At 35.6% G+C, this 69,655-nt stretch overlaps 4 protein-coding genes and 3 pseudogenes across 5 annotated transcripts; 4 read left to right on the top strand and 3 right to left on the bottom strand.

Moving 5' to 3' along the window:
• Nucleotides 1-2,411: 2,411 nt before the first annotated feature.
• On the bottom strand, nt 2,412-4,145 carry LOC120203375. Its single transcript, XM_039203681.1, has 3 exons — nt 4,000-4,145; nt 3,759-3,824; nt 2,412-2,694 (listed from the first exon to the last, which is right to left on the bottom strand). The coding sequence occupies exons 1-3, from the start codon at nt 4,045-4,047 to the stop codon at nt 2,647-2,649; spliced, it is 162 nt and encodes a 53-aa protein (XP_039059612.1). The 5' UTR covers nt 4,048-4,145; the 3' UTR covers nt 2,412-2,646.
• A 4,969-nt stretch (nt 4,146-9,114) lies between these two features.
• On the top strand, nt 9,115-11,124 carry LOC120203417 (annotated as a pseudogene).
• Nucleotides 11,125-12,198: 1,074 nt separating this feature from the next.
• Nucleotides 12,199-14,019, bottom strand: LOC120203420 (annotated as a pseudogene).
• A 2,174-nt stretch (nt 14,020-16,193) lies between these two features.
• On the bottom strand, nt 16,194-18,193 carry LOC120203418 (annotated as a pseudogene).
• Nucleotides 18,194-43,149: 24,956 nt separating this feature from the next.
• LOC120203416 (V-type proton ATPase 16 kDa proteolipid subunit) lies at nt 43,150-44,852 on the top strand. Its single transcript, XM_039203716.1, has 3 exons — nt 43,150-43,278; nt 44,044-44,329; nt 44,672-44,852. Exons 1-3 carry the CDS (start codon nt 43,200-43,202, stop codon nt 44,802-44,804), a joined length of 498 nt encoding a protein of 165 aa, XP_039059647.1. The 5' UTR covers nt 43,150-43,199; the 3' UTR covers nt 44,805-44,852.
• Nucleotides 44,853-52,596: 7,744 nt separating this feature from the next.
• Nucleotides 52,597-56,488, top strand: LOC120203414 (zinc finger protein GIS2-like). 2 transcript variants are annotated; one of them, XM_039203714.1, is made up of 4 exons: nt 52,597-52,718; nt 54,284-54,506; nt 55,248-55,340; nt 55,795-56,488. In XM_039203714.1, exons 2-4 carry the CDS (start codon nt 54,382-54,384, stop codon nt 56,339-56,341), a joined length of 765 nt encoding a protein of 254 aa, XP_039059645.1. In that variant the 5' UTR covers nt 52,597-52,718; nt 54,284-54,381; the 3' UTR covers nt 56,342-56,488. The 2 variants fall into 2 exon arrangements, with proteins under 2 accessions (XP_039059645.1, XP_039059646.1); XM_039203715.1 differs by having other exon boundaries at nt 52,607-52,711; nt 54,287-54,506.
• Nucleotides 56,489-59,251: 2,763 nt separating this feature from the next.
• On the top strand, nt 59,252-65,897 carry LOC120203413 (coatomer subunit alpha-1-like). The gene is made up of 5 exons (XM_039203713.1): nt 59,252-59,362; nt 59,467-59,716; nt 61,911-62,405; nt 62,677-65,685; nt 65,784-65,897. The coding sequence occupies exons 2-4, from the start codon at nt 59,509-59,511 to the stop codon at nt 65,634-65,636; spliced, it is 3,663 nt and encodes a 1,220-aa protein (XP_039059644.1). The 5' UTR covers nt 59,252-59,362; nt 59,467-59,508; the 3' UTR covers nt 65,637-65,685; nt 65,784-65,897.
• Nucleotides 65,898-69,655: the final 3,758 nt, after the last annotated feature.

Here is a 69,655-nt window from a genome sequence, read left to right as displayed (position 1 = left end):
TTATAATGATATACTATGATTAGATTAAATTATATTCCGTTTTATCTTTGAAAAAGGCAAAACCCTAATTTCAAAAATCCTAAAATCCTCATTCACTAACCTCCACTTCTGCATGCGTTACCTCCACTACGTCCTAACATATATATATTCCAAACAAGGCACAACATGCAAACCAACTTTTATCATTGTTCATCACCAGTGCTCAATATATGTAGATTAGAAACTCATTTACATGATATAAAACGTTTTAAGTTTTACATATAATTAAAACCATTTGACGAGTAAAAATAGATGTTTTTTAAGTTTTACATGTATTTAAAATCATTTGATGAGTGAAAATAGACGGTTGATATTATCTCATTGTTTTTCTTTTTGCATTAAAAAGAAGACAGATGTGCTACACCCTATGGCTATGACCCACACTACTCGACTACTCTGGTCTTAAGTCTATAATCACTAATTTAACGATCCTAAATACGTGCAAAACTAAAAAAACCCTTTTAGTTTTACATAATTTTAAGATCATTGGACTTAGGTAAATCAAAAACTAAGATTAACTCGTTGTTTTTTTCCAATGAATATCTTATCATATTTTACTGTTTATCTTAGCCTTTTAACCCCTGTATATTACAGTGATGAGGCCGTTTCGTGTTTCGTTTTCTACTCTGCCATGATATCTTGTCCCCCTCGGTATCTTTTGGTTTAAGGCGGTAAACCCTTGATTAAAATAACAGATAATGCAAGATTTAGGGAATATATGCTGGGACCTGTCTTATTTCTAACTGATTGGCTGCGTTAATTTTGGATCTATATTTGTACCTGTATAGTTTAGAGACATTATTTTCATTATATTAAAATCATTTGGCATGGATGAGTGGGGGTGGCGTTTGTTGTAGGGTGTAGCCAAGGCAACCTCCAATTTTATATAGATCTCAAACAAGTTGAATCTGTTCAGGTTGTCCTTGGAACACATTTAAACACCCCCAACAAAAACCTGAAACCAAAGATCTTACAAGGTTAACATCAAAGCCAGTTTTGCAGATTTTGTCATGTTTCATCTAATAGGATCAACTTACACTGATTTTGTCATGTTTTATCAATTAGGATCTTGGGATCCTAACCCATCATCTCTGGTCTCTTTCGCTATTTTTTTTTGTTCTACTCATCTAACAATTTTAAATCTGCGTAATAAAAACTTTAGTTTTACATTGTACAATTAGATCTCATCCTATATGTGTAAAGATTTTTGGAATAGTTTTATACATGAATAAATTAACAAAACCCACTTGCCGTTGAAAATAAGCAAATTTGGTAGCGATTAAGTAAAGCTAAAGCTCCATTACATTGAGTAAAGAGAGCATATAAAGACTTGGTCAGAACCATTTTTTTTCAATCTCAATCATTTTATATTATAACACTCATATATATATATATATATATGTATGTATATTATATCATACCAACGATATAGATGAAATAGAATAATATAAAAATGTATATTTTGAAATCTTAATTGCTAAATGCTTCAATAAGGATTTTGCCTTTTAGGGTTTACTCAAAGTAGGGCTTAAACTTTTAAAATGATTTAATAAGAATTTGATTTTTTTTGTATCTATTCTAATAAGGGATTAACCTTTCAGAGGCATCAAACAAGAGCTTAACATTTTTACAATTGCCCAAATAAAAGCCTAGCATTTTAAAATGTTTTTAATTCGGGACCCTCATTTGAGCGGATTAGAAAATGTTAGATACTTGTCTAAGCGAACTCAAAAACGTTAAGCTCAATAATTTGACTTTTCAAAAAGTTATACCGTTATTTGAACATAATTGAAAATGTTAGACCCTTATTCGGCCACATTGAAAGGTTAAACCCTTACATATAAGTAGCATCTAAAAGGTTATGTCCTCATTTGAGTATATAGTCAATTTTATTCAAGGAATGGTTATAGGTAAGATAGTAAATGATATTTTTCATCTATAAAACTAAGAAACAATATCATAATAATAGTTATTTTAATTTAATAGAACATCTTATTATAAAAAAAAAAGAATTGTTTCAATAATTTTCTAATCATCGAACTCACTGGTTAAGTGTTCAAAGTTACTGCCCAAGTGTTCAAGCTCTCCCCTTTCATGTTTGAGTTCAAGCCCTCTCAAAGGTACGTTTAAATTTCTTCAATTTCAGTAAATAATTATTTTTATTGATGTGTCTTTATATCATGTCAGCACTTTAGCTCTGATTTTTGTAATATTTTAATCAATTAGTTACTAATAATAAATATCTTTAAATTAAATTTGATTAAATAAGTTAATATTTGATTAAATTAAATTTGATTAAATAGGTTAATTTTGATCTGTTAAAATTCAAGTTTAAGTGAGAGCAGGAAAACTACGCTTATAACACATTTTGGGGAACCAAAAAGTGACAGCATTATTACAATGAGCTAATCAGCAAATAATCATCAAACATGTTGCCCATTAACAAAATCACCAGACATGCAAGGTGTCGACGCCGACCAGAAATTAATACTTCCAAGGGAGATAAGAATGTCACGGTCCATGAAAACATTACCATTGATATGCTTTATTCCTACACCAAGCTCGGTTCACTCGAGCAAACCAGCTACCAACAAAATCACCCCTGCATCAGTGGTGAGCCTTTGCTTCATCTTTCCTTTGAGACTTTGCCTTAGCCTGCAGGTAAAGGTAAAAGCGATAAGCACATCTCTAAAACAAAGGCAGCATGTTATTGTCAAAATATCTCAGAAAACAGGAAGCCACTGTTAGTGAAACATGTTATCATGTCTTTACACATTCAGTTGATCTCATACCCTTTACCCATCGATGGGTTTGGATATGTAAAAGCACAATTCCATTAACTATCAATATATTTCCTAAAGTGAAATGTTCAAAATGAGATATGGCATCTTATATATCTAAGGAAATGTGTAATACCCTTCGTGAAACATGTCATCAAGTCTTACACATTGAGTTGATCTCATACCGTTTACTGATCGAAGGGCTTGGATATATAAAAGCACAAATCAATACCTATCAACATACTTCCTAAAGTGAAATGTTGAAACTGAGATATGGCATCTTATGTATCCAAGGAAATGTGTAATACTGTTCGTGAAACATGTTATCAAGTCTTACACTCAGTATTAAGCATTGAGTAGATCTCATACCCTTTACGAATCAATGGGCTTGGATATGTAAGACACAAATCAATACCTATCAATATATTTCCTAAAGTAAAATGTCCAACTGAGATACAGCATCTTATGTATCCAAGGAAATGCATTGAAATGAAATCAAGTTACCAAAACCATATCTTTCAGATGCATTAGATGATAGATTATGTACATTCCTAAGATCATAATTTCAAACAGTTAGTGCAGGAAACCCCAAATTGTTCCCAAAACAACAAGAGCCAGAAGGGTTTATCATCTAAACAACTATTTCGGATTATCTTGATCAAATTGAAATGCAAAATTGTCGTTCTAATAATCTAGAAACATCAAACAAATGAAAACAAAGACCACCACAACAATGACTCTTAGCAGCAGCTACCAACACCCTTTCTACCATATGGAAAAAAAACTGATTAAAATTAAAAATTCCCATCAAAATACAAATCCAATCGGTAAGAGCGTTATAGTCATTCCCATATATAAAAAAATTACAAGCATACAAACAGAAAAACGAAATTGAAGAAAATAAAATAAATCGAAAATAAAAGCAGTAAATCAAAATACCTTGAGGTACTTGAGCTTAATGCTGCCATAAACGAGTCCAAAAGAGAAAGCAGATGCACGAGCCACCTATTACAGAAATAATCGCAATATTATTCAATTTTAAAAAATAGGCAATTAACGATTTTTTTCCTGGGAAAGAAGGCAACCGGGATCTATTATATGCGTACGAGTGTATATATTTATTTATTTTTCATTTTTCTGCATTTGATCTAACCGAAAAAAAAAAGATAAAATAAATTACAAGAGCGAGAGTGCTGGTGCCGGAGTAAGGTCCAGGTGGAGGCGCCATCGATTTGCTTCGTTTGAGAAATTGGGCGACCGAGTTTCAGATCAGAAGAAATCTTGCCCTAGAAATTTCGTCAGTTTCTCGCTAGTTGGGAGGGGATTTAAGCAAGCGTGAGAACTTATCCAAAACGACAACGTTCCGGGATGTTCTTCTGGCCCAATAAATTTAAAAAAATTTCCTTTTACGTTCCTGTAAGGTCGGAATAAACTGAGAGTACGTTTGGTTCACTGAAAATATTTTACGAAAAATGAAATCTAAAAAATGTTTTATAGAAATGTAAAATATTTTTCAGAAAATATTTTTCAGTGTTTGGATGTTACATTGTAAAATGTTTTATACTATTTAGGTAATTTTTTTGAAAATGTTTTCAGAATTTTAATGAATAAGTTGTATATATTGAATATGTTTTATTATTTTTTATTTTTTAAAGGTTCATTTTTATATATAATTATATTTTATAAAAATATGTATTTTAGATAATATTAATAATTGATTAAAAATATATTATAAAAGTTTATAAATCCTTAGAATGTTTAATTAATAGTACACCAAATTAAAACAGCAATAATACATAACATTGTACTAATAATAATATTGTCAAAATATATAATTAAAGGGTTTATCACATTAAAACAACAATAATATCTAACATTAATAATACATAGTCTAATTCATAATTAGTGCTACAACACATCAATCCAACAATACAAATACTGAAGTTTATACTACATCCCATTAGAGCTAAAATATTGTCTAAGTCATAAATAATAATACACCACATTTAAAACTCACATAAATAATGTGAAGAGTTGCTTGTCCTACGCCAAGTTTCCTCCTTACACCAGAGTTTCTCAGAGGTTCAAACTGCATTCCATCATCAGAAAAGGCATACCATCTTGAGCATTTGTTCACCAGTGTAAGCCTCAGCCGATATACTGATTAAATCTTTCACCCGTGAAGGGTTACAATTAAATGAGCAATTGGTTTTGCAAGTTTAGAAAATTGAAAAAGAATTATACAAGATATTTTACAGATATAACACAGAAACATGTCAAAATCTGGGACCAAAGCAAAACTATAACATGAGAAAAGGATAAAAATACCTAAAAAGGGACATCAAAGCAATGGAATTTCCCTAATCTGTATGGATGGACTTAGACCTAAAGGCAAACTGAACAGGAAGCTTTATCCCTAGAAGCATCAACAATGTTATTTTGAGTGATTATGATCTTTGGGATTTTTTCAACCAAATCTCCTGTCAATCCCTTAACATCGTCGGTGTCGAAGATGTTCTGGACCTCCTCAAAAGATGTTTCAGCAGCTCCCATCTGATAACAGAAAATGAATATCATAAGCAAAATGCCATTTGATATAGAAACCAGCAACCAAATTAAACCAGTGAAATCAGGATAACAAACAAAACTGCTCACCAAATAGAGCAAACATCCGATCCTGGATTCATCATACTGCCAAAGAACAAGAGAAGATTCAAAAACTTCGATAGAAAAAACCGCTCCAGAAATAGCCCCAACCGCATCCCCTCAGAGGAATCCGCAACCCCTAACAGGGTGCCCACTGCACACATAAAATGTCAATCTCTTCACCAATATTTGACTACATCAAGCTTAATCTCAGTCTCAAGCATTAATTGTAGAAAACTAAACAACATTGTCATTAACTCTACGTGTATTTTGGAGCTAAATGTAATAACAAATTCATCCAAAAATTGCTTTGTCTGCTAGCAAAATTCTTTCACAGTATTGTAATCCAACAAAATTAGAACAACAACAAAATTTGGTTTATCTCGAATCCACATAATATCATACTTGGAACAAAACACCAATATGAGAAATCTAATTTAACAAGAAATCAAATTCAATTTATTGCAGTATGGATGCTTTGAAAGAAAACAAAATTATATAAAAATAGATCTGCAACGAGAAATCTAAAAAGCTTTAATAGAAATAATGAAGCAAAACAGAGAAGAAGAGAGAAAGAAGGCGAAACTGCAAAAATCTTTAAGTTTTTCAATGGAATCTCCAAGCAAAGAAGGCGAGGACCGAGTTAAATGAGATGGGTATTCATGAAACTTCATCCTTTTTCACTTTCTTTCAATGAAATCCCCAAATAGAGGTTATGATGATGTACACCTCGGGAGATTTGTGAAGTAGAAGAAGATGAAAGTTTATAGAGAAGATGAAAAGAGTGATACCTGAGAAGATGACCGCCTGCCTCACCGGTGAGAAGGAGGCCTGATTTTTCGGTGTGGAGCAAGGGACGGGAGAACGAAGTTCAGAATTGGTGTGGAGCAAGGGATGGGAGAACGATGGAAAATGACTTACGGATTTCCAAACGGTAAGTCATTTTACCGTGTTTTCCTTTAAGTTTTCCGTTGACTGGAAAACAAAATGCATTGACCTCATTGTTTTACGGGAACCAAACAGACCCTGAGATTAGTTGTGGGTAGTTATGTTGTACGGTAATCTTATTATATTGTTAAAATAACGTTATCGAAAATATTAATTTTTTCGGTAAAGCGTTACTTAAAATATTGTTTTTTACCAAAAATATTAATTTCTCTATCTAATTTTCGATAGAAAAAATAACATCTTAGGTTGCGCCCAATATTAACATTTCTGGTAGAAAAATAATGTTTTAGGTAGCGCTTTACCAGAAATGTTAAACATTTTAGATAGCGCCAAATATTAACATTTCCGGAAAAAAAAATAATGTTTTATGTAACGTTTTACTGGAAATGTTAAAATATTAACATTTCCGATAACGTCTTTTCTTAACCGTATATTAAGGATGTCGTATCTTAGACATCCCCTATTTGTTGATGAAATTTTCAAAATCAATAGCATCGGTGTACATGCTAGGGAAAAAAGGGCTAAAAATAGCAACCAATAAATGAAAAATGGTTAAAATTTTCATTGCTGAAGGCTTGTTTCTTGTGTTGATATTACGACTCTTGATGACATGTTGAGGAAAGTATGATTGTTGCAAATGCTGCTTTCCCTCATATCATATGTTACTATAGGGATAAAGCACTAACCAACTTAGGTTAAAGTAATCGTAGTTGTTTCTATATGTTATGGGTTCGAGCATCAGCGATTTTAGTAGGATGATTAAGCGTTCATTGTCAAATGGTTGAGAATATTTAGAACATATACTACTTTAGAATCACCTTAGCTTAATAATAAAAAAACTATAGGGATAAAACACTAACCAACTTAAGTTAAAGGAAATCGTTGTTGTTCCTAAAGGCCACGGATTCGAATACCAGCGACTGTAGTAGGGTGATTGAGTGTTCATTATCTGGAAAATATTTATAATATACACTACTTTGAAATCACCTTAACTTAATAAAAAAAACTATAGGGATAAATTGAACATTCTTTAATTGTGCATCATTCCAAATACATTTTAAAGTGGATAATTTGATGGATAGCTTAATGAATCTTTACTTTGGGTATACATTCTTTAATTTGATGGCTAGCTCAATGGAATTTAAGAGATTATTTTTTTAATATAAGGTTTACATTTGCTTGTACTTGGAATGTAATTTGATTCATGAATTTCAAAAATATATCTTAAAACCTAGGTTAACGACTAAATTGACAGAATAATCTTTATTAATATAATATTAATACTTTAAAGAGTCAATTATAATGTATTAAAATCCAAGCACGAAAAATAAACCAATTTTTGACTTAATAAACTTTTAGATGCCTAAACTATACCTTAAATTGATTTTTAGTACCTAAAGACTTTTTCGTTTAAAATAGATGCCTAATGTTTCTTCCGTACACTTTTAGGTGTCTACCATTAAAAGAATCGTTAAGTGACACGTGTCACGTTTATATTTTTTTTGATTTTTTAAAAATAAAATATCATTTGAATATATATTTTTAAAAATATTTGGACGTGACACATGTCACTTAAAGAGATTTTTTAACGGTAGACACCTAAAAGTGTTACGGAAAAAACATTAAGCACTTATTTTTAACAAAAAATTCTGTTAGCACCAAAAACTAATTTAAGGTGTAGTTTAAGTACATAAAAGTGTATTAATCCTTTTTTTATAAGAGAGTTGTAGTGGGTTACGATGAAAATGAGTTGTAGTATCTGTTCAAAATCATTCTTAATGTATATATTTTGTAAATATAGTTATTCGAATTTAAAATCTCTAAAAATAATAAGTCTTTTTAACTACTGATAACGCTTGATATGTTTCATGACTTTAGATATTGGTAGCAAGAGGTAGTGTAATGGGTTAAATCTAATTAAATGAGGAAAAACTTAATTTTTTTTACAAAACTAATTAAAAAATGGAGAAAGTAAAGGCGAAGGCGACGACGGTGAAAGAAACTAAATCGTCATTGATAGATAAAATATTGGAATCAGTGATAAAAAATGAGAAGAAAATTGAGAAGACGCATATTTAGAGTTTTAAATTGTAAGAATCTCATTTAAAATATAATACTTTGTTTTTTTTTAATTAAACTAAGGTAATAATAAAGTAGTATATTTTCTAAACACTCTCAACCATTTGATAATGAACGCACAATTACCATGTTGCAGCCGCTGGTGCTTGAATCTATAACCTCTAAGAACAACGACGATTCTTTTAACCATGAGGTATGTTGGTTCATGCCAAATATAATTCCCAATTTTAACATTTATATAATACTTTATAGATGTTTAAATTGGGTACTTAGAAGTCATAATTTTATTTTTAAAAAATTGGGGTCAAATGATTATTAGAAAACTAAAAATTAAAAAGTTTTTTCGGATAAATTAAATAAAAAAAAATCATTATTTAAAGGCTTAGTTGGTGTTTTAATAATAATTAGAGTAAAATTAAATATTAATCTTTTTCTTAATATTTTTACTCATCAATTTAAAGGGGTGACGGTAAAGTGACAATGTTGTTATAAATCAATAAAATTAATACGCATAATGTAATGTTTCAATCTATAGTAGTGAAAAAAAGAAATTTACCCAAATATTAATGACGCTTGTCAAAAACAAAAGTTCTGGAACTCGAGGAAGTTGCGGGGACAAAGCCACCTTAGTCAAAACCCCAAGTTCATAAGCCTAATTGAGAGCGACTACTTTTCAAAAGCCTTATTTGCTTTAAACTCGCTCACTCTCTCCCCCAAGGAAACTCCCAAAACTGAAGAGAAACCATCCATGGCAGCCACATCTAACGTCTCTCCTTTGTCCTCTTCATCATCTCTCTCAAAACCCATATCAAAAAACCATTCTTTTTCCCTGAACACACCTCTAAAGAACTCCTTTTCTCTCCTCCCAAAAACCCTTCAGAAACCGTCTTCTTTCCCTTGCAACTATGTCGATCATACCCAGAAACCTAACCTCACCATCTCATCTAAAAACCCAATCTCTGACTTCTTTTCAACGAACAAAAATGAAGGCGCTTTTATTGATGATGACGAAAAGCCCCGTGAGGAGTGTGGTGTTGTAGGTATCTTTGGTGATCCTGAAGCCTCACGCCTCTGCTACTTGGCCCTCCACGCGCTTCAGCACCGTGGGCAAGAAGGTGCAGGTATTGTAGCAGTGAATGACAATGTTCTTCAATCGATTACTGGTGTTGGTTTAGTGTCTGAGGTGTTTAATGAATCTAAACTTGATCAATTGCCTGGGGAAATGGCTATCGGACATGTTAGATATTCGACTGCTGGTTCTTCTATGTTGAAAAATGTCCAGCCATTTGTTGCTGGGTACAGGTTTGGGTCTATTGGTGTTGCTCACAATGGGAACTTGGTGAACTATGGAGCTTTGAGAACTATGCTTGAAGATAATGGTTCCATTTTCAATACTAGTTCTGATACTGAGGTCGTGCTTCATTTGATTGCTATTTCAAAGGCCAGGCCTTTCTTTTTGAAGATTGTTGAAGCTTGTGAGAAGCTTGAAGGGGCTTATTCAATGGTGTTTATGACTGAGGATAAGCTTGTTGCAGTTCGTGATCCGCATGGATTTAGGCCTTTGGTAATGGGAAGGACGAGCAATGGTGCTGTTGTTTTCGCCTCTGAGACATGTGCTCTTGATTTGATCGAAGCAACATATGAAAGAGAGGTGTATCCTGGTGAAGTGTTGGTTGTGGATAAAAAAGATGGGGTTCAGTCAGTTTTCTTGATGCCTCGCCCTGAACCAAAACAATGCATTTTCGAGCATATCTATTTTGTTTTGCCTAGTTCTGTGGTTTTCAGAAGGTCTGTTTAAGAGTCGAGGCATGTTTTCGGGGAAATACTTGCTACCGAGGCTCCTGTTGACTGTGATGTCGTGATTGCAGTGCCGGATTCAGGGGTTGTGGCTGCTCTTGGTTATGCAGCCAAAGCTGGGGTGCCATTTCAGCAAGGCCTGATCAGGTCTCACTATGTTGGAAGAACTTTTATCGAGCCTTCACAGAAGATCAGGGACTTTGGGGTGAAGCTAAAGCTTTCACCGGTCCGTGGCGTATTGGAAGGTAAGAGGGTTGTGGTGGTGGATGACTCTATCGTCAGAGGAACCACATCTTCAAAAATTGTTAGGTTGATTAAGGAGGCAGGAGCTAAGGATGTTCACATGAGAATAGCAAGCCCGCCGATCATCGCTTCTTGTTATTACGGAGTGGACACGCCAAGCTCCCAGGAGTTGATATCGAATAGAATGAGCGTGGAGGAGATCAGACAGTTCATAGGGTGTGATTCACTGGCTTTTCTTCCGTTTGATAGCCTGAAGAAGATGTTGAGTAGTGATTCTCCGAAGTTTTGTTATGCTTGCTTCTCTGGGAACTACCCAGTGATGCCAAGGGAGGTTAAAGTGAAACGAGTTGGTGATTTCTTGGATGATGGGTTGAATGGACCTTTTGATTCCATTGATGGAGGCTGGATTCAAGGCCCTCGAAATTTTAACACCGAGAAAGAAATCGATCCCCTGCTTCAGGCATGAGTGACAGATATATCAGTCTTTTTTATTTTCTTACTTGAACAAAAGCTAGCCGGGCTTCTAAATTCTAAAGGTTATACAATTTTGCCCCAATGTTTTGCCCTGCAAACTAATCTCTAATGAATGTGTTTGGTGCTTAATGTATGTCCCTTGGTTTCTTTTCTATCACAGTCATTTCACCCACCTGCAAACAGTGTTTTGGTTATCCGTTCTCATTGATGATACATATCTCAGAATACTTTCCCGTGATAAAACAAGTCATTCTGAAACTAAAGTTTTCAATCAATAATTGCATGAAAGAAAAAAGCATCCCGTTACCACCATTCAAATTAAATACGTACAAGTGGAAAAGAAACTAATAAGAACATGATTATCACTATTACCGTGAGATGCATAGTAAGAAGCAAATACGTACCCAGTCAGCTGCAGAATCAGACGCCATTAGGGTCTCAAGGTCATCACGCCCATAGTAGGAGGGAGGACGCCAATTCAGCCGTTGGGGAATGACATCTAAAAGACAACAGGTATATACCTACATGTGTAGGTGTAGGTGTAGCTGAGCCATTCCAACAAGAAATGCCTAGTTGTTTCCACGCCTGCAAATTCAGTCAAACGCCAGAGTCTTCAAAACATGATAGTTGTTCAATGCAAAGGTATATACGTTCACAGCAGCAGGAACAAATAAATATTAATAAATAATAATTCTAGGAAACTTCTTACAAGATATTTTGGAATCTCCAAGCTTAATACAAAGAAAATCGCATAATTATGCACCAATTTCTTCTGAAAGGGTCAATCTAATACAACAAAAGATGCTAAAATTTTGGGTAACAAAATCAATGTTTATCCAAGAGCAAAAGACTAACATAAATTTTATCAGAAAGGTTTCACAACTTGAATCAAGAAGCAAAGGTTTCACAACTTGAATCAGGAAGCTAAAACTTGAATGGGGCAATTTGATACTAATTAAAGATATGGCTACAGTCAACAGCTTAAGCAGTTAAGCTAGGGAAGAAAAAAAGTATTTCTGTTTTATATAAACTAAATCACACCATATTGATCAATGTTTCTCATACCATAATGCCAGCACAGAGTTATTATTAACTATTCACTAAGCTAACATGAGAATTCAAACTAAATTATATGAATTTCACTCTGAATATAGTATTACTGCATAGCCTTTTTGTTAAATCCCCAATGCTCTAGGCCAAAACGCACATAGTCCTTCAAAATATTCAACCGCTCCTGAGAATTGATATCCCAATGCCTATGTTCCTTGATTTCAGTAAATAACCAAGGCTGCAAAGCACCTTAGATGTTATAATAGGCTAAAATTCTATACAGCACAGTTCGGCAGTCTGATAAATAATGGAAAATTTTCAGATAATTTGCCAGATAATGAACAAGTGAAATCTAAATACATACCTAAATCCATGCCCCTCGAGCAATCATGCATGACGAGAGCTCAGGGCAATCAGATATATGCTTGTTCCAATTTAAAACTGAGAAAACATCCCCGTTCCCCAAAACCTGCAATGCATTAGGGGCCTTCCGATCACATGGTATACATAATCCCAATCAGCAAGTTTACTGTAGCGTTACTGACGTGATCGACCATGTATTGTAACTGCAGTAGCACCCCAACTGCCAATATCTGCAATCAACGATTCAATAAAGTTTTTACCTTCAAAGTAACCTGTTCTCACCTGCAATAACAAAAGGTACAACTACATATCTTAAAACTGCTTGATGATTAGTGCATGTAAAGCAAAAGGGAAAAAGGAGAAACATTGACAATATTTTTTTTTTGGGGGGGGGGGGTGGTGGGTTGTGGAAGATAAAACAGAAAAACAAGAGCAACTGAGTACGCATGTAAAACATAGGCATGCTTATAATACCTTAACGGTTATAGGTCTATCAACAGCGCTGGAAGTAATTCCTTTCATACGTGCTGGTCTTGTGAGAAGAGAAGATTCAGCCCCCTTATCAACCACAATATCAATTGGGCACCCCATATTAATGTCAATGAAGTCCACTGTACACTCCTTTTCTATGAGTTCAACAGTGCGAGCTACAGTGTCAGGATCTGCCCCACATATCTGAACTCCAAATAAATCCTCAGATGAATGTCGCCTAAGCAGAGCCCATTCTGAAGCTTGACCCTGTTCAAACAGGATAAGAACCACAGAAAAACTCATATATAAGAATAGAATGCGTTTTACAACAAAAAGAAAAGAAAAGGTCACTAAAAGAACCACCCAAAAAAGAAATTTAACTATGAAATGTCAAAAGCCAGTTAATGCAAAGACATCACTGCTTTCTTATTTGTGATGCCTTGCTGAGAAAGGAAATTACACCTATTTTTCCATTGGGTGTAATTAAACTGCACAATTATTCTAATTTCTAACACTTACGGAATGATAAAACAAGCAGTTTGCCCCTATGCAACTAGGAATATGTGATACACATACCTGCAAAAGATTGGTGCACATTGCCATTTCACCGCATGTCACACCAGCTCCTAATGTTTTGCAAACCCTACGAAAAGGAAGATTCCCAACAGTTGTTAGAGGAGCAAGATACAGCTTTTCTCTAAAATCAATAAGCATCTTTTCACGAGGGTGTATCTTGAGGCTCCTATCAGGTTCTGCAACTACATCATCGGCCATTTCAGTTTCTGCAGAATCCTTCTCCAAAACAGTTGCATCTGTCAGATTATATAACCTAGTTATAACCTACATTAATCAGTTCTAAAATTAGCAAAGAATAAAAATCAACAAGAAGACTACCACTCTGCACTTCATCAGAGCATTTTTCATCAACCATACACTTTGCCTTCTTTGAGGGTCTTAACTCATCAGTTGCACATGCATCCTCAGCATTAACTGCTGCTGAGAATGTTGAAGGACACTCAGAACAGTCCATTGAATCATCAGCCACTTTTTTGCATTCAGTTCCATCAGCAGCATGAGAACCGCTTAAACCAGCGTCATCTTCCTCCTTATCTAGTAGCTGTTTTTTTTTTCAGTTGGGCCCCTGAAATATTGTATCAATACTAAAGTTAACAACAACGAATCATAATAACGTTACTACAAGATGGAATGAACAAAAACCGAAGAAATAAGAAGCAATAAAAGAATTCAGTTGGTTCATTAGTCCAAGAGATTTGAGTACAGCATCTGCTTTAGTAAAGCGCATTTTGTTCTTCCACAAAAGCTTCTAAACATCTTTGCTTAGTCCATTGACTTCAGAGATTTTCTTCAACAAATTAGAAGTAGCTGCAGAAGCACCATCCTTATGGATGCCGAAAAATCTACAGGCTAAACCATAAGGGCATGGTGCATCAGCTTTCATAAACGGGCGGTCACCCTCCAAATCAGCAGGTTTCTACATTCAACCAAAAGCAAGATACTTATTAGAAGCCTAATTAGATAAATTTGATCAAATTGTAAATTGCATGAAATGGGTATTAAAATACCTGAGCCAAAAATGCTTCTATGTCATGGCTGAAACGGCATTTATCTTTATAAGAACAAGTATTAAAACACCTGAGCCAAAAATGCTTCTATGAAATGGCTGAAGCGGATTTTTCCTCCTGAAGGAGAAAAATGATACAGCAATTACTTTACGTTCCACTACAAACAAAATAGAAAAACAAACTGGTCTCGGATAAGAAAATAAATTTGGTTGAACATTTTGGTACCTGGCGACGCTCTCATTTGATTTGCCGTTTCGATTTATTTTCCTTGACTAAATTAGCCAGGGGTTGCTTGGCGTTGGCGTCGGAGGCGGCATCGTTTTCGGTGGTTCTGGAGGGTGGTGGAGGTCGAAGAAACTCGGGCTTTATAGGTGCAATGGCTCGGACCACCAACTCTTCTGGTGTTCGTTGAGTAGTTCCACTCGAGTTCGAAGGCGGCTGTGAAGCTGGGACCGTTTCTGTCTTGGAATCTGTCACTGCAGACAGATCTTTCGAAGAGTCTTCCACGTAAGGCGAGTTCACTCGGTGAGCGCAGTCAGTTCGCTGTTTGTCTCTAGCAGTTAGTGAAGTGTTCCAAGTAACACGGAGTGGGCACTGGTTTAGGGTTTATGACTTCATGTTTAGTGGGATTCTTGTTTGAGTCCGAAGTCGTGTTCCAACGCTAGGAACTGTTTTTTTTTTTTAACGAGGAGAGTAAGTATAAAACGATGCCGTTTCCTTCACATCGAGATTGAAAACATAAAACGGTGTCGTTTCTTGAAAGGAATGTGAAAGAACTAGAGGCTGGCGCATTAGACCACTCGACCATCCTGACTACCTGCTCTGGATTATTGTTATTTAAATTATTTCTTATTAAAATAAGTACGTGAGAGTAAATATATGAAACAGTGTCGTTTCTCGCAAAATGATTAAAAAAAATCTTTTCAGAAAATGGGATTTGAACCCACGCCTTAGACCACTCGTGCATCCTGACATCCGATCATACTTTCTAAAGTTTGAATTAAGAATCCAAGTATAAATGCCTGATTAGACCAAAATGGTTTATGAACCAAATTGAACATTGAGATCAAATTTATGTGGTTAGTTGGACAAAAGAAAATGCATTGGTACCAAACTAGATAATATCACCAAATTCAAATACCAAAATGTACGTTTCCCCTTCAACAAACTTACGAAACCTTTATAGCTCTGAACTAGGGATGAAAAGGAAACTGAAGCCGATGGATTTTGATCCAAATTTATTTTATAAGATCGAGTTTTTTTCTTTTTCGAATTTAAGTCTGGGATGATAGTTATAAATAGAAATAATAAGAACAGAAATGGAATTTAAGATAAAATTATACAAATCCGTCCATGGTAATTACACGTTTGCTCCTTATATATTAGAAAAATATATAATATTTTTAATTTCAACCTAAATTATTATTCTATTTACTCTAAAAACTTACGCACTTGGTAAAATTTTCAATTATAACAAATTACAACTTCTTTTAACCTTATAGTAAGCGGTTATATTCTAGACTCAACCTTGATTTTACTGATGTATTGTAACTATAGACTATAGTATCTATATTTTACCTATGATGTTGATGATCTGCCATATAAATAAATAAGCAAATTACATATATATGATTGTAAACGATATAATCACTATTCAAGCCGATGTATGTTCACTTCATTTCATCATCTGAGGTACATATCCGATGCGGGTTTGAATCAGAATTACCATAACCGTGAAACTCGGAGGTTGAAAACGATACAAAAGCTACTGATTCGACTCGGTTTTTGAGATCGTGTTCACGTTCTGTTGTTGCGGCTGCTGAGAAATGTTAAGCTGAAACATTCGCTGATTAACGGAAAGCTGCTCGGCAACCATGCCTTTTTGGGGGTTGGAATCGCCACCTAGCTGTTGAGTAGCAAACTTTAATCGCTGGACCTCCGCGGTCAATGCTTCGTTTAGAGCTTTCCGAATGCAACGCAAAATTAATAAAGGAGAAGTTACCGGTGCATAAAATTAATCATTGGAGATAACGAAAGGATCATACCATCACGGAGCTGAGCCTGTTGCTCCATGGCTTGAAGACGAAACTTCAACTCGTTGTTCTGATTAGTGAGTCCAACAGAATCCCTCTACATCAATTTAAACTTTGATAATGAGAAAAGAGAAAAAACTAGGAATTAACGATAATAACATGCTATGCTCTAAAATCTTCAACCTGTAAAAGTGTTAGTTGAGCAGACAAGGTGGTAGCTTCGGTCTGCAGAGTCTGCACCTTGTGCTCCAACTCCGAAATATATCGCATCTTCCGTTCTTTGGAACGCGCTGCCGATTGACGATTTGCCAAAATCCTTCAAAGAAGAAACAACATCAATTAAGCAAATTGCTTGTGTATGATCCAAAAAATTATAAAGCAACACACTTGAACAGTAGGGTACCTCTTTGCACGCTTTGGATCAGTCATTGCAATCTCAGCAAGCTTCTCATTTGCCATAATCTTCTTCAATTCAGCCTCGGTGAACTCACCATTTCCGAACTCCAAACTAAAGGCAACCGAATTCCCATCAATTGAATTTCTAGGCGAGAGTTGTCCGGGCCGAGTCCCAGGTGAAGGCGGTAATTTTGGAGATTCATCACCAATGTTTAACTTCCCGATAAAACTATCCATCGAAAGACTTCTATAATGTTTACCTGTCGGCCCAACGTCCCCAGAGGCACTCCTTTTGTTCCCTTCCCTCTTCTCAGTCAAACTCATTCCACCTCGTCCACCATTCCCACATTCATTCACACTGCTCTCAGCTTCGTTATCACTGCTATCGACCCCATTGGTCTTCGTCTCGCTCGCTCTGCTGTCCAAATCTTCATGATTCTCGTTTTCATCGTTGTTCTATCGTCACAAGGATTCGTCGCATCCATGTTATCCAAATTCATACAAGCAGAAAGCAAATCATCAACAACTTCCCCTTCTGATTTCCTTTCACCCATTCCTTCGCCATTGCCATCAGCACCTTTCTCCCAACTGGTTTCCTTCTTCACTAGCTGCACCGGCTTAGGCACTCCCGAATTCTCTTTACTCGAAACTGATCCCCTTAACGGAATAAGAGGCGGCGAAGATTGCATTATCGTATTAAACCCGAACGGAACATCACTACTGGACCGCCTATGCGATTTTCGTGGTGGCAAGCTCTCACCGACCCGGGGCGAATTCCCCCTGGAAAAAGGGGAGGGTGGTAACAATGAATGTGAAGCTCCATCCCTTTCGTCCATCCACACATCAGTGAAAACTTGGTCCGAAACCGCCATCGATGAAGAATCACGATACGGAGAAGGGCTCAAAGGGGGCAATGAATCGAGTGAAAAGAACGAAGAAGGCTGAGACAAAGACCGGGAATGTGAAGTATTTCAAGGTGATTCATTGATAAAAGTTGTTTGGGGATTGAAGATGATGATGTCCCAAATGAAGATTGAATCCTCTGCATTACATCAGTGTTACCTTCTTCACCATCACCCATATTCTCTTTGCTCGCACAAACAATAATCAGTACAAAAATGAAGAAAAAAAGCTCAAAATGATGAAAACTTTGGACAATTCAAGCTAATCCCAGTTCAGTCCAGAACAAAAACAGCAAATCAAAACCACCAGAATCTGCAAAATGAGAGATAGAGAGAATTTGACAGTAGAAACAAAGCAAATACAAATAAAGTAGAATCAGCAGAGCTTAAAGCAAGGATATATATCAAGAAGAGTTTTAAATTACCTTGTAAACATTGGTCAAATCAATGGGTGGGAAAAAGGAGCAAATAACAAAGTGGGGGAGGCGAAGGTGGCAGCACCACCAAAATCTCCGCCGAATTTAGCGGCAGGCGCTTTCTCTCTCTTCGTTAAAGAATCATCAGTGATCGGTATTATTATTGATGTAACATCGGTCAGATTATAATTTTTTATCTAACACTCTTAGTAGAAAAGTGTGCCCCTTGTATCACGTTATATATTGATTTGGCGCCACGTGGGTATAGCGCGCTCCCTGATCCGCGCTATACATGGATATCTGACACGTGAGGTATAGTGCGATGCAGGAGACGCGATATACCCCTAATTACCAACCCTTCACGTCCCCATCCTCCCTATAAATACCTCCATCCTTAATCACTTTTATCACTCCAAATTCTCTCAAATTCTCTAAATTTCTCTCAAATACTCTCTTTTTAATTTATATTTTATAATATTTTTACTATTATGTTTTTACTTTATTTAATATTTTACTAATATAATTCTTTTGAAGATATATAATGGAAGGCAGTCTACTTCGCTTGGATAGAAATCATATATCTCTACACTTTGCTGATGCGGTAACATTTTAACGTTTTAATTTAATTTAAATTATTAGTAATATTTAGTTGATTTATTATATGCATGATTATTAGATTAAGAATTAAATATCTCGATAATTTGCTGATACGGTAACATTTTAACGTTTTAATTTAATTTAAATTATTAATAATAATTAGTTGATTCATTTAATGCATGATTATTAGATTAAGAATTAATTTTTGTAATTATTTATTTTTAGGAGAATGACCGTGTATTATATCATTTTATTAGGAATCTTAAGTTAGTGATACCCAGCCGTGTCTTGTCGTATTTAGTAGAGGCTGGATTCAGTTACATAGGTAGATATCAGGGTCACTGTAAAATAGAGCCAGACCTGATTTCTGCCTTAGTAGAGCAGTGGAGGTCGGAGACCCGCACATTCCATCTTCCGTGCGGAGAGTGCACGATCACGCCTGAGGATGTTTCTATGCACCTGGGGGCTTCCGGTGGATGGAGATGTGATATCGGAGATAGCTTCCGGTTCTTGGACTACTTTATGTCGGAATAGTCTATGACGTGTCCCGGAAAATTTTGTCGGAGGTAGGATACCGTTAAATTGGTTAGATGTCAATTTTCGGGAGTTGAGCGCAGACGCCTCTGAGGATGAGGTTAAGATGTATGCACGGGCATGCATACTGCAGTTGATAAGAGGGTTGTTGATGCCGGACAAATTGCGCAACCTAGTTCACTGCATGTGGTTGCGACATCTTAGCGACTTTCGTCTCGCCGGATCATTCAGTTGGGGCTCGGCAGCTTTGGCTTTGCTGTACAGGGAGATGTGTGGAGCCACTGACTACAGACGTAATACTATCGGCGGATGTCTCCTGCTGCTGCAGTCTTGGGCATGGTATCGATTGCCCTTTTTATGTCCTGTTGTGAAGAACCCATTCGTATTTCCACTACTTCTGAGGTAATTATAAAATTGATTTTGTATATTAATAATTTTATACAGCGTATAATAAATTTTTTTCCTTGAATAGGTGGTCTACTGATAGGAAAAATCATCAGGAGCTACCTGATGATTTAGAAAAAATTAGGGTGCTAATCGATCAGAAGGCTGGCACACAGGTATGAATTTTAATGTTTAAAAATCGATTTTAGATTATAGTTATATAATTAGATTATTATTTTGATAAAAATTATATATTATTTGTTTTAGTTTGAATGAGTGTCATATTCTACTGATGATGTGAGGGCGGTGATCCCACCTGAGTTGAGGGGTCCATCAGATGTTTGGATGGCGATGGTCCCTCTGATCTGTTATGCGACCGTCGAGTGGTACTCCACTGATCGTGTGCTCCGGCAGTTTGGTTGTTTTCAACCAATTCCGGAAGCACCTCGCAATATGGATGAGTTGCATAGCTTAGACAGACGCGGCAAGACAGATACAGATTGGCTGGTGAGGCATCATGGGGTGGGTTGTGTTGTGGGAGGATCGATATCGGCGCCTTCCCCGTAGAGAGCCCATTTTTTATGACCTCTTGATGTATGCTGAGGATTATTATGAGTGGTTCAACAATAACGGGAAACCGTTTCTACTTCCCGAGGATGCACGAGGGCAGACCTTTCCACGACGTCGACAGAGACGTTCACCGACACAGCATCATCATCCCCCGACTCGTGGACAGAGAGCAGGTGCTTTCGGTTCATCCTCAGCTGCACCAGCAGGACCTTCTCAGCAGCCACCGCAGCCATATATGCCGCAGCCATATATGATGCCGCCATCGCCTTTCTATTACCAGATGCCGCTGCCTTCACCTGGTTTTATGACCCCGCCACCGTCACAGATGACCCCTCCTGGAGGCTATTATGGGTCTATGTTTGTAGATTTGACTTGGGGTTTATATGCTGGATATTTGGCGGGTTCATCCTCATCATCCATGGTCGCAGCACAAACACCTCCTGTACAGTTTTCACACTCAGCGATATCTGGATTTTCCCAGTTTTCCCAGTTTTCTCATGCCGGTGGGATAGTCAGTCATACACCTCCAGGGTCCTTATTCTATGGAGGTGCTTCATCGTCATCAGCTCCTAATCAACTTGATGTACCTGCTCAGGACGACGATGACGATGGTGACGACGACGATGACGACGATGATGACAACGAGGAGTTAGAACCAATGATACGAAGAAATCCTCCTCGAGACCGACAGCCACCGCCATGTGGAACACATTCGCGACGTATGCATCGATAGATTTTTTTATTATATTGTATTTACTTTATTTTGTTTAATTGTAATTTTTTATTATTTCTCATTTAATACTTACTTTATTTTGTTAAATTTGTCGGACTTTTTTTTAATATTTTAGTTAATTTTTTTTATTACCATTTAATATCAGTTATTATAATTTGATTATCATTTACCATTTAATTCTTATTGTAAGTTTGTTGTATTTAAATATCAAATTGTTATTAGTTTGATAAAATTTAATAATAGTGTTCATTTTTTAATCTTCATCAGCGATTATCGAATGACATTAACTTGAAGTAAATGCAAATTAAAATACAAGAATTATTATTTGATAAACAAATACATCATTTCCTCATCAATTGTTACTTGATGACAACAGAAGTGGACATGTTTTTCTAGTGTGTCATGGGTTTCCACAATGGCCACATCTTCTGTCTTGTCTAGATCTTTCTCGAATATCCATATCGCAATGAATTCGATTGGATTTTGGACGACCACGCTCCCTCAATAAACTTGAATTTGGTACAATCGGAAGCCAATCTTTAACCTCATCAGGGTCTTTGTCATTACCTATGGGGGGAAACTCAAATTCGTATACCTTAAAAACATCAGATAGTAGGTATACGGGATCCACAAAATGGTTATAGTCTTGACGTGTATGCGAGCAAGCTGCTATCACATGAGAGCATGGATACTTCAGAGCTTGAAAAAACTTGCAATCGCACGCTCTGTCCCTTAGATTTACTCTTAACGACACAGCTTCAATCCCTTGAAGAGGTCGAGGCAACTCTGTGACACGAAACATTTCATGCCTTCTAGAGAAGCTTGTTACAGACATTCCATTTGATGCAACAATTTTTTTATGTAGATCTGCAACTAATCTAGGGTGATAGACATGACCGCCTTGCATCAAGGTTTGAGCTTGTCCCCCGAGCTTCGCAAAAAGCGCCCCCAAACAAAAATATATAGTTTTTACCAAAGCCGCTACAGGTAATTGACGTACACCCTTTAAGGTTGAATTGATTACCTCAACCAAGTTGGTCATCATGTGTCCATATCGATATCCACCATCATATGCGTTCGTCCACATTTCTTTATCAATGAGACTGATGTAATCGTATCCTTCCTCATTTTTCGCCCGCAAATCTTGAAGCATTGATTCAAACGTTCGAGGAAGTAGTTCGTAACCTGATCAAAAAATGTATAACTTACGAACTTGCTTTCTTTACAAAATTAAAATGATCAAAAAATGTATAACTTACTAACTTGCTTTCACTTACCCATACGCACAATTAATTGACGCTTATCATTCTTCTTGTACATTCTATGATAGTTCGCAGCAATGTGTCGGAGACAATACCTATGTTGGACAAAGGGTGATTACCACATTGGACCCAAAGACTCTATTACTGCTTTGATCCCAGCTCCGCGATCTGAAATGACACAAATTTTTTCCCTCGTGATAACATATGTACGTAAATTTTGGAGAAAAAAAAGCCCAAGAATCTGTATCTTCTCCTTCGACAAGAAAAAAAGCAACTGAAAGAATGTTGCGATTGTCATCTTGGACAACTGCCAATAATAAAACTTGCTTGTATTTTCCATACAAGAAAGTCCCGTCGATCTGGACCACAGGCTTGCAGTATTTGGCAGCATTAACGCACTATGGGTAACTCCAAAATACTCGGTAGAATTGGCATCGATCGCGAAGAACTCGATCATTATGGTATGCATAGGAGGTTTTGAAGTCCACAATTGTCCTAGGATTCAACGTTCGCACCAGCCTAAACCAACCTGGAAGTTCATTGTAAGATGCATCTCATTCGCCATGAAGTTTGACAATGGCATTTTGTTTTGCCATCCAAGCTTTTTTATAGGAGACGGTGTACTCATACTGTGATTGTATAGCTGAAATCAACACTGCAACAGCTATATGAGAGCTTGCTTTTACCATGGGCATGATGGCTTGGCATATAACTTCAGAGTTCAAGTTTGGATGATCTTGGTTGACCCCTCCAGCATAACATGTGTGAGGATCGTTGTATACTGTTAGTTTACATATGTTGTTTTTCCTCTTCATTTTCGATACGCGAACCATCCAATTGCATCCATTTTCGCGTCGGGCACAGTAGCATACATATTTTTCGGTCGTCGATCGGTTGACTCTGGACTGAACAGAATTACGGATATTGTAATTTTTGATAGCCATCATCGCTTCTTCTTTGCTTGAAAACTCCATGCCTAAAGATAACTCACCATTATTTATTGATGAGTAATATCCATAGTCACCGAGATGAGGCATATCCGCAAATTCTGGCCCGTACATTGCACCATAATCAGCTTCATACATATGTCCAGGAGGGTCAGTTTGTGCCACATTTCCTGGAACTTCATCATCATCGGAGTTGAATTGCGGTGATTCAGGGTGAATGAATAGTCCAGTCTCATCACCATCCACACCAGGCTCACGAAGCGGTTCTTCTGGTGGAGATTATGGTTCCTCCATGCTCTCCATATTTAGGTCGAAGAACCTACTACTTGCACGCCTTCCCCTTGAACTGGAAGGCATATCGACATTGAGATCGAAAAAACTCGCAGTCGAATGCCTCCCCCTGGAGCTTGAAGCCATCGTGTCAAATGGAAACTGCACAGATGGTTGCATCGATAGTATCTCCATATAGTCAAAGAAATTTGCAGATGAATACCTTCCCCTTGAACTGGACGCGGTGTTGCCATACGGATTGTTCGTGGACCCACCTCGATACATATCGTAAGGAGTTGCGGATGAATGGCTCCTCATTATGGCATTAAAATCATTACACATTATTATAGTCGGGCTGTCAACTTGATCAACTTGTTCAGCCAGCCCATAGTGTGAGCTTAAAGATTGACCCCGAACAGCACACACTTGAACAAAATGTGCATACATCTCAATAGCGGCGTCTGAATAATTACTTTGAGCTTCAATCATCATTTGAACATCATCATTGTTCGAAAGTTCAAATGCTGTATAAGTTAATGGCAACAATGATGTTGGAAATCTGTACTGCAACGACGACATTCTTCTGTTACTTCCAACATGAATCTTCCTCGAAATCTTCGTTATTATCTCCTCAAGAGTTATGTTTCTCTTGAATGATATTTTAACACGCTCATTTGATACGAAAACAACGCTGGTTTCATCTTCTCGAATTTCACCATCATAATAAACAATAGCTGAAAGTCGCGCCATTCTTTGAGTTTAAAAGTGTAGCAATATTATATCTGCAAAAAAAATAACTTAAACAAACTTGATTAAATAAATTATATATGAACGAAAATATAACACAATAAATTTTTTACACATCAAAGTAAATAATTTAAATAATATAATTTTATATTATTACCTGCACCGCAAAACTATTTCGACGTATGCTCCTGCTTTTCAATTTTACAAACATAAAAATTAATTGAAAATAATTATTATAATATTTTTTTTTCAAATAATGATAATAAAAAATAAGTATAATTAAAAAATTATAACAAAATTACCTTATAACGAAAAATCGCACGAACTTCTAAATCAAATTTGAGAAGATTACGAGAATTATTACTCGTTGACGGAATTGTTGTATTAATTTATAAGAGAGGAGAGATGAGATGAGAGATGCGAGGAGATGTGAGCAGGAGGAGTGTATTTATAAGCATATAAGGCGCGGTACCTGCACCGCGCTATATGTAATTATTCAGATAAAAGATATAGCGCGGATTAGGGACCGCGTTAAATATAATTTTGGTACGGCATATAGCGCGACCCCTGATCCGCGCTATACCCCTACGTGGCGTATAGCGCGGATCAGGGGGCGCGCTATACCCACGTGGCGCCAGATCACCGTATATCGCGGGGCAGGGGCGCACTTTTCTGCTAAGGATGTTAGATCGAGAAATATAATCTGACCGGTATTTGATCAATAATAATATTGATCACAGGTGATATACCGAGAAAATAGCCTATATTTTATCGGTATAAGCATTGATAAAGAAAAGAGAAAATCGCCTCAGTGACCAAAAATGCCTTATAATATACGATTTTAACCAACTTTTTCCGGATTTGCCAAAATGACCAACAAAATCGCAATGCGATCGCTAATTCGCAACGCGATCTCCATTATCGTAAATTCGCGTTGCATTTCGCGTTGCGATAGTTGGAAATCGCGTTGCGATGGTCTACAATGTCGTTGCGATTTTCTCAATTCGCAATGCGAATAAGTAAATCGCAACGCGAATTGGGAAAATCGCAATGCGATACTTACTATCGCAATGCGATAATACAAAATCGCAACGAGATAATGACTTTCGCAACGCGATTCTGACTTTCGCAACGCGATTTACATAGCGCCATTCGTATTAACGCGTATTTTTTTTTCAAATTCCAAACACGAATTTTTTCTTAATAAATCGGAAACTGAACCGTCCACAGTAATCGCAACTCATAACCTCAAACCCAAAATCACAACACTCGGTCCCATCTCCATCTCTCACTCTCTACGGCGAAATCCGTCCCCATCTCCGAAGATTTTCATCCCCATCGCCGGCGAAATCCCTCACAACCATTCACAGTCAAAAATCCCTCACAATCATTCAGAAATGGAAAATCAACCTCCGAGGGTTAGTTTTTTTTTATTTTTATTTTGAAATTTTTGCATTATTTTAGGTTTTTCATATTGATATTGATGATAAGTTTACTGGTAATTTCAATAATAGATTAACCATTTCACTTAGATTTCTTATTAAATTCATTCGATTGCTGCTAATACTGCTAAACTGTTTAGCCTGTGAAGTTAGTATTTGTCTTTGTTTTATCTTTTGGTTGAAGTAATGCAGAAGAAGAATAGTTTCAAGAATGAAAATCGCAACGCGGAAATAATTATCGCAACGCGAAATAAAAAACGCAACGCGAAACCAAAATCGCATTGCGATTTTCATTTCGCGTTGCGATTTTCATTTCGCGTTGCGATTCTCTCGTCGCGATAGTCATTTCGCGTTGCGATTCTCTCGTTGCGATAGTCATTTCCGCGTTGCGATTCTCATTATCTCGTTGCGATTTTCATTTCAACCAAAAGACAAAACAGTATTGCAAATTTTAGTTTCAAGAATAAACTACTATTTATGTTTATTGTTTTTGATATATCTTGACAGTGTAGTTTTTGGTATATCTAACTTGGTATGTTTATTGTTTTTGTAGAAATATTTTTCGGCTTCATTGACATTAAGGAATAAAGTTAGCCTAGCCACTACAATTGCTTCGAAGCTTTCACCTGCACAAAGAAAATTGTTTGAAGAAACCTGCTTCGGGCCATGGCTGAGAGTACAGCATCTGGGTGGAGATGCTAATTTGACCCATTTGTGGCTTCAGACCATGACTAGCGATCTACCCGACAGTATACAACGTGGTGAGGAAGAGATATGGTTTTATTTTCCACCGGCGTATACTTGTTTTGGGCGGAAGGAGTTCTGCTTAATCACTGGTCTACGATTCGGACACGATGATGTAGGCCAGTACACTCGTCATATCACCCGCCCATCATGGTTATCCAGGGTTTTTCCTGATGAGTCAATAGAGAAGCCGAACTTACACGTCGACGACATGAAGAAATTGTTTAATAAGAAAGATGGTTTTACTCGGATGAATGACGTCGATGTTGTCCGAGTATGCCTTCTACTTTTGTATGCCGGCTTTTTAGGCAGAGAGGCCAGACAACCTATTCCTCAGGAGCTAATATTATTGGTAGAGGACCTAAATGCATGGAATCTGTTTCCGTGGGGTTCGTATTATGGAAAGCTACCTGGACTAAGTTGTCGTCTGCCTTTGATGACCGCAAAAGTTTGCGGGGCGATGGGTCGAAATACACTTTGTCAGGCTTTGTTTGGGCCTTTAAGGTAAGAATTTCTATATAATGTTTTCAAAATTATAATTAATTATTTAACAATTACTAATGTTTGTTATTATATTATTTGTAGATTTTGATATTTGAGGCTTTCCCCAGCATGCGGACATATGCATTAAAATCCTTAGATGATATTCCTAGGGCTATTTCCTGGAAGAGGAAACGTATGTTGGATTGGGAAGACTTAATACCATATGCGACAATAAATAATGTAAGTTAACACAAATACTATCATATATAAACAAGTTATTAATAGTAGACGTTTAACTTTGTTTTAGTTTTTATATTTTTAGGAGGCCAACTCCATTATGAGACTGACACCCACGGAGGCTGAGCTTGCCACTGATTGGTGGCAAGCTAGTCAGCATTTTTTTGATGGAACGAATGATGAGCAGCCTCCACTTCCTCCACTTCGAGAGCCATCACCTCACCCAGAGCCATCACCTGATCGACCCGACTATACACCTCTACAACGAGAGCCATCACCTATCCCGTCACATCATCGAGTCTCTTCTCCACCATCACCTTATGATAGGCGACCGAAAAAGATGCCACGACTTCTATCTCCCTGTTCTCCACTTCCACGGGATGAGTCAAGGGAGTTACGTGATGAGGTCAATGCCTTGCGTGAAGAGATCGGTACTCTACGCAATAACGATGGTGCATGGCGTGTGGAGGTGTCTACTTTACGTGGTGAGGTTGCCGCTCTACATGAGATGGTAGTATCGTTGCAGAATGAGGTTCATACTCTACGCAACGAGGTAAGTTTAAGATTTTCCATATTTAACTTGATGATAAATTTACTCGTCACTTAGATTAAACGATGGTGCATGGCGTGTGGAGGTGTCTACTTTACGTGGTGAGGTTGCCGCTCTACATGAGATGGTAGTATCGTTGCAGAATGAGGTTCATACTCTACGCAACGAGGTAAGTTTAGATTTTCCATTTAACTTGATGATAAATTTACTCGTAATTTCACTTAGATTAACCATTTCACTTAGATTGTTTAGTAAATTTATTCGGTTGCTGCCAATTCTGCTAAACTGTGAAGTTAGTATTTATCTTTTATTTGTCTTTTGGTTGAAAGTAAATTTGTTCGGTTCCTGCCAATTCTGCTAAACTGTGTATTCTTTAACACTGTGAAGTTAGTATTTGTCTTTGTTTTGTCTTTTGGTTGAAAGTAAATTTGTTCGTTTGCTGCCAATTGAAACTATTCTCTTCTGCAAATTTGAATATGATAGAATAATGACTTGGGTGAATTCAATGCAAGTTTGAAACATATTTGTCTTTGTTTTCACTGTTTAAATATCATGTCTGTTTATTTACTGATATTTGTATTAATTATTTAGCGGACCGATAAGGTGGATGCTTTACGTCGGGTTTTTATTGCACGACAGAGTTCACGCATCAGACGGCGTGCACTTGCTATTAAGTCTCCGAACACCCCAATAGTGCGAAGACACCGCAATAAGAAGCCCGACTCGTCTGTCATCCCTCAAGAGTCCACTCCTATCGTTGAAGAGGCCCCTATCATTCCTCGAGAGTCCCATCCCACGTTCAAGAGGCCACTGTCATCGTTGAAGAGGTCCCTCCCACCATTCAAGAGCCCGATTCACATGGCGTCATATGTAGGATTCTGAGAAACCCTCTGACGTGCCGGACATGATGGATTCAAGTTGGCTCTCGTATGAGTTACCGGCCAGTACCATACCGGTATCTGAAGTGGAGAGGAAACAACTACCGGACACAATTCTGGATAACACCTTTGGGCTAAGACAACAGTTGATTTTTATCTACAGCGAAGCCAGGGGTGTTCACTGACATATGCAAGCTCAATGATGATATCTATTTGTTGCTTGATCGGTCTGATGGGGCGTATTATTAGGGGTCGAAGACAATGGCTATTCGATGGAGGGGTAAGTCTTATATTTTCTTATATTTTAATTTGATTATTTTTTTGTAAATTATGTAAGTTACTAATATATGTCTTTTTTGTAAAACAGCGATGTGTGGGTGTCACGTCTTCTAATAATTAGGAAATTTAAGGAAAATAAAAGAAATACACGATTACAATTATGCCGAAGTCTTTTAACGCCGTTCACTTGAAGAATCAACGAGATGAATCATTTGCGTTGGGCAATGGACAAGCTAAACTTTATCCTGCATGGTGGAGGTCGATAAGGTTAGTGTTTATTTAGATTGAGTTTAAAGGTATTCATAAATAGTGCGCAAATGAATGAATTATTACTTATGATTGCAGGTGTTTATCCCTGTTTGGAACGTAACCATTGGCTTCTCGTCGAGCTTCAGATCCCATCCCTTAAGGCAATAGTATATGACAGCATGATAAATTACATATCATTGGCTGATTTAAGAGATATATTAAGGGATGGAGCTCTTATTTGGCTAAATTCTTGGATGCGATAAATTTGGACTCGTTCTGGAAATAAGAAGCCAAAGAAGCTCAATATTACAGTTAGCAGAGACGAGACCGCACCCAACAAACGAAAGGACCCAGAGGGGATTGTGGTCCCTCGTATGCTTGGCGTTGGACCGTTTGATCACAGGAAGTATAAAGTATCTACCTCCCACGATATAGATAGAGCTGCATAGGCTTGTGGTTTCGACATTATATGGCTAGATCGATATATACGAGACGCTGCCTACCTGCATCCGCGTTATAAAAATGTCCATAAACAATTGGTATGTTTATAGGCTTGTGGTTTGAAAATGTTTGGTTAAGTACCTAGAATTCAATAATTTGCTGTTTGTAGGTTTTAGATGTGTAGAAAGTGTTGTTTGAGCAAATGTTTGGTTTATGCAGGTTAATCTCAGAAGTGAGCTACGTGAAAATGATGTATGGCTGCAAAGTTGATTCAATAGTAGAAGTGTTATTTTCTCTAATAATTATTGCTTTTTTTGATTGTTTAATTGATTTGTAAAAGGTGATTTGTAAAAGTTGATTTGTTAATTGATGTTAACATAATTCTTATTTGTGCTTGTTTAATTGATTGAAATGTAATGGTTGATTTTGTTGATTTCAATCTGCATTATGTGAAGGCAAAAAGTACTATCGCAATGCGAAATTAGCGTTGCGATTTTCATTTCGCATTGCGATTCTCTCGTTGCGATTTTCATTTCGCATTGCGATAGTAATTTCCGCGTTGCGATAGACATTAAGATGATTGCCTATTAAGTGATAACAACTGAACATATCATAGCAATTTTCAAACTCAAGTTACTAATACATGCCTAACTGAAAATATTAAAAGTTCACACAAAATCTACATAATACAACGTTTGCATTTAAAAATCACCTAAGTAACAGTCCCAAAAGGTGAAGCCAGTTGTGATTGGGATTTTAAAGATGATTGCGATTTGATTGCCTTTTTCTTGACACCATATGAGCTTTGGATTTTGATGATGATCCATATTTTGGTAGAGGAAAAGATGATTGTGATGGCACTGGTGATCCACATGTCAACCTTGTATGACCACTTTCCTTGCACCGACTACATCGATCTCTCTTCTCTTCACCCTTAGACGGTATACGATCGTGACTTTTTGGTCGGCCAGGTAGCCTTCTGTCCATGGCTGGTGGAAAAACTGTTTGTAAGTCATCTGGTATGTCCCACTCAGAATGATGTGGAATAGGGTAGACAATCTCGGCATAAGTCTGTCGATATACTTCTGTAGTGTAGCAATCCATAGCGTATGTGCTTGAATCATCTTGGTTTAGATGAAGAGCAACTTTTATAACATGGCCACACGGATAACCAGATGTTTGCCATTTCATACAACTACACGTCCTTGCATTTAGATCGACAAGCCCATTTAAGTTATTATCCAGTACTTTGAACAAAGTGTTTGAACATGGTTCAACTCTCCATGACGTTGACTTCACAACACGTTTCGTTATCTTTTTTCAGTCCATGGTGTAACACGATGTTCCAATGTTCCTGTAAATTTAAATAAATAATACTAGTAAAATATATGATAAGTTACGAATTCAAAGAAATAATACATGCATGGTTCTTTTCTGTAGTACCACTGTTGAATAGAGGCTCGAAAAAACTCCATTAACAGTAATGGGTAATTTCCGGGAATGACGACTTAGAGCGTTGATTGATTCTGCACTATTAGACGTCATGAAACCATATCTTGCTCCAAGTTGATGTACTCTTGACCATCTTTCAAACCCGACATCTTCTAGTGTTTGAACACTGAGGCAAAACACGTCTTAAACAGTTTATATGCTTATTGAAATCCACTTCCCGATAAGCCTTTACAGCCTTCCAGTATGTCCATTTGTGTTTTTTTATACCAGCAGACCTTGATTTTAGATTTCTATACAAATGAACACCACAAAGTCCATGAAAAGCATCTGGAAACACCTTCTAACAGCGTTGTCAATTGAGTTTGCCCTATCGAATATGATTGTCAGATTGCTAATAGGACCTATGCAATCCCTAAGATGCCCCATAAACCATGTCCTGAATCAGAGGTTTCAGATTTGCCAACCCCGTAAGCTATTGGCAATATCCCATTGTTAGCATCCATGGCTACTGCTAATAAGTTTACTCCAAGGTATCGACCTTTCAAATGTGCTCCGTCAACTATAATAACTGGGCGCATGCAAGTAATAAACGAACGAATCTACAAAATAATATACACAAGAAATATAATCATTTAAATGTGAAATGCATGTAACTAACAGAAATGAGTCAACAGAATTATATTGATTTACTAACCGCAACACCAATGGCGATAAACAGCAACTCAAAGCGTCCATCTCTATCTGTTTTGATATGAGTTACCGACCCAGGATTTTTCAGCTTTAAATTGTGACAATAAGCCGACAGTTGGGCAAACGATGCTTCTGGCGACCCCCTCAACAATTCCAAGGCATAACATATGGCTCTCCAAGCTTGAGAATATGATATACTAATCTTGAACCGAGCATTCATGTCAGTCATAATTTCATGTCCTCGATATACCCTGCCATTCAAAAACATTAACTCAGCCAGAAAACCACCCAACACCTTTTTGTTTGCCTGTCTATGGTGAGGAAAAACTTGGGTTCTTGAACATGTATGTTTATCAATAAAAGTCCTAACTTGAAACATTGCGCAATCTTTTATCCTCTTTGCAATCATACGCCACGTACAGTTTTTGTCAATCATACACCTTGTTTCGAAACGATCTTTGCTTGATTTGTTAACTTTTAGTTGATAGTTTTTGTCAATCATACACCTTGTTTCGAAACGATCTTTGCTTGATTTGTTAACTTTTAGTTGATAGCCATCTTCCACACATTTCGTATACAAAGCTATCTTCAAGTCTTCCTTTGTATCAAAACAATCATCTTTCTTGATACGAATAACTTTTGTGTAACAATCAACTGCTTTCTTTGCCAACTCTTCTTCCGGTAGCTGAAGTAATTCTGGCATATTCCAGTTATACTCCCGTGGCATTTTCTTTTCTTCGGGGACTTTTTCTTCTTCTTTTTCTTCTTCAGGATTATATGAATTACAGAATGGATGTTCAACATGTTCATTCACAGTCGTAACTTCCTCCTCATTATCATCAACAACATCTTCCTCGGCAACGGTGTTTCATCATCAAAATTCGGGTATGACCAATATCAAATCATTACACGCAGGGTCTGTTTCTTCTTCTGAAACATCATCAAAATCCGTGTATTGACCAATATCAAAGTCCGGGTATTGACCAAGATCAAATTTCGAATACTGACTAGTACTCACAATTTTTTCTCTTGGCTCATCATCGTCTAATTGGTCAATACAAAAACCGGAATTTGGTGCTGAAAGTTGATTTGGATTTGGATTAGAGAAAGGTTGTGGGTTTTGAGACCCACTTAGTTGATTACTACCCGCTACTGACCCAACAATACTATTTCTAGGTTCAACAACATACAATGTAACATCATCACTTGAAACATTAATGTAAGCAATGAATCGTTCAACATCTTCATTGTCGGTTAACAAATAAACTTTACCATTTCTCTGATAAGATAGCCTAAATCCACTTAGGGGCTCTAAATTCAATTTCTTTGAAACACATAACATTAGGGTTTCATAAGTTAACTTCTTTAATGACAGTTTTAGTTGAAGATTCATGGGTAAAGGCATATATTGTAAAACACCATGAACATTCTCCCATGACCCTCCAAAACACAAATCTATCCAAACATGATCAACATTAGATGATTTCATGGTTGTAACTAAACAAACGAGATGCGAAACTAAGACCTGTTACCGGATGGGGAAGGATGTCGTTGGATATAGGAACGGATGTCACCGGAGAGAGTGATAGATGGAGATGGAATGAGTTGCGATTTAGGGATTATGAGATGTTGATGCTGCGTAGATATATACACAAAAAATTTGGCTTGCGAAACTAAAACCTGTTGCGAACTTTGAAACTCGCATTGCAATTCTGTATTATCTCATTGCGAAAGTCAGAATCGCGTTGCGAAAGGCAATCATTTGACCATCGCAATGCGAAATGCAAATCGCAACGATAGAATCATAATGCGAAATGAAAAAGGCAACGAGAGAATCGCAATGCGAAATGAAAATCGTAACGAGGGAATCGCAAAGCGAAAATTAAAATCGTTGCGATTTTGTCATTGCGATTTTCATTTCGCATTGTGATTATCTCGTTGCGATTTTCTTTTCGCATTGCGATCTCACTTAAGGATTAACATGCATAAACTTTTAACAATTATTGAATTCTAGGTACTTAACCAAACATTTTCAAACCAAAAGGAGTATATATGTTAACAAAACTTGCATTATGTGTATTTTATGTGTGCACTTTTAACATTTTCAGTTAGGCATGTATTAGTAACTTGAGTTTGAACATTGCTATGATCTGTTCAGTTGTTATCACTTATTAGACATTCATTTGACTATCGCAACGCGAAAATGGCTATCGCAACGCGAAAATGGCTATCGCAACGAGAAAATCGCAATGCGAAATGAAAATCGCATTGCGATTTTCTCGTTGCGATTTTCAATTCGCATTGCGATTTTCATTTCGCATTGCGATTTTCTCGTTGCGATAGTCATTTCGCATTGCGATAGTCTGTTTTGCCTTCAACATAATGCAGATTGAAATCAACAAATCAACTATTACATTTCAACACAAATTATGTACACATCAATTAAACAAATCAACATTTACAAATCATCTTTTACAAATCAATTAAACAATCAAATAATAATAATAATTCTTATTTCTTCATCAATTATTGAATCAATGAATCAACAACTTTGTGACCCCGTACATCCATTTCACGCAGCTCACTTAAGGATTAACCTGCATAAACCAAACATTTGCTCAAACAAGACTTCCTACACATCTAAAACCTACAAACAGCAAATTATTGAATTCTAGGTACTTAACCAAACATTTTCAAACCAAAAGGAGTATATATGTTAACAAAACTTGCATTTGACTTACCAATTAACAATGGACACTTTCATAACGCGGATGCAGGTAGGCAGCGTCTCGAATATATTGCTCTAGCCATATAATGCCGAAACCACAAGCCTACTGCAGCTCTATCTCTATCGGTGGGAGGTAAAAACTCTGTGCTTCCCGTCGTCAAACGCGCCAAGCAAAGGCATACGAGAGGACCACAATCCCCTCTGGCTCCCGGCGATTGCTGTGGCGCGGTCTCGTCTCTGACAACTGTGACATTGAACTTCTTTGGCTTCTTGTGTCCAGAATGACTCCAATACTTAATCCCATCCAAGAATTTAGCCAAATGAGAGCTCCATCCCTTGAAAATATCTCTCAAATCAGACAGTGATATGTAATTGATCATGCTGTCAAACACTATTATCTTCAGGGATGGGAGCTGAAGTTGGACGAGAAGCCAGTGACGACGTTCCAAAACAGGGATAAACACCTGCAATCATAAGTAATAATTCATTTATTTGCGCACTTATTTATGAACACCTTTAAAAAATTTAAAAAATAAACACTAACCTTATCAACCTCCCACCATGCAGGATAAAGTTTAGCTTGTCCATTGCCCAACAAAAATGATTCATCTCGTTGATTCTTCAAGTGAACTGCGTGAAAAGCCGTCGGCATTATTGTATATAGCGAATTTTTTTTATTTTTCCTAAGCTTCCTTATTATTAGTAGACGTGACACCCATGCATCGATATGCTGTTTTACAAAAAAATACATATATTAGTGAATTACATTAATTTTTAAACAAATTAATCAAAATCATATATAAGACAAATATAAGACTTACCTCCCCATCCAAATAGCCACTGTCTTCAACCCCTAATAGCACACCCCACCAAGATCGATCAAGCAACAAAAACATTTCATCGTTGAGTTTGCTGATGTCAGTGTAACACCCTTGGCTCTGCTCATGTAGATAAAAATCAACCGCGGTCTTAGCCCAAAGGGTATTATCCACAATTGTTTCCGGTAGTTGTCTCCTCTCCACTTCAGATACCGGAAGGGTACTAGCCGGTAACTCATACGAGAGCCAACTCTCATCCATCATGTCCGGAACCGGTGGGGTTTCTCAATACTTCGATATATTACCCCATGTGAATCGGGCTCTGGAATGGTGGGAGGGACCTCTTCAACGATGACAGTGGCCTCTTGAACGGTGGGGGGAATCTTGAGGGAGAATAGGGGCCTCTTGAACGATTGGAGGGGACTCTTGAGGGATGACCGGTGAGTCGGGCTTCTTCTTACGGAGTCTTCGCACCATTGGGGTGAACGGAGACGTAATAGCACGTCCACGCCGTCTGATGCGTGAACTCCATCGTGCAAGGAAAACCCGACGTAAAGCATCCACCTTATCGGGCCGCTAAAAAAAATTAATACATAAATCAGTAAATAAACAGACATGATATTAAACAAAGACAAATATGTTTCAAACTAGCATTGTATTCACCCAAGTCATTATTCTATCATAGTTCACAAAATGCTCAGATAACATTCCAGAAGTAAGCACTTATAAACATTTAAAAGGACAACATATATAAACATTCCAGAAGAAGAATAGTTTACTTTCGCAACACGAAACTTAAAATCGCAACGCGAAAATGACTATCGCAACGCGGAAATGGCTATCGCAATGCGAAATGAAAATCACAACGACAAAATCGCAACGCGAAATGAAATCGCAACGACAAAATCGCAACGCGAAACACAAATCGCATTGCGATTTTCATTTCGCGTTGCGATTTTGTCGTTGCGATTTCATTTCGCATTGCGATTTTGTCGTTGCGATTTTCATTTCGCATTGCGATAGCCATTTCCGCATTGCGATAGTCATTTTCGTGTTGCGAAAGTAAACTATTCTTCTTCTGCAAATTGAAACTTGAATGGATTGTATTACTTCAACCAAAAGACAAAAACAAAACCAAAAACAAATACTAACAAAAACAGTTTAGCAGTATTGGCAGCAACCGAATGAATTACGAGTATGAAAAATCTTAAACTTACCTCGTTGCGTAGAGTATGAACCTCATTCTGCAACGATGCTACCATCTCATGTAGAGCGGCTACCTCACCACGTAATGTAGACACCTCAACACGCCATGCACCATCGTCTTTGCGTAAAGTACCGACCTCCTCACGCAAGGCATTGACCTCATCACGTAACTCCCCTAACTCATCCCGTTGAGGTGGAGGTGGAGAACAGGGAGATAAACGTCGTGGCATCTTTACCGGTCGCCTATCTTGCGGTGATGGTGGAGAAGAGGCTCGATGATATGACATAATAGGTGATGGTTGTCGTTGTGGAGGTGTATAGCCGGGTCGATCAGATGATGGCTCTGGGTGAGGTGATAGCTCTGGGTGAGGTGATGGCTCCCGAAGTAGAGGCTGCTCATCAACCGTTCCATCAAAAAAACGATTACTAGCTTGCCACCAATCAGTGGCAAGCTCAGCTTCCGTGGGTGTCAACCTCTGTAGAGGAGTGTTGGCCTCCTAACAATATAAAAGCTCAAACAAAGTTAAACGTGTACTAGTAATAACTTGTTTATAAACATATGGTAGTATTTATGTTAACTTACATTATTTATTGTCGTATACCGTAGTAAATCTTCCCATTGCAAGGTCCGTTTCCTCTTCCAGGAAATAGCCCTGGGAATATCATTTGAAGTTTTTATTGCATATGTCTTCATAGCGGGAAAGGCCTCAAATATCCAAATCTACAAACAATATAATAACAAACATTAGTAATTGTTAAATAATTACTTATAATTTTGGAAACATCGTATAAAAATTCTTACCTTAAAGGCCCAAATAAAGCCTGTCAAAGTGTATTTGGAACCATCGTCATGCAAACTTTTTCGATCATCCAAGGCAGACGATAACTTATTCCATGTAGCTTTCCATAAATACGAGCCCCATGGAAACAGGTTCCACGCATTTAGGTCTTCTACCAATTTGATTAGATCATTTGGAATAGGTTGTCTGGCCTCTCTGCCTAAAAAGCCGGCATGCAAAAGAATTAGAAGGCATACTCGGACAACGTCGACGTCATCCATCCGAGTAAAACCGTCTTTATTATTCAACAATCTTGTCAGGTCTTCTACGTGTAGACTCGGCCTCTCCAGCTCAGGAAAAACCCGGGATAGCCATGATGGGCGGGTAATGTGTCTAGTGTACCGACCTACATCATCGTGTCCGAAGCGTAGACCGGTGATTAAGCAAAACTCCTCCCGCCCAAAACACGTATACGTCGGTGGAAAATCAAACCATATCTCTTCATCACGACGTTGTATAGTCTCTGGTAGATCGCTAGTCATGGTTTGAAGAAACAGGTGTGTCAACATCGCATCTCCACCGGGATGTTGTACTTTCAGCCATGGCCCAAAGCATGTATCCTCAAACATTTTTCTTTGTGCAGGTGAAAGCTTCGACGCAATTGTTTTGGCCAGGCTGACTTTATTTCTCAAGGTCAATTGAGCCGAATAAAAGTTCTACAAAAACAATAAACATACTAAATTAGATATACCAAAAACTACACTGTGAAGATATACCAAAAACAATAATAAACATAAAGAGTAGTAGTTTATTCTTCAAACTTAAATTTGCAACACTGTGAATTTCGTATTTGTCTTTGTTTTTTGGTTGAAGTAATGCAATTCATTCAAGTTTCAATTTGCAGAAGAAGAATAGTTTCTGAAAATGAAAATCGCAACACGAAAATGACTATCGCAACGCGAATTTGACTATCGCAACGAGAGAATCGCAACGCGAAACTAAAATCGCGTTGCGATTTGCATTTCGCGTTGCGATTCTCGGTTAATTTAATAAGCAATCTAAGTGAAATGGTTAATCTATTATTGAAATTACCAGTAAATTTATCATCAATTTCAATATGAAAAACCTAATAATAATGCAAAAATTTCAAAAAGAAAATAATTAAAAAAACTAACCCTCGTTGGTTGATTTGGTTGATTTTCCATTTCTGATTGTGAGGGTGACTTTGAGAGATGGAGATAGACGGATTTCGCCGGAGATGGGGACGGATTTCGTCGGAGATGGGTGAGAGAGTTAGAGATGGAGATGGGACTGAGTTGTGATTTTAGGTTTTAGGTTATGAGTTGCGATTACGGGATATACTGTGGACGGTTCAGTGTTCCAATATATTAATATTCGTGTTTGGAATTTAAAAATAAAATACTTGGCCATGATACTAATGGCGCTTTGAAAATCGCATTGCGATTATGTATTATCGCGTTGCGAAAGTCAGTATCGCGTTGCGAAAGTCAGTATCGCGTTGCGAAAGTAAGTATCTCGTTGCGATTTTGTATTATCGAATTGCGATAGTCAGTATCGCATTGCGATTTTCCCAATTCGCGTTGCGATTTACTTATTCGCATTGCGAATTGGGAAAATCGCAACGACACTGTAGACCATCGCAACGCGATTTTCAACTATCGCAATACGAAAATGCAACGCGAATTTGCGATAATGGAGATCGCGTTGCGAATTAGCGATCGCATTGCGATTTTGTTGGTTATTTTGACAAATCCGGAAAAAATTGGTAAAAATCGTATATTATATGGGATTTTTGGTCACTAAGATTATTTTCTCTAAAGAAAAAGGGAAAATGAAATCTTTTCTTGTGAATGGAGAGTTTCAATGGAGGGGACACGGATTTCATGACATGCACGTAATCGACGCGTGAAATTAAACATTTTCATTTCAATTTTGCATTTCAATTTCAATTTCATTCCGACCTCTTTTTTCACAATTGATCTTGCCTGTATCTCCGCAGCTTATTTAGCAACCAATAAAATCTCTTTCATATTTTTGTTTTTACTTTTTACCTGTTTGAGATTAGTATTCTAAACTAGCCGAGATTGATTTAATTGAAGTTTAATTAATATTCGAATTGAATGTATTTAATTTAACTTTAAATTTGATTCGAGAGTTTAATGAGTCGAAATGAGTTATTTGATATCTAATTCGAAAATTTTTCGAACAACTCAAAAAAATAATATATTAAACTTTTAATTTGTTAAATTGTATTATTAATAATATTAACGTTTTTATGTTGTTGTTGTTTTTAATTCTAATTGCTATTTTTGTGAAATGACTATTTCCTTATGCATTGCAATCATCCACTTGTCTGAGTCTTCACAGTTAATTACCTCTGAATAAGATGAAGGCTCTTGGTTCACATCGATGTCTTCAGCAACACTCAAAATGTATGCAACTAGATCAACCTTTGTTGACGCTTGATTTCTCTTTTGGGTTTATTTAGTGCAATAAACAGTGGCGGATTAGACAATTGTAGAGGAGTTTTATTCTCTATAGATATTTTAGATGAGGACCTTGTTTTAAATTGAAACTCTACCTTTTCTATGTACACTCTGGTTCCTGTAAATTCTTGGCAGTTCCGTTAAGGGTTGATCCTCACCACATAGCAACTTTATCAAATATCACATCTTTGTTAATAACTACCTTTTTTAATTTTGGGACACTACAACTTGTAACCTTTTACTTCCGATTTATATAGTATAATATGCACTTCATGGATCTAGACTCCAATTTACCATTGTTTACATGGACATATACAGGACAACCAAATGTCTTTAAATTAGAGTAATTTGCATGCTTTCCAGACATTACCTCTTGCGAAATCTTTTTGTTAATGCCTATATATGGAGACATGTTGATTAGAAAACATGCTGACAAAGTCGTTTCAGCCCAAAATGATTTCTGTAAACCATAATTGGACAGTATGCATCAAACTCTCTCCATTATCTTTCTATGCATTCGTTCAACAATGATATTTTATTGTGGCGTACAATAAACTATCAAGTGTCTCACAATCCTTTCTTTTTGCACATTTTTTGCTTTAGGAAGAACGACTAACCTTTACAGAATAGTCATCAATGATTGTCAACATGTAGTTTGTACTTCCATGAAATGATACTCTAGACGGATCCCATAGGTCAACATAGTGGCAGAGCCACGTCTTCATCAAGGTGGGCACGTGCCCACCCTGGAATCTAAGTTTTTTTCGATTAATTACTTATTTTACTGAATGTGACTACCCTGAAATTTTTTATGCCCACCCTAGAATCTGAGTTTTCTTCAATTAATTACTTATTTTATGGACGATGCCACCTTGAAATTTTATTTGTACTCGTTCCATTTAAAAATTTTATGTTGTTAACATATGTATGCTCACTCTAAAAAATATTTGTGGATCCGCCATTGGGTCAGCATGAATATAGTTTCGTTTTGTGATTCTTTTTATAAAACGAACTCCCATATGTTTTCCAAACATGAAGTGTTTGCAGAATGCAAGCTTGAAAATTTCTTGACCATCAATGAGACATTTTATGCTCAACTATGTCATGTCAAGTTTGCTCATATGCCCTACATGCATATGCAAAAGCCTAGTTAGATATTCCTTCGACGGGGTGAATGATGCAACAACAACATTACTAATAACTGTAGACCCTTGGAGAACATGCAACCTTCCATTCTTTATCTCATTATTCACCACAACAAGTGAACCCTTGCTAACATTCAAAACTTCATCTTCAGCGGAGTACTTATACCTTTTTGTGTCGAGGGTACTTAGTGAGATTAGGTTACGCTTCAAATCTTGAACAAGGTGAACATCACTCAGGGTTTTTTACAATTTCATCATTCATCTTGACTTTGACACTGCCAATACCTACAATATTACAAGATGTATTTTTACTCATCAGTACAACACCTGCTGACCCAACTTCATAGGTCGCAAACCATTCATGGTTAGGAGACATGTAATAGGTGCACCCAAAGTCAAGGATCACCTCCTCCCTTGCCTTTGTGTTGCCTTCAGAAGCTACTACGAGTTCACACTCAACATTTTTGCAATATCTGCAACACTAGATCTCTCTACAGACCATTCTCTTTATCTTATTTTGCAACTTGTAACTCTCTGCTTTAATTTAACATTTCTTTTTCCAAAAGCTGTAATTTTTACATCTGTTAAAAGATTTTGATATGCCTCTTCCTTTACTATCAGAAGAACGATTTCATTCTCTTCCATAGTTTGAGTTAGTAGATCCAAGTACCACGAGACCTTCTACCTGGGGCTAGGAATCATAAACCAAATGCTTCATCTTTTCGAATGAGTGCAGGCCACTGTACATTTTTTTCAATAGTGAGTATTTTACGATAATAAAAAAATCGTGTCTCTAAAAGATAATGGAAGGAAACAGTAAATATAAAAGGATCAGTCTTAAGTCTTATTGGTCATATTTCACTTTTAAAATCTCTAGATCATAGACAATTTCTTGAATGGGGCCATGTGTTTTTTAAAAGACGTACCTTTTACCAACTTGAGGAATAAAGATGTTGCTTTAAGTGTAACTTGATGGTCAATGATTTCTGTATGCATAATTGCTCTAACTTCACTTACAACGAAGCATATGTTTGCTCCTTCAAGACATATTGTAAAATCTAATTTGATAGATATAAACAAATCTACGAAAGAGCTTTATGATCCTTACACTTTTCCTCATTCGTCGATTGTGTTATGACTTTTTATCACATACTTCTATTGCATCGTTGAGATCTAATTGTGCAAGAACATCATTATTCTTCACTTTTCATAGCGAGAAACTAGTATTTTGATCTAACAGTGGAATACGTACTTCATTATTGTCATAATCTTAAACTTGAAACTCTGATACCAATTTAATATATTATTAGAACGATTATTAGCAAACAATTAACACAATTGAAAAATAAAACAAAAACACCAAGATTTACATAGAAACCCCAAAAAAGAAAAACCATAGACAAATGAGAAGAATTTTACTAATATGAAGGAAGAAAATACAACATAAGAGAAGAAAAAAAAACTTGATGTCTAACCCCTACCCTTAGTATCTATTTATAAGGATATATACTTAATTACAAAAGAAAGTGAATAAAGTAAAAATTTATTTTATAAAAAAACTTACTTTAATAAAATTTTATACTTTTAATCAAAATATGTTTATTACTTCTCCAATTAAATTGTGCTATTTTGAATTTGAGTCAAACTTTAACAAGATGTGTATCCAAATCAAATTCAAAGGTCCAAAACAAGAAAGATCAAGGAGAAAATAAATGAGCGTCATCTTGATCAGTCGTGACATTTTCAAATCCAACATTGAGAAAAATAAATAATAAGAATGAAAAAAAAGAAAAATAAAAAAGTGTCAAAAGACAAACAAACGTATCGTAAAGACAGAAAAATTATTAATTAATTAATTAATATCGTATACTATAATATAATATAAGATACATATACTTTAAAAATTATTTTAAAAAAAATATTTAGAAAAATATTTTAAAAAGAATTATTAATTCATTAATATCGTATACTATTTAATTTTAGAATAGATTAAAATATTAAAAATAAAAATATAATAATGATAATAATAACTTTTTAAAATAAAAACATTTCAATCATTTACAACTTAATAATAGATATAAATATAAAGCTTCGGCCCAAGGACTTAATTTGGGCTATATAGCCTATTATATGCAAAAGACAAACCTGAACAAATATAAAATAAATAAATAAATAAAACTGTGCCTGATTTGTGTCCTTCTAAACCGGAGGAAAATAAATAAACTCTATCTGGAAACGAAGCAAGAGTCGACTTCATTCTCCTCAGATCCTCTAAATCCACCACGCCTCAGATCCTCTAAATCCACCATGTCTTCCACTTTCAGCGGCGATGAAACGGCTCCTTTCTTCGGCTTCCTCGGTGCAGCCGCTGCCCTCGTCTTCTCCTGTAACGAATCCTTACCTTTCTTCCTCGTGAAATTTATTGTTATTTTTACTTTTTAGAATTAGATCTCTTGCAATTTCTATTTATTTGATTTTCTCATGGAAAATTGATAGATCACTATTGCTAGACTTTAGCATCATTAAACGATCTGATTGGGAATAGTTTATGATTTTTTATGTTAAATTTATGTATAAATTTGATATTGTATTATAGGATTGATATGGATCTCTGATGCTGAGATATAAACAATTACAAAATAAAAGTTTACTTTGATCTAGCTGTGAAATTTTATACTTTCAACGTTTTAGTTTTTATTGGGATTAAACGGCAGAATTCGCTTAAATTAGAGTTATTTAGATGTGGATCTAATAAGAATATTGCATTCAAATAATATCAGCAGGTTTAAATTAAAATAAAATTATTTGTGAATTGAGGTATGGATTCCGTTCAAATAAACTCAGAAATTTTTTAAATCGGAAAAGTTTTAAATTTGGTCATGGATTGCTTTCAAGTTTACTTGTCATGGTTCTTATTGGAATTAAATGGCAGAACTCGCGTAAATTAGAGTTATTTTGATGTGGATCTAGTAAGAATATTGCATTCAAATGATATCCACAGCTTTAAATTGAAATAAAATAAATAGTGAATTTGGGTTTGGATTCCGTTCAAATAAACTAAGAAATGGTTTAGATATGAAAAAAAATGGTTATTGATTGCTTTCAAGTTTACTCGTCAATTGAAAATTAATAAATTAATTTTTGGAGATAGGTATGGGAGCTGCATATGGGACTGCTAAGAGCGGTGTTGGTGTTGCTTCAATGGGTGTGATGAGGCCTGAGTTGGTGATGAAATCTATTGTTCCAGTTGTTATGGCTGGTGTTTTGGGTATTTACGGGTTGATTATTGCTGTCATTATTAGTACTGGTATCAATCCTAAGGCGAAATCATATTACCTTTTCGATGGTTATGCCCATCTTTCCTCTGGTCTTGCTTGTGGCCTTGCTGGCCTTTCTGCTGGAATGGCGATAGGAATTGTTGGTGATGCTGGTGTCAGGTATGCTGCTTTTAGCGCCATGCCCATGTTTGAAACTTACATATGACACTGTTATTATTGATTGATACCAGAAGCGTTTGACCTTTGAAAATGTTGATTTATAACTTCTCATAAAGTGAAAACAGGCCTCAACGAAATTTCCGTGACAATGAGATCCGATCAAAGACCGAGTGTTTAAATTTTACGAAAATTACCGATAGATTGATAATGTTTGATCTGTCCTTCAGATGGCTCCATCTGAGATTTTTTTTTTTTTTATCTGTTGCTTTGGAAATATTGCGAGTATCAAACATTTACTTCAAAAACCATTCCAAATGATATTTGAACGATATTGTGTTGCAGAGCTAATGCACAGCAGCCAAAACTGTTTGTTGGAATGATCCTTATCCTCATCTTTGCTGAAGCTTTGGCTCTTTATGGCCTTATCGTCGGCATCATCTTGTCTTCTCGAGCCGGCCAATCTAGAGCAGAATAAGATGGTTGCAGAGCCGTTCTGGTATTGTTTTATTGCTTATCGCTGGGAAAGAGTATCGGTAATATATGTTATTTTTCTTTAACTTTTTAATTGGGAGTGTGTGCTCTAAAATATATAGGATTAATTTTGAATAGCATTGATTTCAATTTTTTTAGATTTTCAACTGATGTTATTTTTGAATAGTCTCGGTAATACATGTTGATAATCTTTCTTAATCATTCATTAGTATTAGACTATGTATAAAACAATTACAAAGATAGAAGATTCTAAGCACTTACAGCAACCTTAACCAGTTCATATAACAAATTAATAACCAACCCTAACAGTTTGATTAGTCAATGATCAACATGCTCCCTACTTCACTACAACACATCGTTTCCTCTATTGGAAACACTCAACTTTTGTCTCCAACAACCTAAAATATGATCTAGACAGAGGTTTAGTGTGGCATCAGCTCGTTGATGCTTAGCAGGGATATAATTCATGGGCAAATCACCGGTAGCAACTTTCTCCCGAATAAAATAAAGATCTAATTGTACATGCTTCGACTGATATTGGAACACTGAATTTGCGTTCATTGCCACAACATTAGTATTATCACTTTATACAAGAGACATAATAGATTGTGATATACCCATATCATCCAAAAACGTTTAAAACCAAATGACATCGGATATGAGATCAACAATTCTACAATATTCAACCCTAGTAGTTGATCTAGAAACAAACTTCTGATGTTTGGAAAACCACTATATCAGATTGCTACTAAGATATATACATTATTCGAATACAGAGCGTCGATCATCAACATCGTTAGCCTAATCAACAACAGAAAAGGTTATCGTTTGTAAACTAGTTCCAGACCCTCGAAAAACCAAACCAAAATCAAGAGTGCCACGCAAGTAACGTAAAACTACCTATGTAGCTTATAGAAGGATTGTGCATGTATTGAGCTACTCGAATCACGCTGAAAAGTGATATAAAATAATTGCTGAGATTGTTAGAAAGTTCTATGCAGTTGCAACAATCCTAACCGGCTAGTATAACAAATTAGTAACCAACCCTAATATTGATTAGTCAATGGTCAACAAACAATCTTATTAAATATAAAATAATCACATTAATTTTTTAAAATATTAAATATGAAATATTTTAAGAATCATATTAATTTTTTAGAAAAAAAAATTAAACACACAATTTTTTCATTATTATTTTCGTCTCATGTACAAGTATATAAATTATGCATGAAAATTAGGAATGGAGGTAAGATCAAATATTGAGAGGGGCAAGGTACTTAATTTCAAAATAATAAGAATTTAATATATATTTAATCTAAAAATTTAAAGAAAAAATCTAGTCTTACTTAAATTTAAATTGATAAGGATCTAAAACGTTGTTAAACAAAATATTTTTGGAGGGGCCCTCCCACTCCCTATATAGTTCGGTCCCTGATGAAAATATAATATATGTAACGTGTGTGTGATATTAATATATTAATTTATTATTAAGTAGCAATCCACGAGTTAAATATAATAAAATCTAATAAATGATAAATATTATTTTTAAATATATTAAATTCTTAGAATAAAATAATATTTAGTAAAAAATATTATCAATAGTTAAATTTAAAATTGGGATAATTACCACAAATGAGCTGAGTAGATGCACTTGATATTGGAAATGGTTGTATTTATATAAGGGACTTGGATAGAGTATTTGATATTGACCGTGCAGTTGCAGTGCCTCTAAATTATAGTTTTTAGGGTAAACTATGTCAATGGTCATTAATGTTTGGGGTAGTGTTCGTTTACACCACTGATATTTAAAAAGTTACAATTCAATCATTAATGTTATCGTTTGTTACAAAATGGTCACTCGACGTTAACAACTATAAATAGGCGTGACAGAAAACATAGATGGACTGTTATATGCTGACATGGATCGTTGACCACCACAGCTAGATCATTTTGATCAACTTTTCTTCTTCCTCAATCCTATCTTCTTCCTCAACCCAACCCCATCTTTTTCTTTCTTTTTCTTCACCTTTCTTCTCCATAGCTTCCCAATCAACAAATTTACAATTAAACAGCCCCATCTTCTTCCTCAACCCATCTTCTTCATTAAAAAAATATTTTTAAAAAAATAAAGAAAATTAATTAGTCCCCCGTCAATTAAAAACCTTTATTTATGAAAAATAAAAAATATTTCAACCTCAGATATAATAAATTCCTAGTTTCGTCCCTAGTTTCAACATAAAATAATTTAGGTAATTATTTTAACTAAAAAATAATTTTTAATATTTATTTTAACCAAAAAAATAAAATATAGAATACACTTTAGATACTTGTGATATAAGTCTTACATTAATTTTGTACAAAAGATAGCTTGGGTTTCAAGATAGCTAAGATTGGGATTAGCCGCAAAATGTGTTAATAAACCTACAAACGGTGCATTAATGTAAGTAGTCGGTAATGGTGGAACTATATAGTTTTTAGAGTGGACACGTGTCCATCCTAAAATTTAAAATTAGTTTATTAAATATTATTATTATTATATATATCCAACCTAAAATTAATTTGTGCCTATCCTAATTTTTTTATCCCCACCCCAGATTTGTTTATGCTCAAAATATAATTAAAAATGTCTATTATAAACGTTGTTTTTGTTTTTGTTTATAAATCATTCATCAAGCCGAAATCAAAATAAAACCAAAAATATATCTAGTTAAAACTCAAATTTAATATGCAACCCAAATTTAATATATAATCCAGATCTAATATTATTAACCCCAATAGCAACTGGTAATGGGTAAACTCAACCCCCTCCAAATTCACTTTACACCCAATACCAAAAAATGGCAAAATCATTACCTATTCTCAGATTTCAGTAGGGTTAATCTAGAAAAAAAACTCCAATAACATGATAAGATTATAATATGTAAAAAAAAATTTAACACAAACTAAAAATCTAAAATAAAAATTAGTCCACAAACTTGCAAAAAAAAAATAGAGAAGAACTAACAGAAGAAACTAAAATAAATATAGCAAATTTAAAGGAAATGTCAAACATTTATTGAGATTTTTCGGTGACGACGAACATCTCTAATTGTGAATCCATACGGTGAGCAACCGTATTTCTTATATATATTCATAACATTTTTAGTTTTTAACTTATTTTTTTACTATGAGAATGCCTAAAGCACCATCAGCTTAAACTCTAGTAACCTTTTAGACAAAACCTAAAATGTTAATAGTATTCATAACATGTACCGATTATAACTCATTTTCTTACCTTGTATAACATTTTAGTAAAACTTGTTATAATTCTTAGACTGATAACTTTTTCGGTTCTGTTTTATAATATTTTGTGCTTCGCTTTTAACCTATTACCTTTTTTATCGGTCATGTCGATTATTAGCCTTATTTTAGGTGCCTCATAGTAGAACTTCTCTTTATAGGGAACTTGTTTTGTACGAGGCATCTCTAGCAAGTTCTGAATACAGTACAAGGTCGATATCGTTGACTCATCCGACTGGGGAAGCAGGAGAAGTCAAGCTAAGATAAATAGACTGCACCAGGATATACTGTCAAGTCATATTGGATATCTAACAAATACGAAAACAAAAGTTTTATCGGCGTGCGGTTACAGGCAACGATGGAGAAGAATTAATAGTATTAAATTAAAAGTAATTTATACAAATTAATTAATTAATTAATTATTTTAAAATAAAATATTTTTTAATCATTTAAAAATGCCAATGTTGGAAAGCCACTATATAAATATATAATTATCATTTACAAGATATATCTTGAGAATATACTAAAATAATATAAAAATAATATATATATATATATATATAAATATTCGTAAATAATCTAGATATTTGTAATTTTTGATATTACATCTAGAATTATCTATAAAAGTTTTTCAACATTTATAAGATTAATAGCTAAAATGTCGCTATGTATCAACAATCCAATGAATACTAAAATCTATAAATATGAGATGGGATTTATCATTGTTATTAGAGTAGCGAGGAGTGTAAAAAGTGTGTTAGAATAAGAGAAATTATAGGTAGAGAATAAGAAAAATAATGGGGTAAGTGTGTTATATTGTGTCGACATCGTTTTTCGCCTGGGCGGGGAAAGACTGATACTGATTCGGGGGTTTCTCTTGAAAAGAATTTTGAACTGTGAGGAGTCGCCACCAACCATTTAAGGTGTGATTGGAACACCATAAAAACCGGGCGATTTTAATTAAACATTTTATTTTTATCGAAATACCAAGTTTTGAGGTTTGTGAAATTCCAGAAATCAGGTTCGAGAGTCAGTTACGCTTGGGGAAGGATTAACACCCCCACAAGCGCCCAAAAATTGGTACCTAGTTGATTACCCTATATTTAAAATCAAAAATTTTGAGTTCGATTTTTATTTAATTTGAAAATCATTATGGATGCAAAGTTTGAAAAGGGTATACGTTTATTAAGGTTGATAGCATTCGCCCCCTATCATAAATGCGGGAGATCAACTATTGTGCCTAATAACCGGACATTGCCTTAATTTTAGAAATCATGATGCGGTCTTGAAAAGGATATAGACCTATTTCGAGAATCATCGGTAGTCACCCCCTGAGCATACTTGCGGAAGATATATCATTAATTCCCTAATAAATTAACATTGCCTTGGGTTTTAAAAATACAATCAAACAAATTTTTTTCGTCTTAATTAACTAAGGGTAATTTAAGACTCTCTATATCCTAAAATGTCGAATTATGAAAATTAGGCACAAACCTAGAATTAATTATTGAAAGTCTAGGTTCTAATATTAACCCTATTTGATTTTTAAACTAATTAGTGAATCGAATAACTGAGATGGTCCCTCGAGCATTTAATCGAGGGCCGACTTGAATTAATTCCTAAATTAAGGGACTAAGTTTGAAATTAAGCATAAAATGAAGGCTCTGAAATATTAACCTATTCAATTTTAATTATTTGTACGATTCGAATAATTAATTCGGGACCTCAAGCAAAAGCGAGAACCAAATTAAGAATTCGCCTAAATTTAAAATTTAATTACAAATCAAATAATTAAGGAGTTGAGGGACTAAATTAAAATTAATATTAAGGTAAAGGCTAATAATAAGTAATTATATTATCATATACTCTCAATGTAAGATATTATTATAAACTAATAAAATGTGTTCGATATATTCAAAAATAAAAACATGTAATATATACATAATAAAAGTAAATAATATATGATATATTTAATAAATATAAAATATAATGTGAATATAATAGTAACATATATATATCTAATCACCACATTTAATGATATGTATTATAAAAATAAAAGAAAATTATATATATATATATATATATATATATATATATATATATTCACGTGAATATGAGGGAATAACTTTTAATCCTATGCAATTAATATAAGCTTACAGGTACAATATAAACATATATATATAACATGCAATTATTGTTTACCTATTACCATGAAGTAAACGTCAACGTAAATATGGAGAATAATTTTTAATGGGCTAATATTAAAGGAAATGAATATAAATGCTAACATGATTCTAAAATGGATGAAAAGTAAGCTTATTTGGTAATTACATGTAAATAAAGGAAACTAAAATAAATGTAGAACTTAAATATACAAAATCTGAATATAGGAATAAAATAGTAAATGGTTGTCATTTTTTCCCATATATATGGGGTAAGGGGAGGTAAGATAGTAGGCTATCCCCAACATCAGGTTGAAAGCAACTTCCGTAAGAGACCTCCAAATTATGAAATGCCCTCCGTGGGACTCGATCCCACGACCTCAAGGTTAAGAACCTTGTGCTCTACCAACTGAGCTGGATAGTCATTTATGAATAAAATAGTAACTTTGACTAAATTAATAAAAAATAAATGACCATAATTATATTAAATAAGTAAACAAAAATATAGATTAAAATTAAAAGGTAAGAAATTAAAAAGGCTAAAACAATAAATACAAAAAAAGTAAAGTGTTGAAATTATGGACTAAAATATAAAACACGTGGAAAATAAAGCGACCTAAAGATAATTATACATTTTATTTAAGCCTAAAATAACATGTTTAACTAAAAAGGAAACATTACAAAATCAGTCCACATGCATTTTAAAAAAAATTAAAATGTCATTATACATGATTAAAGTGTAAAAACACGCTAAAAGTAAGAGAATTAAAAAAAATTATACCAAAAATTACAAAGCGCAAACGAAAATGGTAAATTTCTGAAAACGGTCCCTTCTAGTGACCTTTTTGTAAAAATGCGCTTAAGTTAGGGGACCTAAGTGAAATTTCCCCTAACTTTTTTTATAAATACAATCTTTATTTTTTTCATTTGAAATAATACATAAAAAAATCGGAGAGATGCTCTCCCCTTCCCTCGGCCAGCCCATTGCAGGCCACGTCGCCCCACCTCCGACCGCAGCTCCGGCCGCTGCACACGACAGTCGAAAAATCCAAAACCTCAAAAAAAATTAAAAAAAACATAGATCTGCTAGTCTAGGCCCTTTTAGGGGCTAAAAACACCTTTAAAACCTTCGAAAATCCCCCTAAACCTTTCGGTTTCCCAGATTCCGACAACCTCAGACGGAGCCTCCCCAACTCAGGTAAACTTCAGATCTATTTTCCTTTTATTTTCTTAGTGTTTTTACTACTGAAAAATGGTTGGTTGTTATTATTTAAAAACTTTTTTATTGTTCGAAACACATAAATCATCTTCATGTTATTATCATTTTTTTAAAACGAAACTGAATGTTGGTGTATTTCAAAAACTGAAAAAGGAATTGTTTTTATTTATTTATTGAGGTTTGAAACTGAAGATCAGAGAACAAAGAATAATATTCAGAAAAAGAAGAAGTAACCTCGAAATACTATTGTTATTGCTTCAAATTTTTTTTACAGTGTTCAGACCTGAGAGAGCTTTTACAGTTTCATGCATGAGTTTATATCCCCTTTACATTGGGAAAAAATGATTAATTTTGTTATCTTCTTTGCTTTCTGTAGGTGGCGGTGACGGTGGCGTGCTGGAGTGGCCCTTGGTTGGCATTGTAGCAGAGAGGGGTGGCCTTCGGTTGGGTATTGGAGCGACTACTATCCTAGAGTTTAGGGTTAGGTTTAGGATTCCGGGTCAGGTTTGGTTTGTTCCCGGGTTGGGTTCTAGGTTGGGTTTCGGTTGGGTTTTATTTTCTGATTGGGTCTCAGGTTGGGCTTGAAGTTTAGTTGGGTTATATTTTGGGTTTTTTTAATATGTATTGGATTGGGCTTGAGGCCTGATTTAGGGTCTGCTTTGGTTTTGTAATGGATTTGGCAATGCATATATGTATCTTCATATTTTTTTTTCATATATGATATATATTTATCATAAAAATTCGATAAACTGGACTCAAACTTAAAATTAATATGCTAATTACTAAATTTTTTTAGTTAATATAGTTGCTATTCGAGTTATTCGAATTATATTTTACAACTTGATTTGAAATTAAATTTTTTTAAAATTAAATTAAGTTTATGAAATTATAACTTGAAAACAATTGGAGTAAAAAAAAATATTCACGTAATTCAAAGAGTGTAGGTATGATTTCAAGGGCTACGATATATTCTTATCCAGTACCCAAAAAGATGGCCGAAGTTTGGGTCAAGAGGCTGAATATCAAAAAGAATTGTTAAACTCATCGGCCCAATCCTTCAACGAAATGCAAACTTCCATGTAACGCGATCCTCACTTTACTCTCTTATCTTCGGAATCCACTATTATTAGCGGCTGCTCGCTTCTTTCTCCAGATCCAATTTTCTCACCATCAACAAATCTCCCTTTCATCGTTCATTTTCATTTACGAACTACGGTTAAATTGCTCCCGGTAACGTCAATTTCGTACTTCCTTTATGTGTTTGCTTTTCTATACATTCGATTCTGCTATTTGATTTTCGGTTTTGTTACTTTCGATAGGGTTGTGTATTTCTATCCTTATCATCTCAGTTTCCTTTAATTTTGGTTCTGAATCTAGTAGTTACGGTTTTCTCCGTTGGAACCTGAAATTTGAGCTAAATATCTTCACCTGTTTGCAAATATTTGCTTTTATTTTGTTTAATGTGCGCTTCTATGATAATGGGTTGTTGGTGTTTCTACAATTCATGCAAATTCAAACAACATGAAATGAGCGATGGAAAGAAACATTGAGCGTGGACATGTGAAAGATAGTGGAAGATAAGTAATTGGCCTCCCTGCCTCACACTTATTGCTGTGGGAGCAAGGTTATAAACTTAAAAAAAAAGCTATTGCTTCCATGAAGTTTCAATGGAATTGCATATTATGTTTCTTTTATTTTGTTTTTCATAGTTTTAAAGGGTCACTCGGCTTTTGTTTTGTAAGGTTAGAAGCTATTTAAATTCTTTTCCCTAGTTGGACTGGATGTGATCTCTTGTATTTATTAGGGAAACCTGGGGGTTGTGGTGATGGTGAACTGGTGATTTAATGTGTTTGGGAGTAACTGCTTACAAAATTTAGAATGCTGCTATGGCACTAACTTATGTGAAGTCGTTGGTTTTAAAGTTTTCATCAATTGTCACTGCATATAGCTTTTCTGAAAGAAAAAAAGGGGGTTTAATCTTATATTGTATTGTTGAGATTTGACTTTTGAGAAGGGGGCATTTGTTGGAGTCCTTTGGGAAGAAAAGGGGGTCCGTGAGAAACAATTTCATAGGATAAGGGTAAATGAGGAGGCAGTTCACTGGAGGTTTTTAAACTTGGAAATGGATTTTACTGGCATTGTTACCTGTTTTTTTTCATGTAGATGGTTTTAAACTGATATTCTGATACACGGGCTTATATTTGCTCTCTAACCACATAGATGATTCTAATAATACACCCTCCCAAAAAAAATTCTTTTTGTGTTCGAACTTTTTTGAAGGCTGCTACAATTAAATTTGAAACTCTCAGAGAGATATTAGGAGTTTATCTGCTATCTTATGTGTTTCTCTTCAATCTACTTGTGAACACTTTTGAATTACAATAGTTTTCCTTATGCGCATAGAATCTTTATGATCAGCCATTCCCAAATTTTCATATGGCTGGATCCCGTTATTTTCTTATAATCATCTCTTGGATACTAGCCAATGAACTTATGTGTAATAGAATGGATGGATGGCTCTGAATTGGATTTTGTGTGCCTGTTCATGAGTTTGTATCTGGAATGACGGCTATTTGAAAGAGATGGTTGAACTTTTCATGAGGAATTTGGTTGAGGTGGGGGTCATCAAGTACTTGGTGCCGACTGCCGAATTGAGTGGTTTGTAATCAATATAAGATGCGGATTGCTTGTTGATTGTAATGTGTCTCTTACTCATGGGATTTGGTGTTTATATATTGGAGGAAATGGTGAGAGGTCTGATATGGCTCATGGATGATGATGAGTGTGTGGTTGTGCTGTGGACAGGGTGGAGCAGGAGCGGTAGCAGTTTGTGTGTTGGTAGAGGTGGTTTTGTTTTTGCTGATCTGTGGAGGTAGGTGTTGATAATCTTAAGTTTGAACATGAGTTCTGACAGCAGGAGCCGAAGCAGGAGCAGGAGTCGGAGTCCCATGGATCGTAAGATCCGATCTGATCGCTTTTCTTACCGTAATGCACCCTACAGGAGGGAGTCTCGTCGGGGTTTCAGGTTTTCTAATTTTGAAGCATTTAGTTAATTTTCTTTTCTCGGCCAGTCATTTGGTCTGAGGAAAAATGTGTTAACTTATTGTTCAAAAATGGTTTTGCCTATAATCGTAATATAAATATTTAAAGGATATCAAGTGTTATTAATCTAGTGAGAAAAGTACATGGGTCTGTATGTCATTTTCATTCCGATCTATTTTTCTGTGTTGGTTGGTTTCACAAATAAAAGGTCTCGTTTCTATTCAAATGTTTCAAGTCATGGTGAATTTGCCCCGAGCCAAAACAGACCCTATAACATGGTTATTGCTTTCTGCTTCAGCAAAAAAGATAATGAAGAAGATTGAACTGCCTGGTTTTATCTTCTTTGAACTGGAAACTACAAAATTACTTCACTGAAGAGGGGTATTGTTTGTTTTGTCTGTGGCTGTTATCATATATTGTGTACAACCTTTTATGTCAGTAGTCTTTTGGCATGTGTGGGTTGAGGTTAGGCTTTTCTGTACTCATTAGAAGTTAACCGCTTCTGTTGTTGTACTACTTTCTGTTGGGATGTACCGGAAAGTTCATTTGTAACCTGGCTTCTGTGTGGTATATCTTATAATCTTTCCCTTAATATTTTTCCTGATTTTCCGATCTTTTTTATTTTCTATGTATATGCACGTGTCCTTTTTTATTAATAGAATTTCCTTAAAGAATAGCGATCTAACAATTGTTGGATTATTTAATTTGACTTCTTTCTTTCCAGCCAAAACAATCTATGCAAGAACTGCAAACGACCAGGTCATTATGCTAGAGAGTGCCCTAATGTGGCAATTTGTCACAATTGTAATCTCCCTGGGTAAAGAACCTTCTTCTCCCCTTGCTGTTAACCTTGAATATGATAAATCTTTTGAGTTGATTTATGTTTGTTTTTCTTTTGTCTGTATGACCTTTTATTTCAGATTTTTATGCTATAGGCTTTTGTTTTGTTTAAACATGTATTTTTCTGTCAAAACTTAATAGTGGCTCGTTAATGTCATTCTGCATGCATCAAATTCCTATTATTTTGCGGTTTATACTTTCGATTAAATCTGTTTCACACCTTTTCTTTAACATTTTCCTTTTTCAAATGAGGACTGAAGCAAATGAACTAGATCTAATTGTGGAATTTTAAATGCAATATGTTTATTCTTTGTCGTTTCTCGTTTTACGAGTAATCAAGTAGTGTCTTTATGATTTAGCTGTTAGGCAAAGTTATGATTCTTTCTTGCAGTTGTGGAGCTGTTCTAACCGTGCAGGCACTATATGAACAGGCACATTGCTTCGGAATGCACGACCAAGTCTTTATGCTGGAACTGCCGTGAACCTGGCCACACAGCAAGCCACTGTCCAAACGAGGGAATCTGCCACACCTGTGGAAAGTCTGGACATCGGGCCAGAGACTGCACCGCACCCCCGATGCCACCTGGGGATGTGAGGTTATGCAACAATTGCTATAAGCCCGGTCATATCGCAGCTGACTGTACGAATGACAAGGCATGCAATAACTGTAGGAGGCTAGGTCACTTGGCACGTGATTGTACAAGCGACCCCATCTGCAACCTGTGCAATGTAGCTGGTCATATGGCTAGGCATTGCCCAAAAGCCAACATGATAGGAGATCGAAGCGGTGGCGGTCGTGGTGGTGGTGGTTACCGAGACCATCGAGACGTTGTTTGCCGTAACTGCCATCAGCTTGGTCACATGAGCCGGGATTGCATGGGGGCTTTGATGATCTGCCACAACTGCGGCGGAAGAGGACACATGGCGTACGAGTGTCCTTCTGGTAGGTATTTGGACCGCTACCCTAGGAGGTACTGATGATCCATGCAACTCTTGTTGGTTGCAATTTATATTAGAATTATGGTTTGATTTGTGATTGAAGGTTTGGAACTTCTCAACTTCCAAATTTGGATTTTCAGTGTAGTGATTTGCCGGAGTTTGCATACGTATTTATTAGTTAGTTTCGATTACGACGCACTGTTATGGATCATAATAAGAAGCTTTATTAATGGCTAAACTTGGTGGCTGATTTCCGGTCTAGCTCTTTTCCAATATTTGTTCAGTGCAACATCATCCGCATTGATAATTACGAATTTAAACAATTCATGGATAGGTTTTACATATATGAATGGCGATAATCGATGTGTCTTATAATAATGGACTATCACAATTGGGCTTTAATATTTTGATTATTTAATTATGGCTTAAATGCACCACTGCCCCTTAAATTATACCTTTTGTATCGAGTTGTCTTTAAGCATTTTGTTGTGATGTTTTGCTCCCAAAGTTTAAATCGTTATCTCAATTGATTTGCATCGTTAAATCTGTTAAAAATATAAGGGTAAATTGCATATTTAGTTATTCAACTATTCTCATGATTTGGTTATCAAATTATTTTGTTCTTCAAAATCATCACTAAACTTAAATTTTTTTATTCAATTTTGGTCACTCAATTAGATTTGATTTATTTTTAAAATTTTTAGCATATAAGAATAGAAAATAAACAAATTCGATTTGATAAATTTGAATCAAACAAATTTTTATTTAAATTTTTTATCACCCATTTTGTTTCCCCCTTCATGTCTCTTGGATTCAACTCGAGCAACACCAAAACTAGCAGCATGTTTTCAATCTTTACATCACGGTGTAAATCCAAATATTACCGTAAAACTACTCACCTTCTAGAGAGGTCTAAAGCAATTTGAATCACAACCTTAAAGGCAAGTTTCTTCCTCTTGTTTCTGATAAAAGAAACTCCTTTAACGTCCCACCTGGAAGGTACTCAACAACAACACAACATGCTCTTGAAGGAAGGGAATAATTATTCTCACTTTTAGGATTAAGGACGACTTGTTCTGTGAACTCTGTTTACTTGATATCTTTATTGTGGCATTGTAGGGAGGTAAAGTTGAGGATATATAACCAAAGAATGTTGCTATAGCCTAGGCAAAGGTACAAGATGGTTTTTCTTTTCTTTTATGTGGAACAAATGCTTTGCCTTTTGTGCTAGTTGATATACACTGATGAAAGTGGGGAAAAAGTTTTAAACAATTTTAATGTAAAAGTATCATTCATTACCTTATTCCTGATTTGATTAGTTGTTGTTGTTATTATTGTTTGAATATGCCCCTCGCTATGATAGATGAAAATCAAATTATTATAATAAATTATACAAAATTATATCAACATTTGATGTGATATGACATGAAAACAATATGAAGTGTCAAAATATACTAAATTTTAAATAAATATAATGCTTTAAATATATTTATAAAATAAAAAGTTCATTACAAATATAATATAAATATATATTTTTAATGGAAAAAAAGATAAATAAATAAATAACTTGAGTGACTTGTTAAAAAATATTTTTTTTAAAGTACATTGGTACAGCCCATTAATTTTCTTTGTTTTGGTCTGGTTTTTATGGGGAAGTTCTACCGTACAGTAACAAGGCATGGGTCCAATTCTCTAAAATAATGTTTGTTTTATTTTTTTTTGATAAACAAGGATGCTGGGTAAAACATGATTCAAGTCCCTGAATTTTCTTGAAATTCGAATAGGCCTGGGAATTATAACAAAATGCTAAACTAGTCCCTGCACTTAACCATATAAATTATTATTTATTCCGAAAATAAAATTGAGGATTGCTAATTATAACAAATTTAGACAATGAAACCATTTATCATTATATCAATAACTGATTGAATCCATTTATGTACCCATGAATGATCATATTTTATTTTATTTTTTGTTTGCTAAATTTTCCAATAAAAAATGCCCCAACTCTAAGGGACTGTTTGGTTCACGGTATATGAGATTACCAGGGGAATGAAATATCATTCTCTCGTTTGATTGGCCAGTAATCATATTCCCCGGTAATCTTTTATTCCCATCAGTGGATTTTTTGGGGTATATTACTGGGAATGTGATTACCCCTTCCCCTAGGTATTGTTGGATTACCAGCGTTTTGGATTAAAATACCCTTAAATTTTTTTTCTTCAAAAATATCATTCTTCTGTCGTTGAATAATAAAAATTCTACTAAGGTTAAATTACAAATTTATCCTTAAACTATTTTAGATTTAAAAAGTCCATAATTAGAATTTTATATGAAGTTCAGGGGTTAAAATAAAATTTTACCCTTTCATTAAACCTATTTACCTTTTGAATTTTATAAAAAAGAATTATATAAATTTTATGAATTTAAATTTTTTTTTAAAAAATATATAAATTAATTATAGTAATATTATAGTAGAATTCAACTTGCTAAAAAATAAATATATAATAAGGATAATTTGGTAAAATATACATTCCAATAATATTTTATTTCTTTAACAAAACACGGTAATCTTACATTCTTGCTGAACGAATCAAACACAAAATACAACATTTCTAATAATCCTATTCCCCGATAATCTTACATTCCATGAACCTTAATCGTTTTTTAAAAGTCTAGAGCCTAAATGCTGAGCTAAAATGTAAGCCCAAATTCGTCCTCCAAAATCGCCCCAAATTAGCCCACTAAAAGGCTCAAAACAACTATTCGCAAGTACTACCATACTCGCCATTGCCTACAGTGTATGACACGGTCAACTGTCATTAAAAACAGCGATATTTTTTTACCTTATCTGGAAACGACGTCGTTTAACACCTGTACGATGGAAAAGAAGGAAGGAAGAGTTTACGAAATACAAACTACAAAGCAAACAGTCTCTCATATCTTTGCAAAGAAAGAGGAGAGAATTGAAAAACTCTTCTCTTTTTCTTATAAACCCAAAAACATTCAAAGACGCTTACGTTTTGTTTTTTTCTATTAGAAGTTCCATCAGATCTGAAGGTAATTTCTTTTCATCTCCTTGTCCAATTCCTAAATTCGATTCTTCTTGCTCGGTTTACGCTGTTAATCTTTGTTTTAATGTTCGACTTGAATCGATTCTGCAGAGAACTGACAGTTGGAGAGGAAGAAAAACAGGAAGAAATAAGATGTTGACAAAATTTGAGACGAAGAGTAATAGAGTGAAAGGACTGAGTTTCCACTCTAAGAGGCCGTGGATCTTAGCTAGTCTCCACAGCGGTGTTATCCAGTTATGGGACTTTCGAATGGGCACTTTGATTGATCGATTCGACGAACATGATGGCCCTGTTCGCGGCGTCCATTTCCACATGTCTCAGCCTTTGTTTGTCTCTGGAGGTTCAGATTTCATTTCCTTTAACCTAGATTTTGATCTGTGGATTTGGTTAACAAGTCATGTTGATTTGGTTATTTTTCGTGATTTGTGGATTTAGATGTGAAATTTTAAGTTGTTGTGATTAATTGGTCAGGATTGTATGAGCTTAAATTTTGGAGTCCTTGCAACCGTATGAAATTTAAGGAATCTGATCTGTGATGCCGGATCTAGATTTAATATAGAGGTTCATGTAGTTGGACTTGGTTTATAGCCTTTAGATCTGATGGTTTGAAGCAAATGAATGATAACTGCACAATAGATAGAAGAGAAAATAACTTCAGTGAATAAAAATCTCAGATAATATACGATTTTGATCAATTTTTTTTGGATTTGCGAAAATGACCAACAAAATCGCAATGCGATCTCTAATTCGCATTGCGATCTCCACTATCGCAAATTCGCGTTGCATTTCGCGTTGCGATAGTTGAAAATTGCGTTGCGATTTTCCATTTCGCGTTGCGATAGTTGAAAATCGCGTTGCGATTTTCCATTTCGCGTTGTTATAGTTGAAAATCGCGTTGCGATTTTCCATTTCGCGTTGCTATAGTTGAAAATCGCGTTGCGATTTTCCATTTTGCGTTGCGATAGTTGAAAATCGCATTGCGATTTTCCATTTCGCGTTGCGATAGTCTACAGTTGTTGCGAAAGTCTACAGTTGTCGTTGCGAAAGTCTACAGTTGTCGTTGCGATTTTCCAAATTCGTTGCGATAGTTAAAAAAAAGATTTTGTTTCTTAAGAATTTTCTCTAAAAAGATAGTATCCGCGCGGACGTGTCGAAGACACGTATTGCCACGACCACGACCCGAGACGAGACGAGACGGACGGCGGCGGCGGCGCGCGAGAGTCCCCCTTGTTCTCTATCACTCAACAAGGAAGTGGGAAAGCCAAACCTTAAATACCATTCCCAATAGTATTTCCAATACTATGTGGGATTTGAGCATTACCGACACTTGTTCCCAATACTATGTGGGATTGAGCCTTAAATAATGATATTATTTTAGAATGTTTTGCTTAAAATTGGAATAATCGCAATTGATTGTAGATTGACTTTTAATTATGACATATTTAATCGTATAATACTAATGCAATTGGTTGCTGATTCAGTTGTTTTAAGGTGCATGATTGTTAATTGTTTCCTGAATAATCACATTGTATTGGAAACAAGTGTTGGTAATGCTCAATCCCACATAGTATTGGAAACACTATTGAGAATGGTATTTAAGGCTTGGCTTTCCCACTTCCTTGTTGAGTAATAAAGAACAAGGGGGACTCTCGCGCGCCGCCGCCGTCTCGTCTCGTCTCGGGTCGGGTCGTGGTCGTGGTCGTGGTAATACATGTCTTCGACACGTCCGCGCGGATACTATCTTTTTAGAGAAAATTCTTAAGAAACAAATTTTTTTTTTTTAAACTATCACAACGAATTTTCGCAACGAATTTGGAAAATCGCAACGACAATTGTAGACTATCGCAACGCGAAATGGAAAATCGCAACGCGATTTTCAACTATCGCAACGCGAAACGAAAAATCGCAACGCGAACTGGAAAATCGCAACGCGATTTTCAACTATCGCAACGCGATTTTCAACTATCGCAACGCGATTTTCAACTATCGCAACGCGATTTTCAACTATCGCAACGCGATTTTCAATTATCGCAACGCGAAATGCAACGCGAATTTGCGATAGTGGAGATCGCAATGCGAATTAGAGATCGCATTGCGATTTTGTTGGTCATTTTCGCAAATCCAAAAAAAATTGATCAAAATCGTATATTATCTGAGATTTTTGGTCACTGAGGTTATTTTCTCTAGATAGAATTATGTATGATTACACGATACATCTGTGTTCGCGTGAATGGATGTATGATATTATTTTCTTCAGTGGTTTTATGCATTCTACCACGTCTTACTTCCAAAGTATGGACTATAGACCTATTTCTTTTTTAATTTTTTTTTAAATAGATTTTGGGATAAATGAAATGTTTTATTTTACATCGCCAATATTTATTGCTCAACTTGAGCAAGAATAACCTGGCACTGGGAAGCCGGCCATATTATTGGCTAAAAAAATTTCATTTGTGTTATGATTTTATTTTACAAAGCATATAATTCTTGTGCAATACAAATTATGTCTAAAAAATGATTTTATTTTTTTAAAGGGGATGACTACAAGATAAAAGTCTGGAACTACAAGTTGCATAGATGTCTTTTCACACTTCTTGGACATCTTGATTATATTCGTACTGTCCAATTTCATCATGAGCATCCGTGGATTGTGAGTGCCAGTGATGATCAGACTATTCGCATATGGAACTGGCAGTCAAGAACTTGCATCTCAGTCTTGACTGGTCATAATCATTATGTTATGTGTGCCTCATTCCATCCTAAAGAAGACCTTGTTGTATCGGCCTCCCTTGATCAAACTGTTCGAGTCTGGGATATTGGTTCCTTGAAAAAGAAGACTTCCTCCCCAGTCGATGACATTTTACGGTTGAGTCAGATGAACTCAGATCTTTTTGGTGGTGTTGATGTAATAGTGAAGTATGTATTGGAAGGTCATGACCGAGGAGTAAATTGGGCTGCTTTTCATCCCACCCTACCTTTAATAGTCTCTGGAGCAGATGATCGCCAAGTCAAATTGTGGCGTATGAATGGTAATTAAGGGAAAACATGCCTTCTTCTTCAATTTATATTTCATTTGTTAGACATATTGATGAAAGCTTTTATTTAATCACTCTAGTTGGCCAGTTAATTTCTTTATAAAAATTTATCCAATTGTTTTGTTTTCTTAAATTTGTTGTATGTTACATGGCTTTTGATATTTTAGCCAAGCTACCTCAACTCTTATAATATATTTTTTTTGTAACAGGGAATTTAAACCCCTGGTTTGTTGTGGAGTTGAGTGAATTGTTTATTTGTTTGCAGATACAAAGGCTTGGGAAGTGGATACTTTGAGAGGACACATGAATAATGTGTCATGTGTTATGTTCCATCCCAAACAAGACATCATTATATCAAATTCTGAGGATAAAAGTATTCGTGTGTGGGATGGAACAAAACGAACTGGACTTCAAACTTTCCGTCGAGAACATGACAGATTCTGGATTCTTGCTGTTCATCCTGAGATGAATGTTTTAGCAGCTGGACATGACAGTGGCATGATTGTATTTAAGCTAGAGAGAGAACGACCCGCTTTTGCAGTGAGTGGTGATTCTCTGTTTTATGCCAAGGACCGGTTTTTAAGGTATTATGATTTTTTAACTCAGACAGAGTCCCAAGCACTTACAATTCGACGGCCTGGTTCCACAACTCTGAATCAAAGTCCAAGAACTCTTTCTTACAGTCCTACAGAAAATGCTGTTCTTATTTGCTCGGATGTGGATGGAGGATCTTATGAGTTGTATGTGATACCAAAAGACAACATTGGTAGGGGTGACAATTTGCAGGAGGCAAAGAAAGGTCTTGGTAGTTCTGCTATATTTGTGGCGCGAAACCGGTTTGCTGTCCTTGACAAAGGAAACAACCAAGTCTTAATCAAGAATCTTAAAAATGAAGTGGTTAAAAAGAGTGGCCTTCCAGTGACTACGGATGCGATATTTTATGCTGGAACTGGTAATTTGTTGTGTAGGTCAGAGGATAGAGTAGTTATATTCGATCTCCAGCAGAGGCTTGTTCTTGGTGATCTTCAAACCCCTTTTGTGAGGTATGTTGTTTGGTCTAATGACATGGAGACTGTTGCTTTGCTCAGCAAGCATACCATTGTCATTACGAACAAGAAGCTTGTGCACCAGTGCACCCTCCATGAGACAATACGTGTTAAGAGCGGAGCCTGGGATGACAATGGTGTTTTTATTTATACCACCCTAAACCATATAAAGTACTGCCTTCCCAATGGGGATAGTGGAATAATTCGAACACTTGACGTTCCAATATACATAACCAAGGTTTCTGGAAATACAGTATTTTGCCTGGATCGTGATGGGAAGAATAAGACTATAGTAATTGATGCCACTGAATTCATTTTCAAGCTCTCATTGCTTCGGAAGAGATATGACCAAGTTATGAGTATGATAAGAAACTCCCAGCTTTGTGGTGAGGCCATGATTGCTTATCTGCAACAGAAGGGGTTCCCTGAAGTGGCGCTTCATTTTGTGAAAGATGAGAAAACACGCTTTAAGTTGGCTCTGGAGAGTGGGAACATTCAAATAGCTGTTGCATCGGCTAAGGAGATTGATGACAAAGATCATTGGTATAGGCTGGGTGTGGAGGCCCTTCGCCAAGGCAATGCTGGTATAGTGGAATATGCCTACCAGAGGACAAAGAACTTTGAGAGGTTGTCTTTTCTTTATCTCATAAATGGTAACCTGGAAAAGTTGTCAAAGATGCTGAAAATTGCCGAAGTTAAGAACGATGTAATGGGTCAGTTTCACAATGCACTGTATCTTGGTGATATCCAGGAACGTGTTAAGATCTTGGAAAATGCTGGTCACTTGCCTCTTGCTTATATTACAGCATCGGTACATGGGTTACATGATGTTGCGGAAAGGTTAGCATCTCAGTTGGGAAATGATGTCCCTCCCTTGCCAGAGGGGAAAGAACCTTCCTTGTTAATGCCCCCAGCTCCTGTTACATGTGGAGGTGACTGGCCCCTCCTGAGAGTCATGAAGGGAATATTTGATGGTGGATTAGATAGTATTGGCAGGGGTGCTGTGGATGAAGAGGAAGAGGAAGAGGATGCTGGAGGTGATTGGGGTGAAGATCTTGATGTGGTCGATGTTGATGGCTTACAGAATGGGGATGTTACTGAAATTTTGGAGTATGGGGAAGTGGCTGAAGAAAATGAAGAGGAGGGTGGATGGGACCTTGAAGATTTGGAACTTCCTCCTGAGGTAGACACCCCAAAGGTTTCAGGTGGTGCTCGATCTTCTATTTTTGTGGCACCAACTCCTGGTATGCCGGTAAGTCAGATTTGGATTCAGAAATCATCTCTTGCTGCTGAACATGCAGCTGCTGGTAATTTTGATACAGCAATGCGATTGCTGAACAGGCAACTTGGCATTAGAAACTTTGCTCCTTTGAAATCAATGTTTCTTGATCTTCACACTGGCAGCCAGAGCTATCTTCGAGCATATTCATCTGTGCCAGTGGTGTCCTTGGCTATTGAGAGGGGATGGAGTGAGTCTGCTAGTCCTAATGTGAGGTGCCCACCTGCCCTTGTTTTCAATTTTTCTCAGTTGGATGAGAAGCTGAAGGCTGGTTACAAGGCCACTAAAGCCGGAAAATTTACTGAGGGTCTTCGGCTCTTCGTCAGCATTCTTCACACAATTCCACTGATAGTTGTAGAGTCAAGGAGGGAAGTTGACGAAGTCAAGGAATTAATTATTATTGCTAAGGAGTATGTTCTTGGTCTGCAAATGGAGCTTAAGCGAAGAGAAATGAAAGACGATCCGGTGCGGCAACAGGAGCTTGCTGCATACTTCACCCACTGCAACCTTCAAATGCCTCATCTTAGACTAGCTCTGCAAAATGCAATGGTTGTCTGCTCCAAGGCAAAGAACTGGGCTACAGCAGGTAACTTCGCCAGGAGATTACTAGAAACAAACCCCACAAATGAGAATCAAGCAAAGGCTGCAAGACAAGTGCTTCAAGCTGCTGAGAGGAATATGACGGATGCCGTCCAGCTGAACTACGATTTCAGAAACCCATTCGTGACATGCGGGGCAACTTATGTTCCGATTTACAGAGGACAGAAGGATGTATCTTGCCCATATTGCACTACTCGTTTCGTGCCTAGCCAGGAAGGACAATTGTGCAGTGTGTGTGATCTTGCAGTGGTCGGGGCAGATGCTTCTGGATTGCTATGTTCTCCTTCGCAGATACGATGAGGAGGAGGATGAAGATGCAGAAAACTGGTACTCCTTGAACTTTATTTTGCTCATCATACTGGTACACCTTTTGAACTTTATTTTGCTCATCATTTTATCTTTAATCTGATACTCCGTTTGATCTTTATTTTGCTCATCATTTTACCTTCAAAATCGACCTCATCGACCAATACGTATATGCATGTTAAAGGTCAGATTACTGCAGAAAGTTGTGAACCAAGTTATCTTGTTTGTGCTATTTCCCGTCCTCTGTCATTTTGCTATATATAATATATATTCCTCTGAATAGAATTCAATATAATATTTTCAGATGTACTTACGAGTGAATTTGGAATTTGTAACTTTCAGGCTATTCTTGTTTTTTGTTGTTTCATAGAATAGTGGTGGTGGTTGATTTGTATGTATGTATGTCAGGGTTGATTCATGTCATGCAGGATCCCATTTTCATTACATCTGATTGGTTGCCACCATACCTGTCCATTGGGCTGGGTTGTAGTTTGGTTCCAACAACTTTTCATGCCCAAACCTAATTCGACGTTTATATATTATAAAGTACTAAGCAAAACTATGTTTAGATGATTGTTTTATATTTAATTTTAATTATGGCCAGATCAAACTTCCTCGAAGTCGATGCATATTCTTATTTAAAATCCAACCTGTGCAAGTTGGGCCTATTAGGATGTTTGAGCCATGAGTAGGCCTACTTGCCACTGGAAGTGAATATATTTACCAACCTTTTGCGCTGGCACATATATAATTGGGTAAACTCCTTCAAATGTTATTAGAGTTTTTAAATTATTTTAGTTTTGATATCGAACTTTACTTTCGGATTTAATTAAAATATTACTTTCTTAGATCATCAATAGTGGAATGATGTGAACGTTTGGTGCTGGTGTGTTAGTAATGTAGAAGTTGAAAAATATTTTATATTTTATCTCGTTTTTTTGGCTTAATATAAAATAAATGACTAAAATGTTGTCTCGAAAAATGTTTAAGTACTTAATTTTTTTTTTCGTTTACATCGTTTTTTGGTGTTCAATTGGTAGCGAAAGTATGAGGCTTTTGGTCGTGGGTGGTTGGGCGGTCACAAGTGGGTGCTTGGTCGATTGACAACATTGGTGGCGACGGGCAGTGACAAAGGGATTAAAATTAAAGTTTTAAAAGTTTGGGATTTTTTTAAGATTTGAAAAAAATAGGTTTTTATAAAATAAAAATTTATATTTTTTAATTTATTATTTTAAATAAAATATCTAAAATTACCATAATGTGATATGTGTCACTTAACGATCAAATTTAATGATAGTTAATGTCCAAACACCTAAAAATATACGGAGAAAATATTAAGCATTTGTTTTTAATGAAAAATCTTTAAGCACTAAAACTTTTGCGGCCATCTTAAACTTCTAAGAATTTGTCTCATTTTTTTTTACCAATTTATAGGTTTAGGTTTTTTCTTAAAATAATAATATGAAATTAAACATGATAATTTTGTTATATTTGGGGGTTCGATGGTTTATTTGAATTTGAAGGGTTTAAGATGTTTGTTTCAAAAATTAAATGGCAAGAAGTAATTTTTGAGAAGAAAAACAACATATCTTAAAAAAATTAATTTCATTGATTGGTCGTGAGAGTGGATTGGAGCATAGAACATCAAGTTTTTAGATTACTTTTGTTAGTTTTAATTAGATTTTTTGAAAAACAATCTAAGGATTAGAAAGATGATGATTGAAATACGAATGTTTTGGTATCAATATTTGGTTAATAACAATCGATGATGAGAAATCATTGATTGACAATGATAGTTGAGGGTGCTGGTGATTTTTTTGACAAGGACCATATTGATACCTAAATTAAAGTTAAGCGTAAAAAAATTAAAGCGTTTCATTGTTTAGTAGCAAAAATAGATGAACAAAAAAAAGTTAATAGGAACATTATCACTCTGTTAATGATTTAACGATTCAATGTCTTAATTAGGGATGGGCATAGGACCCGAACCCGACGGGTTTCGGTCGGATTTTTTTAAAAAAAGTTGGGGTCGGGTCGGGTTTAGGGTGAAAAATACCCGACCCGAAAAAATATAATTTTGCCTTATATATTTTGAAATAATTACAATAATACCCCTCTATATATTATTTTTTCAATTAAGTCGTTGATTTTATTGAATAAAAATAATATTTTTTTATTGTTTCGGGTCGGGTCGAGTTTTTAAATTATATATCAGGTAGGGTGAAATCTTGTTTTGGTCGGGTTGGGTCTCGGGTGGAGGATCTCTTATTTTCGGGCCGGGTCGGGTGGACAAAAAACCCGACCCATGCCCATCCCTAGTCCTAACTGAATCTGAAACTAAAGTTCAATTCTAAAATTGAAGTGTCTTAAAGTTTAATAAAGAAATCTATACTTCAATCACATTCAATGTAATTTACCCTACACAATTTTAATTGTTGAATATATGAAATTTAACCAAGAACTATTAAAAAGAACAAGAAGACTTCTCAGTTTTTACTTTTAGATATTTCTGAGGAATCATTGATGTGAATTAGGATAAAAAGTAAGCCAACGAAAACCCTAGAAAAGCAGAGAGAGTAAGAGCGCGAGTAAAGGCCGTACACCCGTTGAATGGCACATTCCACCCATCTCAACCAACCATTCTTGAAGTCTTAATAATGGAAAAGAAAGGAGGTGGTGTGCTTGAGATAAGGTTGCACTCTCCAATCATATGATTATATTGTCTAGTTGAGGGAGGGCCATCCAGCCAGGTGTTTTGCAATTCAAGTGAAGATGGCCGCTTGGTTCATGACATGAATTATCATTCAGCTGGTAAATCCCCTCCCCCTCTACTTAGTACCAAAGATGTGACGAGCACCACCACAGTTTTGCCAATCACAAGCTGGAAAGGAAAACGAGTGTCAAAAGCAAGTCAACTGTCACCATGGCCTGTGGATTCAATTCTATCTCCTTTTGGAAATTACATTACTAACAAATTAGGTTCCGATTAATTTTTGTTAAATTTTATTAAAATGCATTTTTTTAGAAAGCGAGTTTGTTTGCCTGACGATAAATTCAATTTCTCATTGACCTCGTGTTATGCAAAATGCGGTGTATTTTTCTTAAAATTTAATGATGGATCTCGTGTTCTACCGAAAGTAATGTCCTTGTGTAGAACGCGATGTTATCTTACGTGGGTTGTTTGAGAGTATTTTTCTAAATAATGGTTGATGGGGGTTATTTTCCTAATAAACGGTTTCTAGGTTTTTTTAATAAAATTGTCTATTTTTTTTCTTCCTTGTTTTTCTTTAGATAATTGTCAACAACTTGGACCGTCATTGACAATCAATCGTCGCTCATCACCAATCATCATTCATTATAAGATCGGTACAAAAACATTCACATTCCACTCCTCTTCCTCCTCATCAGATTGGGTTTTCACGAACTTCACTAAGAATCTATGAAAATCTATCTGAATGTATGTATTCTCAAAAGAATGTCTCTCATCATTCAAATTTTTAAACACTCTAACCCCTCAAATATGAGAAAATATCTAAATCCCAAAATGGTAGATTTTATTTGTTTGTTGTTTGCTTAATTTCGTGAGTTGTAAAGATTTTTTTTAAAAAAAAAATTCTAAACGATAAGTAGTAGATGACAATGAAACCAATTCATTAGCTTTTAGGATGATGGCAAAAAGTGTTGGAAAATGATAGTTTTTTATGGTGATCGAAAATGAATTAAAAAAATTCCCTAATTTTGATGAAGAAAATGACGATATAGAATTCTTTTTTGACTTTAACATCAACTCTAAAATTATCGTATCATTAAATAGTTTTAAATTTAATGGTCCGACACTTCAAATTGAACCCAAAATTAAACTCCAATACTTGCATCAAAATATTTTAAGATTTAGTGTTAAAATTAATATAAAATTTAAAGTTTAAATATATTTTTTGAAAGAAAAAAGAAAATGAGTTATCTAAAATAATGCTTAAAATTCGATATAAATCAGAATTAAAAGAATATTTCTA

Source organism: Hibiscus syriacus, unplaced genomic scaffold, assembly GCF_006381635.1.
Source record: "Hibiscus syriacus cultivar Baekdansim isolate YM2019G1 unplaced genomic scaffold, ASM638163v2 tig00009942_pilon, whole genome shotgun sequence".
NCBI classification, from domain to species: Eukaryota; Viridiplantae; Streptophyta; class Magnoliopsida; order Malvales; family Malvaceae; genus Hibiscus; species Hibiscus syriacus.
This window is presented reverse-complemented; position numbering and strand designations above follow the sequence as displayed.

What these genes read in the sequence shown, in the direction of transcription:
- LOC120203413 (XM_039203713.1), top strand. Translation starts at nt 59,509, where the DNA reads ATGTTGACAAAATTTGAGACGAAGAGTAATAGAGTGAAAGGACTGAGT. An exon ending in GCCTTTGTTTGTCTCTGGAG is followed by an intron (nt 59,717 to 61,910) that starts GTTCAGATTTCA and finishes ATTTTTTTAAAG; the next exon opens with GGGATGACTACAAGATAAAA. An exon ending in CAAATTGTGGCGTATGAATG is followed by an intron (nt 62,406 to 62,676) that starts GTAATTAAGGGA and finishes ATTTGTTTGCAG; the next exon opens with ATACAAAGGCTTGGGAAGTG.
- LOC120203375 (XM_039203681.1), bottom strand. Translation starts at nt 4,047, where the DNA reads ATGGCGCCTCCACCTGGACCTTACTCCGGCACCAGCACTCTCGCTCTT. An exon ending in GCACCAGCACTCTCGCTCTT is followed by an intron (nt 3,825 to 3,999) that starts GTAATTTATTTT and finishes TTTCTGTAATAG; the next exon opens with GTGGCTCGTGCATCTGCTTT. An exon ending in TTAAGCTCAAGTACCTCAAG is followed by an intron (nt 2,695 to 3,758) that starts GTATTTTGATTT and finishes CTTTACCTGCAG; the next exon opens with GCTAAGGCAAAGTCTCAAAG.
- LOC120203416 (XM_039203716.1), top strand. Translation starts at nt 43,200, where the DNA reads ATGTCTTCCACTTTCAGCGGCGATGAAACGGCTCCTTTCTTCGGCTTC. An exon ending in CGCTGCCCTCGTCTTCTCCT is followed by an intron (nt 43,279 to 44,043) that starts GTAACGAATCCT and finishes TTTTGGAGATAG; the next exon opens with GTATGGGAGCTGCATATGGG. An exon ending in GTTGGTGATGCTGGTGTCAG is followed by an intron (nt 44,330 to 44,671) that starts GTATGCTGCTTT and finishes ATTGTGTTGCAG; the next exon opens with AGCTAATGCACAGCAGCCAA.
- LOC120203414 (XM_039203714.1), top strand. Translation starts at nt 54,382, where the DNA reads ATGAGTTCTGACAGCAGGAGCCGAAGCAGGAGCAGGAGTCGGAGTCCC. An exon ending in GAGTCTCGTCGGGGTTTCAG is followed by an intron (nt 54,507 to 55,247) that starts GTTTTCTAATTT and finishes CTTTCTTTCCAG; the next exon opens with CCAAAACAATCTATGCAAGA. An exon ending in CACAATTGTAATCTCCCTGG is followed by an intron (nt 55,341 to 55,794) that starts GTAAAGAACCTT and finishes CTATATGAACAG; the next exon opens with GCACATTGCTTCGGAATGCA.